The sequence below is a fragment of the Hakea prostrata genome, chromosome 3 (assembly GCF_041222555.1).
Source record: "Hakea prostrata isolate BN-2017 chromosome 3, UWA_Hpros_2, whole genome shotgun sequence".
Classification (NCBI taxonomy): Eukaryota; Viridiplantae; Streptophyta; class Magnoliopsida; order Proteales; family Proteaceae; genus Hakea; species Hakea prostrata.
The window spans coordinates 23,025,530-23,076,209 of NC_142602.1; the positions used below are offsets into that span (position 1 = coordinate 23,025,530).

Genomic DNA, 50,680 nt, shown 5'->3' on the forward strand with positions numbered 1-50,680 from the left:
ATTAATAAGGTAACATTTATATTTATTCATTTTACAAATAGTTTCCCCCGTAGTCTATCAATATTTATTGTGATATCCAACATACTATATGAAAAGGCCATTCCTAGTACGTACGAAGTATTCTTCCTCCCTACTCATCCCTAGTTGTATAAAGACTACAAATTACCCATAATTGTCAATGCAATTTGATTGTGTAGGATCCCATCCAACTCAGAAGGCAGATCCATAGTATATCAAATAAATTAATTGATTTAAAGGTACCTTCGGCATCCAATCAGTCGTTTCATTGCTCCCTCCCCTCCTCCCCTCCCTCCTCCAGAAAAAAAAAAAAAAAAAGAAAAAAAAGAAAAGAAAAAACCAACGTGCAAGAAGCACATACATTCACCATGACTTGCGATCAGCCGAATTTCCTGAACAAGCTTCACAACATTTTTCTATAGATGCAAAGAAAGGTTCCATCAAATAAATTGCCTTAGTTGAGTTAGTTCCATAGCCAGTTTGAGCCTTTATAAGATAGCATTTAATTAAGCTTCAAGCATTGAGCACCATTGAATACGTATTACAAAGCCTCAGTTTAACTCCCCAGTACCATTACACAGAACTCCCCCGATCTATGCTAATCTAGATCCACTTCATACATCTCCCAACTAAAGCATCAACATTTCGTCTTACTATACATTCTTCAGGTGGTCCCCTCTGAACATTCCTAAATGACTTCACTAGAAGGTTCATACACGAAGACCAAGCACCAGTAACTGTGAACAATAGTCAACAATCATAGTCGTGCAATCCCTGGTGCAAGAAAAGTCCTATTTACGAATATTCTAATTACACCAGCTCCACAAAAAGTAGAGGCACATGTGAATTTAATCGACTACAAAAAGAGAAGTGGTCATTACCAAACCAACAATCCTGTGATGATAATACGTAACTTTTTTCATATCTAATATCGTACGATGTATATTATAAGATATACAGTATACGATAATTAAGATATAAAATAATATACTAAGGTATAGCAAAATCCCGTTGTATTTGAAAGTATAAGAAGAATATAAAAAAATAATAAATAATTATTCAATAAATACGATTCACGTGAACCCGCATGAAAAACAGGAAAAAGAAAGAAAAAAAAGAAAGAAACGCATAAAAGTACGATGAAAAGTACAGTGAGGAATGCGTTACGAGGTAGGTTTGGCTATAATTAGAAAAAAATGAGGTTTGATATACTTTAATAATTATACCAAATTTGTGATTTAGTGAGTTTAAATACCATAGTGGAAAATGAAAGGAAATGTAATTTTCTTCATGTCTGACTCTGCAAATCCTTGCACGGCAAACAGTGGAGGGGGTGGAGGGAAAAAAAAAAAAAAAAAAGAAGACAAAATCAAGGTATGCCTTATTCTACAGGAGAGTTTTACAGTTCTCATTTTCATTTTCTTTCTCTCTCTTCCGTATTTCTAAGCTCTGAAATTCACAGTCGAGCAAAAAGAAAAAAAAAGAAAAAAAAGAAAGACGAAAGAAAAACGAGAAAACAAGCTTGAGCTGATCCAGAAAACCAAATCGTCAAGGAATGGAATCTCTCAGCATCATGTCCTGATAAATCAAATCCATATCCGTTGATGTTTTGGTTTTCAGTTCGGTTCTAGGGTTTTATTTTTTCTTTTCTTGATCTTTTTGGTTGGGTTTGATGAACGTCTGTCATTGATTCTGCTGGGTTTTGAGTCTCTCTGTATATCGAGTTTTTTTTTCTTCTTTCTTCTTTCTCTGCTATCTATCTCTTGTGGTTTGTTGGATTTTTCCGTTTCCTGTTGTTTCATCGAGCGTCCGAAGTTAAGTGTATAGATGGTTTTTGATGTGGGTGAATGGAATATCAAAATGGAGACTGAGATTGTGAGTTAACTACGGAAGGAAAATGAAAGCGATAGATGCGTCTGTCGGAGGGCTGGTCTGGGTAAGGCGTCGAAATGGGTCATGGTGGCCTGGCCGGATAATGGGTCTCGATGAATTGCCTAAGAGTTGCTTGGTTTCGCCGAGATCGGGGACTCCCGTGAAGCTCCTGGGAAGAGAGGACGCCAGTGTGTGAGTGGTTTTAGTGTTTTAGATCGCATGCTTTATTTGCTTCTGTTTAAGCTATTAGGCAGGGAGAAAAAGATAAAGCTTTTCATCGTAGGTTAATCTTATATTTCAGCTTTTCATTTCTATCCTTTGGCGATTTAGTTTAATTTTTCATACATAATGTAACAGGTAACAACTTCATTATTCTCTTCATCACTCTTGGTTTTCCCCATCCCCTGTTGAATTGTGTGCTTAAAGGCAGGCCTCTTCATACATAGCCATTTACAATTGTTGGTTGTGGGGTTCTATTTATATTCTTTATGAGAATTGGATGTTTAGTGTATATATGTGGAATTTTTGGAACTTTTTGGCTCTCTTTGTTTTTACTGGTGATCTGCTGATGAAGAGACCCTGCTTTTGATGCTTTATATGAAAGCCATTCATCCCCATTGAAAGGGATTAATGGCACTTTTTAACGAGCATTTAGTTATCAATGTCTTTCCGCAGTTTAATGGACAACGTAGAGCTATGTCTTCCCAAGTTAGTGCTACTATTGATCTTCTATTGGTATTTACGTCGAAGGAGTCCACCATGTTATGCTTTTTTATTTATTTATTATTGATTGATTCCCCTTTTGATTGCTTAGTGCTTCCGTTCCAGGGAAATTGTATTTCAAAAAGGCTTTCTGTAACATGATAATGTAGCAAACTGCAGAATCTGCATCATCCTTGGTATTACAGGTTTCACTATGATAGGTTCAGTTTCATATTCAACCCTACAGACTGATTTCAATCTTCACATACATGTGAGACAGGCTAAATTTGTTTGTTGTCACGAAGGAGTTGGTTCTTATGCAATTTTTTTCCTACTTTGTCTGATATGATTTTATTTTAAACAGGAAACTGAAAATGCATTTTGTGAATAGAAGAATCTTGGGAAGTGAAAATTAATTGATCTTTTGAATAAAAGACCTATGGTTACATCAGACATGCTGTTATTTCTTTATGAAGTTAATAAATTCTCCGATCTTGATTATTTCATTTACATCATTCCCCTTCCACGTGTTATATTGCCTTATTTTTCTTTCTATTGTTTGACCTGTATATTTTCACAAATTTTTTTTTGTGGCATATGTTTCCTTCATTTTACCACATCAGAAGTGAACTATTTCATCTAATTGGTTATTGTTGTACCAATTTTTAGTTGGAACTTAATTGTTGATTTGCCTACTTGGTAAAATCTATGCTTAATAGATAAATTAGAAAGTTTTTGCGTGGAAACCTGTGTGAGTATTGCCAGTCTTTACGTGTTAGTTTCACATTTTTTTCCCTTTAGAAAAAAGCCAAATAGTATATTTTTCTGGGTTATTTGGGAGGACTCTTAAATGATTGGGAATGGATTAATGGCTCCAGCTGTTTCAGATTATGAAGGAAACTCCCTGCATGGTTATGGACGTAAGATGAATTTAAAAAGAAGGAACAAGGATTTTTTTTTTTTGGTTAGGTCTTTATTTTCCTTTGTGGTCTGCATGGGGAATCTCAATCTCCAGTTGGTAAAATCATGGGCAAACTTATCCTCCTCCGAGGGTGGAAGCTTAATCTGGATATTGGAAAGGTTCCTCACTGTTCATATTTACACAGCTACGATGTGCAATTGACGAACAATTCTACAATGCATGAAGGCGTATATGGAGGATTTGTTACTTATCTTCTTGGACTGTCCATCTTAGCGACAACTCGTTCTCCTAGGATTTTTCAGGATGCAATGACCATTATTACCCTATGTAATGAAAGAATTGCTCATATCTTATCTATATTTGTCTTTTATTCTAAAAGTTGGTTTTTTTTTTTTTGTGGATCTTGTTCTATGTGAGTTCTTTGGGAAGTATTTTTCGAAAAATGGAGTTAAAGGATTTTTAAGGGAATGCCATCTGTGACCATGAATGATGTACTATTTCTTCTTATTGAATGGGCTAATTCTGTGAAAGTATTTGAAGTGGGTTTAGTTGGTTCTGCTAGAGATGATTTAGATGCATCTCAGGGTATTAATCTTGTTCCCCTTATGGATGCTATGGAACCTTTTGCATGTGAAAAATCCAGATGTAAAATGTTTTGATTCTTCATTAATGAAGTTTTTATGGAAAAAGAAAAGGACTTGACAGATTAAAAGTCCATGTATGGACGTCAAAGCATAAATTTTGGTTTTATTAATGGATAATATGTTGACTACTGTGAACTTGTCTCCGAAGTTATAAAGTGACTAAGCTTGGTAATCAGGTGTTTAGGCATGCTTTTGGTTGAATAGCAGCTTTATATCACAATGATTGTTGTCTTTCTGAATGTAATTTGGTTATGTCTTTTTGTTTCCAGGGACTGGTATAATCTTGAAAAGTCCAAACGGGTGAAAGCGTTTCGCTGTGGGGAGTATGATGAGTGTATTGAAAAAGCGAAGGCTTCTGCAGCCAATCTTGGCAAGAAAGTTGTGAAATATGCACGTAGGGAAGATGCCATTCTTCATGCTCTTGAACTTGAAAGTGCCTGCAAAGTTAGTAAACACCAGGATTTTTACTTCCAAAATGATGAATCAGCTGGTATGGAAAGTAATGATTGGGTTGGAGAATCACAAAATATTTTTGGTTTGAGCAACGAGTTTGTAGCTGGGAATTTAAGTGCCATTCAAGGAAGTTCGACACAAGATTTGTCTCAATCTGGTTTATCATTTGAAGATCCAAATCAAATCGCTAGCCCTAAGTTACACTCAATGCAGAGAAGGAAACGAAAAACGCCCAATGATTCAGAGGATGATGAAACTGAAAAAACTAAGCGTATGAGAGGTCTTGAGGACCTTGGGATGGGGGTCGCATCAAAAAGAAACTCCAATGTTTGGCACACTGATGTGTCACCTGAGCTAGCTCAAGTAGATGGTGCTTCGCTCAGTGCATCTAATACTGCTAATAATTTATCTAGTGGAAGTCCAGTCAATAGCAGCAGGGATTACTGCTCATCTTTGAAAAAAAGGCGATCACAAGTGGCCAATGTTTATGAAAGCTTGAAAAAGAAGAACCGCCGTCGTCCTCTAACAAAGGTATTGGAGAGTACTGCCATGGTGGCTGTTCCTGTTGCTTGTGATCAAGGTACCAGTCTGGGTGGAACATCTGTTCAAGGACTAGCAGACAGCAAGGTGCCTGCGTTAGAATCTATTGAGTCAAAAAAGACAAGCATTTCAGCGGTCCTCAGTGATAACTCAGACAGTACTGAAGTTTCATTTGACAAAGAAACTTCAGTAAATGCTTCTGATGAGACTTGTGATGCTGGTCTTGATGCTTACCGAAGTGTGAGAGAGAATGAATCTTCAAGTGCTTCAGAATTCCCTGATAATGATCGCTCCAACAGCTTGTTTGATGTTCCATTTGTTCGGGAAGAAAAGCGTACTGGAGGTATGCTTCATTTTATGTGTAGGATATTATTTTCCTATGAATTTTGTCTTTCCCTCTTCTAGCTTTCTTATCCTTTTTAGTAACCCTAAAACAAGCTGGATCACGGGTATGAGCTGAAATTTGGAAAGAAAATGTAAAATGAACTCAAAAGTATTCTTATGTGTGTGAGGTAGATTCATGAAAAAAGGTTAAAAGTTATGTGAGCTGAAAAGTATTTTTACGTATGTGAGGTAGATTCATGAAGAAAGGTTAAATGTGATGTGAAGAATTCCTGAGGAAAGGATGAGAGCATCCTAGGTGCCTACGAGGATCAGGGGGCAAAGTCAGCAAATCTTCAAACACAAAGTGCCCCTTTAACCCTAGTCCTTAACATTACCTTTGAAAATGGGTTGGTACTTTATTGGATGCTGTAATTGTCCCCTTACCGTGATGCAGGAGCACTAACTTGGACCTACCCAAAACAAGAACCAGGTTCATATATGGTTATTATTGTAGTGGATATTTAAGATTTTTTTTGGGGAAGATTAGGTAAGGAGATCTTTAATCTGGGTAGGATATGTACAAATAGATTTAGCAAGTTTAATTTGTTAAAAGAATCCTAGTATGGTTGTTTTCTTATTTAAGCATGTTCTTCTATTATTTATATCCTTGTAACCAATGTGTTGACTAGATTGAATAGAATGGAATAGTTAAGTTTGTGGTTGAGTAGCCTGTGTGGCTGCGTGTGTACATCCTTCTCTCCTTTGCAACTCTGATTTCTTCTGGGCTGCCCTCTTCTCTCCCCCCTCACCCCCCTCCCCAAAAAAAAAAAAAAAAAAGTCGTCAGAGCCAAAGGATCCATCATCCTTTTAATCCCTTTCCTATCAATTTTTTTCACCTCTTTCTTCTCCTTTTCAGACCAGGAAAAAAGAAATTTCGACTCTCCCCCCCCCCCCCCCAAAAAAAAAAAAAAAAAGAAAAAAAGAAAAGAAAACAACACTGTGGAACCTATCCATCTCCTCCCTCGCTGTAACCTTCCTTTATATGCCCTTATTCTGTTACCAGACAACCCCTTTAGTTCTTTTTTTTTTAATAAAGGTCTAAAGGAACCCACTGTTTTCATTCCTTCTTTCTTTGAACCAATCGAAGCTCCCATTCGATACCTGGAGCCAGCCCCTTTACACTCCATCTTCCACCCCTCAATCCCTGTATTAACACCCTTCATCCCGGATCCCCCACCTTCGACCCCATTGAAACCCCAACCGTACAGCCATCCGAGCATAAGGAAAAGCCTTCCTGGATGCCATTGTTTTCTTTCTCCCCCTGCTGTGAACCAACCCAGACTCCCCTTTAACTCCTACTTCCAATCTCTTCCTTTGATACCACAAAATAAAGAGCAAGAAATGGAGCCAAAACTAATAATAAGAATTCGTACAGAAGTCCAGCCGCAGTTGAGTCCTCACATAGGGCCTCCTTAAAAATCTCATTCTTCCTTATTTTCTTTCTAGTTCACATTGAATAAGTATGAGAACAAGGCATCAAATGAAACCAGAGAAACCGTTTTCAACTTGAAGTTAGAGATTTGACTTTCCTGAACCAACTCTGGAAACTAAGAAAGAGGCTTTCCTATTTTCTTTGAGCTAAGCTTTCGGGCCAAGTCGAATAGCTTTTGCACCTATCCCATTCCTCTCAGTTGATTAGTTTAGTATTGCTGTAAGCCCTTTGCTTACTGCAGCTCTTTCTTACCTATCAAGTAGTACAACAGCTGTATCTTATCAACTAGCCCAGTGCTGTAGGTTGCCTTTTGAATGTTATAGATAGAAAAAAACTATTATATAGAGGAGTGGGTTTGACTAAAAAGGAAAGAACTCGAAGTGAGATGGCACTGTTTTGTACAGCGATGGTTGGCCCTCCGTCATCTTCTATCTGGCAGACTTGGTAAATGGGTCCCTCCATTCCCTGGATCGACCACAGCTGCCCTGGCCCTCATCAAAATAAGGGTTCTTTGCTGAGGAAATCAAGCCCAACATCTCTCACTCCTATTGAGATGAGGTCTCCATCATGTAGAAAATTTCAAACTCAAAACCGTGCTGGTTTTCCAAGTTGACTGCAGTACCCATCTAACCCACTTGCTTTACTTTATTTCTTGTTTTGTTTTCTTTAATGCCCCAAAAATACCCCTGATTTCCTCTCTAATCTTCTTGTCTACTTTATTCTTGTATTCTTCCAAGTTTGTCCCTCCTTCCTCCCTTACATCTTAGTGAACTTGTGTCTAATTTCTTTAACAGAAATTAACCCCCCCTTCTTTTTCGAATTTAATCAATTTTCTATATGTCCAGAATTAACTCCCCACTTCTAGTTGTTCATTAGTTTATTTTATCTATTCCAGACTTGTCCACCATTTTATTCTTGTTCTATATTATCTTCTTTTTCTTTAAAAGAAGTGTTTTCTTCAGATTACAGGCACCATAGGCCATCGTCGGCCTTCTTCACTTTTGATGAAAAACAAATCCAATTTCGTTCACTAAAAGCAAAGTATCCAAAAAGAGACAGTAGTTTATAGTCATTGGTTCCCGTATATCCACAATTGCATTTGGATCTATGTTTATGGTTTCCACCGTCATGAAATTAGAATTTCTTGTCAACTATAAGACTCCAAACGGTTACAATTCCTATCTATCAATGAAGGTATCTGCTTCTGGGCTCATTCTTGACACTCCTCTCAAGGAAACATCCAAACAACCATCAGTGAACGACTTTTGCTGGTCACTTTGAACCTCTTCTGCAATAAAAACAAAGCCGCCTGACATTCCCATGTCATAAATAATTTTTAGGCTCATCTGTCAGGAGGATAAAGGGGAGAACCTACCACCATTGGATTGCAATCTACCAATGGTTCCCCAAGTTTACCCCTTCCCACCAATATGTTACCCTCATTTTCTTATCTTTAGTTTGCAGTCCGATATTTGAAATTTATGCTATTGTTGTCCTAAACCCGGTAGACCATGAAGTTTGATCAGTACGGTTTATTCCTTTCGATTAGTGATGAGTCCCGTAAACTATGGGTGGAACATTCTGATTTGAAGATGGGTTTCAGGAGTTTGCTATAACCTAAAAGTAGTTAACATCTTCTATTGTAAGATGTCAAGCAAGGTACCATCTTCTGAAAGAGAATCAAATTTGGAAGAAAATGTGCAGAATGGAAGCAACATCAAACTGAAGTACTTGATCTGAGTCTGACTAAGGTTGTGGTTAGAGTATTGATTTTAGGTCCAATTTTAGTTGTGAAGGGATGTTGTTTGCCAACAACCATCAGAAGATTGTGACAGTTTATCATGTGATGCTTTGGATCATCACCTCATCAAAGCCAACGGTAATGGATCGCAATCAAGGAATACTGATTCTCTCATTTTACAAAAGTAGTAGGTGAGTTTTTGTTGGCAACAGGGGAACTGATGCAGCTCGACTACCCTGGACTGAATAAACCTGTTTGGGAACCAAACTGGGAATCGGGTCTAAATATGGTTTTGTTCAGGTATCTAGTATTTTATTTTTTATTGGGACAATTCCTTAATTTGGGTAGGATACATAAGAATAATTTAAGCAAGTTTTAGTGAGTCCAAAAAGCATAATTCGTTGCTTGTTGAAATCTGTTATTTTATCATTTATATGCATGTAACCGACGTATTGAGTAGATTGAATAGAACGTAATAATAGCGCTTGTGGTGGAGTACCCTGTGTGCCTGTACACGTGCATTGTGCAGTCCCCGCCCCCCCGGGTCAACCGATCTCTATCTCTTCTTCGCCAACCACAATGATGCGATTTTCCGAACTGAGGATCTCCAGTTTTTTTAAGAGCTCGGCTAGCCCCTTCTCTATCACTCTTTCTCCTAACTCCTCCTATTGCGGGCAGCCTGTCCCTAGTAATGAGAATTTTCCTTCATTGCGCAATAAGGACGTCCTCACGAGTGCCCTTGAGACCGAAATCTCTACCCCTTTGTACACCTCTGATTGTGATGGTTGCTGGAGAGGCAACCGTATTACAAAGGGGCATTATTTCCTTGTTGAGTTCAAGTCTTCAAGAAAGAAGAAGAAAAAGAATAGAGAGAACCACTAGGATTCATCCCAACCCAGCTTGGCCTATTGGTCTTATTTTTGGTCCATTTCCCCTAATGTTACACTGCTCACCCTTTTAGCTTTGCTGTAAGGCTAGGTGTCATTTGCTGAGTAATGGGAGACAATAGAGAAGAAGGAAACCTGAGAAGAAATTTGAGCTGCAGGGATAAAGAGGAAAGAAAGCTCATATGAAGAAGAAGAGAGTAAAAGGAAAAAAGGGTGGGGTGGGGGGGGGGGGACACATACACACACAAGCTCAAGCTTTAATTCATTCTTTTTTATAACTTTCCCTCAATATGCTGGTTAGAAGCGTTTGAATTATAAAACAGACGTGCTGCAATAAGAAAACAACTATACTAGGACTCTTAGAAATCTAAAACTAACAAAAAACTAATAATAAGTATCCTACCCGAATTAACTGCTTACAGAATTACCCCATAAAAGTGACAAGAAATATCCCAATAAAAAAAGGCGAACCCGGTGCCAAAGGCTTCTCTGCACAAGCACAGTCCCCCCCCCCCCCCCCACAACAATATTTGTTGGGAGGCTGTTTCGATGCCTTGACCTCGGGGCTGGTCCACCAACCGTTGTGCCAAGGCCTAGGCTAGGGCTGCAACAGGGCCGGGCTGGGCCGGGCTTTTGCAATCCCAAGCCCAGCCCATATATATTCTAATCTAGGCCCATTTCTGCCCTAACCCTAATTCAGGGCCAATGATTATTGTTGTCGACCCTAAGCCCTATAGGGCCAAGCCAAACCCATTCCCGCACTGATTGGCCCTGATTGGCCTTGTCTCTGACCCTGTCCCTAGAGCTGGCCCTAACCCTGATTGACCCTATACTTGGCCCTGCCCCTATCCTTGTCCATGTTCCTAATTCATTGAGAACAAGCATTAGGGACAAAATTAGGGCTAGGATTAGGACCAGAATCAGGGCCAGGGTCAGGGTCAAAATCAGAGCCAGGGTCAAGGCTAGGTCGGGACAGGCCCGGCGGGCCAAAGAGTAATCCCAAGCCCACCCTTGTCCCTAACCCGCCCTTAGGCCAAAATCTTGAGCCCAAGCCCTATTCGGGCTCGGCCGGGCTTAGGGCAGGTTAGGGCCGTCAGGGCCAAACTTGCACCCCTACGCCCAGCCCTACAAGAAATATCCCAATTATCTATTAGAAAATCACTTGAAACACTGTCCATGTCACTTGGCGTGAACAGTAACAAAATTATCTTTTCATGAGACAGTTTCAGTCTTGATCACAGATTAGCTGGCTGTGGGCACACATGATTAATTGTTCTCTTTTACCAATCAGCAAACAGCTGGCGGATAATTTTGGGAAATATTTTCCCTTCAGATTCTTTTTAATCTTCTTGGCAATTAAATTCCTTTAAAATAAATCAGTCAGATCCCCCCCCCCCCCAATGGTTGTCAAAGCTTTTGCCTAGGCGCCTAGGCCCATCTTTAGGTCAAGGCGACTTGGCGTCGCCTATGCTTTATCGCCTTGCTTGGTGTTGCCTTGTTTTTCGCTACCTTCTGTCGCCTTGCCATCCATCACCCCCCCGGCCTCCAAAAAAAAAAAAAAAAAAGAAGAAGATGAAGTTTGGAATTCCATCTCAAATCATGCAGCATCACTGAGCCTCTGGTTTCTTCTTTGCTTTTGGCTGCTTTGGACTTTGGTTCACTTTTGTATTCTTTCCCTCAACCCTTTCTCTCCTTTGGTTATGAATTTATTTATTCATCCAAAAAAATGTAGGAAAAGTTACATAGGGGAAAGTTGCATAGTTGTATTGTGGGAAAATGAATGTACTATATAGCTCTTGTAATGTTCAAAATTGTCATCTCATCTTTTTTTATTCTTTTAGATTTATTTCTCTTCCCGGCAAAGAAGAGTTTCTCTTAATTGACCCTTTTGTAAATAAGTATAGAACTAAAACAACAAATAGTGGCTTGAGTTGATGTTTTATTCAAAGCTATCCACTTATTGAATAATTAACTATATATATATATTTGGAAGTGCAGAAGTCTATGGGGAAGTGGGGGTGGGAAGGGTACTATAACATAAATGAGGTTAATTAGGAAATAGAAAAGCAGCCACAACTTTTTTGGTTCATTCTCTTACAGTAAAGAGAGAGAGAGAGAGATTCATGGACAGTTGGACATATGGGTTGACTTAGGGCCCTAATCTGTAAGTTGCCAAGACCATTATCACAGGCACTGATCGATAGGCGAATTCTGGATGCCCTGGTTTTAGAGGGATATGACCCTGCCGCCATTTTTAACAGTTGCAGACAGATATGGGATTGCTTCCTATATCGGCGTGACGGAGAGGCTCTGTCCAAAGCGACGTTGAATCGCTATTGCGAGCAAATAAATCGCTTCGGGACGAGAAGAAGTACCATTCTGATTCCCATGAACTTTTTTCCAAACACACTATCTTTGTGCTTACTGGTTCGTTACGAATATATATGTTTGGGCGTAGTGATTCAGCAAGTTCAATCGTGTGTTCCGAACTATCGATTCTTTTTCTTAATACATCAAGCATATGAGTCAACATGGTGCTCGAGATGGAGAACCCACAGAGGTAGAGGTGGAGGTTGAGCTCATGGGGGATAGGCCCTGACTTTCAATCCATTTGACCACTCCTAAACCAACAATCTAAACTCACCGCCTTAAAATAGAATACTGTCAACTCAGAAACTAACTGAAAAATGAAGGTTTGCAGGTTGCTTAATTTTCCTTACCCTCAAACTTGGAAACTCTGACTTGCTAAAGACAACCACATCATGTGTGGAAATTACAATTCTGAAACCCTCCCAAACTAGAAACGTTTTCTTTGCCTAAAAGTTGGGCCTGAGCTTTGACCCATTGGCTGGACTATCCTGGGGCTGCCATAGCCTGTCCTCCTAATCTAATCACTGTATGGCTGTTTGAGCTGCTGTGTCGCTGTTGTTCTGTTAATAATTTCAGTACCATTAGCTAAGGTTTTATCAATCTTGCTGCATTATTTTGTTTGCTGTTTGCTTTGGGCTTGAGAATCTGAACTGAATGCAACTTCTTTTTGGTGCCTATTTGCATCGATCAATCTGTGCTTTCTATGTTAATGGCTTATGGAGGTTTTGGTTTTCCACTACTACATTTTCTTAAGTGGGTCACTATGCTTTTTATATACAAGTAATGTCCAATTGGTCATTTAGGTTGTTCTCTATTTCCTCCTTTTTTTTTTTTTTGGGGGGGGGGGGGGCAATTTTTGAAGTGTATGATTTTCAATTTAGTTAGCTTTCTGTTACTTGTAAAAGCACTCCAAATTTTGACTTAGGTTGTGATTTTATTTCAATATTCATATGAGATGGGCTTGGTGTTGAAAATCAAATTACATCATTGATTTGATGCTTATTCATAGTTAGTAACAAATCTACCATTGTTACATGTTCTATGTGTATTATTACCAAAAGCTGCATCACTATTTAAATGCTTATGTGATGCTTAATGAAATTATGCGTACTGTTTTCTATCTCATTTAGTACTCTTCCCACCCATGATATTCTCTTCTATCTTCCTCGTTCTCTTTCCCATGATATTTTCTTATATCTTCCTCATTCTCTTTATTTCCTGTTTGCCGCTATGAGTATGCGTTGTTCTGGCAATAGTTGCAGCCCATATGCATCTGAATTGATCCCTCTCTTTCCTTCATCTTCCATTCCCCACCCCCCTCTTGTGATGGATCACTGAAATCCCCAAATGGTAGCTCCTAAACTCTGTAGTGAGGCTGGAAATCTGGTTTGATCTTGCTGTTAGACCCTTGCTGTGGGTTATTCTTAGATTTATTTCAGGTCGCTGAAGCCATCTTTCGTGTACTGAATCTTTTTGAGTAATAAACCTGCAGCTCAAGTCTTGAATTTGAAGATCATGCAACTTGATTTGTTTATGTTCAAGCATCAAAATCCATTTGTTCTTTCATTGCCTCAGGAATGTACTAGAGGTTGGACATAATTCTGGTCCTTCCCTACACCTTTTTCTTGATATTTATGATTCCTTTGGATTTTATTGCTTAATTACACTTCCTTTTGTCATTCCTTCCATTATATCCTGTAGTTATTTCTACTTCCAACTTCTCCTTGGCTTTTAACTAGTCCCTTCCCCATTCTAACTACTAATTTACCCCATAAGATTCTGGTTGGTTACAGTTTTGCCACTCTTTTATAAACTTCATACAGTCACAGAACTGCCACCCATCTGATATTTGAGTTATCTAGTACCATGGGCCCGTAGTGACCAACAAAGTATTTTGACCCCTGGATCACGTCAGTCCAGCTCTACAAAATATCTTCTCTGATCTTTTTACTATTCCTTTCTGAAAAAAAGTACCAGAACCTTGAAATAGTAATTTGTGTGTGAATGGTTTTAAGTTTTTGCCCATCCTCCTTTACTCCTTTGTTTCTCCTGCTGTTCCATGAGATAGAGTTCACGAATCTATTGGGCATCCTGATTCAGTCAGTCTTTAGATGTTTCACAAATCTATGGGGCAACCTGATTCAGTCAGTGCTTAATTGTTTGTTCTTCTTCCATAGTCTGTCAGACAGTGGGATAGCCATTAGGATGAATGCCATTGCAGTGTCCTCCTCATATGAAATATATATAGTGCCAGAATTGCATTTAGTCAAGAACAGACCTCCAGGACATGCCAGAAGGCCTCAAGAGCTGCATTGCAAACCCCCTTCCCTAGTCGAACATTTAATGAGAATTTGTTTTGCCGACCCCCCCGGGGGGGGGGTTAGATGAGTGCATCTGACATGAAAAAGGAGCCACATTGGTCTTCTTTCCTACAACATCTAGCACCTTTCTAGGCTACTTCCTAAAAGAGAACCCTGTATTTTTTGAAGCAAGGGATTCCAAATGGTCCTTGTGGCAGAATGGGGCTTGCGAAAAGGTCAAGGCATGCATTTGTTTGTCTGTGTTTAGGTCTACCTCTTGTGGGCCCCAAAGAGATTTGAAGCAGTGCCATAATTATCAAAATGGAATGGCTGGCAAGGAGTTTAAATCTTCCTGAATTCCATTATTTATGTTTTTGGTAGTTCTCTCTGTTGCTTTTTATCCTTCTGCTATTTGGTTTGGTTATTTCTCTAGTTACAGTGGAAGTTTCTAATCTGTATTTTGTTCATGTTTCATGCTATTCCTGCTAGTCAGTACCTTGGAGATCTGTTACTCCTTATTGACTTAATTAATTCTCTTGGTAGGCAAATCAATGGTGTGTTTTTGTTTTTTTTGAATCCCATCAGGTTTTTCTCCTTCGGTCACATGTTCATCTGAGAAGCTCCAATCGGAAGGTCTTGATGAATCTGGTTCTACCTCTGTGGCTGCTCATGTCAATAGTTTCTGCACAACGAAATGGAAATTGAAAGGCAAGAGGAATTCAAGAAAACTGAGTAAGAAAGTGAACCAACATTTGGACTCATGGAGATCCAGGGACAGTGATGATGATGGATCGGATGGTTATTTGGTAGGCATACAGCACATGGATGAGTTCCCTACGTTCCATGGCCAAAAAGTTGAGACCGGCACCTCTGAAATGTACCCTTCATCTGACAAGCACTCTCTATTGGCCAAGCCCAGACTACTTCCTGAAGACCTGTGGGGTAGGTCCCATCATTGGAGCAATGAGAGTTCTTATGGAGAAACGCAGATAGGACAGCGTAGTTACTTGGTTTCCAGCAAATATAGGAGACAGAAATTGGGAGGTAAAGATGTTTCCATCTCAGCAATAGATGGGAAAGGAGGGCAATATTTATCTCATCAGAAGTCTCTAGTGGGTAAATCAATGACACCTATGAGAAATAGAGAGCCACTCCTGACAAGATCTATGTCTGTTTCTCCTCTGACAGCACAAAGTTTATTTCCCCAGCTCCACTCTCATGTTTCACCGTACTCTATATTTCAGATGGCAGATGCACACATTGGAAATGTTGCTGGAGGTTCTTTCTTGTATGATGTAAAGCTGGATGTGCGGGCTAGTTACCGGGGTCAGCATGTCCCTCTGGTTTCGCTGATGAGCAAATGGAATGGTCAAGCTATTGTAGGTCATCCCATTACAGTTGAGGTGTTGGATGAAGGTTATAGCGATCACTTATTGAGTAATATTGACTGCTCCCCAGAAAGTAGCAATTGTGAACTATATGATACACCTCAAGAAAATTTTCTGGACCAGTCAATTAGTGTCTCTAAAAAATCATTGCTTCTGGATGGGGATGAAGGTAGTCGCAGTACTGGGGCTATGCAGGCTTCTAACAGTAATGCAGTTCATTCCTTTGTGGAGTATCCGAGGAACCCTGTCAAACATTTGACCAACCGACACTGTTTATCACCTAAAAAGTCTTCTGGAACTAGGAAAGGTGGGAACCTGTTTAAGAAGACTCGCAGATTGTCTTCATTTGCTGTTGCTCATGAGCCGGGTAAGAACAAGAGGAAAGCAGTTCTTGAGAAGCTGGGGGGACCTGTTATAGCGTGTGTTCCCTTGCAAGTGGTTTTCAGTAGAATAAATGAAGCTTTGAATGGTTCCTCATGTTTGGCACATCGTGGCCCAGCATCAGACCACCCCTGATGCCTGAGACATAGGGATGTGGCTTTCTCAATTGGTGTTCTCTTGCAGGTGGTGTTCAGGAGGTAACTGAAGCTTTGAATGGTTCCTCATGTCTGGCACATCGTGGCCCAGAGTCAGACCATCCATGATGCCGAGATATAGGGATATTAATTTCTCAATTGGTAAGCAGGAGTAGTGTTTGTTTCAGTTCATAGGATAATGAATGGAGCCTGGTTTTGGTATTTCATTCCTTAGCTCTAATTGACTTTTCAGTATTTTAGCATTGTAAATGCTGCCTTAAGGTATAGATATTGCTCTTCATGAATGTACTCAATTTGAATCATGTAGATTTAAGTCTTTGGATCTTTGATATAGGTCAATTGGATTAGGCTGTGGTGTTTTTGGTTTTTTTGTTTTTTCCTTTTGTGGTGGCTGTGGTGTTATTGTATATGATGTAATATTATTTTCCAGTGTAAAGATGATAACTATTTGGATTTTAGTTGCTGATAAATGAAAATTCAGTTTCATTCTCAGGAATTCAAAATCTCATGTGATCCTGCTTTTTCTAAGATCAACTTAAGGGGTTCTTTCTTATGGAACTATTCCGTTAACCCTTACAGGGGTTCAGTATGATTCTAACGTATTACCACCCGCCTTCTCTAGGCAATGCTTCAGCCTGCAGAGAATGGATTCTGATTCATGGTGGATTTAGGAAGACCTGGGCCCTGTGTCTCAGTTACCTGTTCAATGTATTGTTTAAGCAGAACTGATTTTTTGAATCTCAGGTTCAGAATTCAGCAAACGAAGTGAAATTGATCTTTGAAGTTTGAACTCTACATATGTGTATCAGGGCATTGTTGATATTGACAACTGATGTGGTATCAATGTATAAGCTCCGGCTTGAGTCTGATGATAAAGGCATAATAGAGATGCTTCATCAACTCTCTTGCGCTTGGCCGGTTGAAGTCTTCTTCATCCTTCACTACATCCAAGGTATGTGCTCAAGTTTGATATACTTGATAAGCAAGCTCTGTTGTCGATTCCTTGGCAAGGAAGGCCTTGTCATTAGTTTGCTTGATAGATCAGTCAGAAATCCATTTATGGCTTCAAATGCAAAGCGTAGAGGAAGTCATGCATTCTAGACATTTTTCTAATATCCGGGAAGTTTCATTATGATGGAAAAAAATGATCTATAAGCTTGAACTGCAGTTTTTCAGGTGAAAACAAATCGACATTGATAGAAATGTAAATGGATTGAATATGAAACAGATGTGATGGTGGTTAGATATCTCATGATTGAAATACAAGTAGCTGGACTCCACAACCCAGCTCCAAAATGGATGACAATGTAAATAGAATTCAAAATTTCAACCATCCGCACGCATCTAAACCAATTGTGTTTGCTCAACAAGTGCAATTCACTCTTAAATTGTCTCCATCAATGCTTCATATGTAAAGGTCAAGAGTTTGAATTTTTTTGAATGGAAACTTTTTTTTTCTTCCCTATATATATTCTAACTTGAAGATTAGTCTAGGATGATTGGGATACCTCAGTTACCCAAAGAGAAAACTTTTGATCCCTGTTCCCTGTTCGTGGGTTGTAAATCTGTATCATAGAAAGAAAAAACTTTTTTGTCAACATGGCATCTTTTATTGTGCAAAATGATGTTAGATATGAACCTTATCACAAACTTCCTTCATGTGGATTACTATGGTATACCAGCGCAGAGTCGTCAAAAGTCCACCCAACATCAACAGTGAACGCCTCAACCCAATTCGTGATATAAATAAAATACAAATGCTTCATTTGATCCTCAATACTGTTGGGTGGTTGCTCGTAACGACAAAGGGGAGCCAATTATAGCCGTGTCAGAGCACACATGCGCCAACTCTGGAATGCGATGGTTTTTTTTTTCATTTTTTTTTCAAATTTTTTTATGAAACTCATCCATTCATAGGAAAACGTGAGTTACACGTGGGGAATAGCCAATGGCTTGTTCAACCACAGAGTGACAATAGGCCAAGTAGTCGCACACGAATACGACAAGGTTGCCTTTGCTAGATTATCAGCCACAGAGTTGGCTAATCTAGGAACATAAGAAAAAAATACAAGAATTAAACTTCAACGTAAGTCAGGATGTCATAGATTAGTGGTTGGGTATTAAGAGGGGGAATTTTCCTTTCATCATGTAGGAAGGAAATGAAATCATTGTTGTCAGATTCCACTTCCAGTAGTTCAAGTCTCCGCTTTAGCACCCCCTTCAAGCCTTCCCTCACCGCCATAGCCTCCCCCTTCAAGCACATCGCCAAATATCATGGGTATTGATCTAGCCGCCTCAATATGACATTCATCTTCCTTAGTATAAATCCCACACTTGGCACGCCTGTAGCTTTAACCTTTGCTACATCCACATTTAGTTTAAGCCATCCTGTTTGTGGTGGAATCCAAGACACTCTTTGCTGAAATTGAGGCTAGTTATGCTTACTTTTCTTTGGTGGTGGCTTGCTATCCATGAATTCCTGTGCATAGTGGATTGCTCTCTCCATCACATCCCGGGGTTGAAAGGTACCCTTATTAAATACTCTTTCATTTCTTGCCAACCATAGTGTTCACATGATGAAAGAGGCAAGGCATTCAAGCTGCTTACCTTGAGCCTTATCCACCGCATAAAATTCTTTCCATTGTAGAATCCAATATGAAATACTCATATCCATATTATAGCCAAAGGTGATAGAGAGAGGGCTGCCAAACCATGTAGCTTTAGCAAAAGGACACTGAAAGAGGACATGCTCAATTGGCTCAACTGGCCAACCATAACAAGAGCAAGATGGATCGACTTGTATTTGTCTTTTTTGGGGCCCCTCACCATAAGAAGTTATTTATTTTTGGTAATGTATAGCAACTCCATACCTTCTTCGATACTTTTGTTGGGACCCTACGCCAAGTATCTACTCTAGACGAAAATGGATGGAGTCTCTCCTCTTCATCTTGTAGGTTCATAAGGAGGTGATAAGCTGACCTGATTGAGAACATACCTCTTTTGTCTGCAGCCCATACTAAGTTGTCCTCATGGGGAAAGATGGATAGGTTTATGCGAAGCCTTGTTGCTACGACAATAGGTTCAAAAATCTGCTCTACCAAATCCCTCTTCCATCTTCTCTCTACTGGGTTTATAAGTTCCTCCACTTTGTGAACATTTAGCCCCAATTGGTTGAAAGGCTTCACAGGCAAATTTATGCTAATCCCTGGGATCCAGTGAGCAGCCCATATGTCCACCTTATCACCCTTTCCAATCCTCCATTGTAATCCTTCAAGTAAAACTTTTCTTCCTTCAATGATGCTTCGCCAACCCCCCGAAGGATTATGACCTTCCCTTGCTTCCAAAAAAGAAGTATGGGGGTAATAGATTGCTTTCATAATCCGTTCAAAAAGTGAATTGGGTTTATTAAAAAGCCTCCATGCAGCCTTTGAAAGCAATGCTCTATTGTGAAGGAGAGGGTCTTACAAACCAAGGCCTCCATTTTCTTTTGATTGTGTGATTTTCTTCCAAGACAACCAGTGAATACACTTCTTATCTTCGTTGCCCCCCAAAAAAAATTAGTTGCCATCTTCTGGGTCTTCTTATGGTGACACTTGGGCAGTTTGAAATGTTGGCCCGCATAATTAGTAGATGGGAGAGCATAGGACTTAAGAAGGATTTCCTTGCTAGCACTAGAGAGCAATTTTTTAGCCCAACCATTGATTTTTCCTGCTAATTTGTCATTTGAATCATGATTTTTTTTTGTTTTCTTTCCTCCAATTGCTACCGGCAAACCCAAGTATTTTGATGGCCCATCTCCATAAGGTAATTTCAGCACTCTAGACAACCAACGCTTTAGTCTTGATGGAGTATTTGGGCTAAAAGAAATAGAGGATTTTCTATTGTTGATGTCTTGCCCACTAGCTCTACAAAACCTATCCAACACCATTTTAATATTATGGACCTCCTATAGCAGTAAAAAGACCAAGCAATCATCTGCAAATAGGAGGTGGGATAGTGGTTCACTTCTTTGCCGAATGCAAATCCCCTGTAGTTCCCCTTGCATTTCTCCTCTCTATAGAATTGCATTTAGTGTTTGAGTACGGATAACAAATAGTGCCAAGGATAGCGGGTCACCTTGCCGAATTCCTCTCGATGGTTTAACTGTGCATCTGATAGATCCATTCATGATAAGAGAGTAGCTCACTGATGTCACTGATGCCATAATAATCCCTACTAAAATGACGGTCAAATCCCATTTTCACATGTTAGGGGAGTGCATAAAGTATGTGATTTTTGAATAAGATCATCTTAAAATTGGCAAAGCATTTTGAAGCTTGCTAGTTCAATCATGTTTCTAGGGTCATCAACCATGTAGCTGATGCCCTAGCCAAGAAGGCTTCATCGGTGTTGGTAGTAACCAATTGGCTTGCCTCCACTCTTCGAGTTTAGTCACTTTGTAGTCTTGTTGGTAGTAACCATTTGGCCTCTCTCCACTCCTCGAGTTCAGTTACTTTATAGTCTTGTTCCTGTGACTTTGCCATCTCAATTTCAATAAAAAGTTGTTAAAAAAAAACTTATTATGGATTGTATTTTTTTGAGGACTTCTAATTTAACTTTTTCCTTTCATCCCTTCGAACTTTGCTTCAGTCTTGCGCATTTACCATCAACAGAACATTTTCGGTCTTAGGATCAAAATTTTGACTGAGGTTTCGATCTCGACCATCGAAATTGAAATCTTGACCGGATCCAACAGACTAAAATCTTGCTTGACGGTTAATGCCCATGATTGAAGCAATTTGGATCCAAAAACATAAATATATCTGTATTATAGCAGGGGTAGAGAGGGACATTTCATCAGGTAGAACTTAGAAGTAGAACAGCGGTGAGCGGCCAACGGGGACTTATACGTCATATTTTGATATTAAATGCACACCTCTGTCATTCCGTTCCACCATTTTGTGTCTTAGGGTTTTCGATATCAGTATAAATTTGATCCCTAGGGTTTCTCGTCTTCCTCACTGCCTAAATCTTCCGAACAGGTAACAGAGGACGTTAACGGCTACCTCTCTGGTTGGTGAAATCTCCAAAACTCAATCTTGTTTCGATTCATAAATTTTCCGAACAGATTACGATTTCAGTATTGACCTGTTGCCTATTACTTCTCTCTTCCATCGTTTTTTTACGTACTAGTTGATAATTTGTTGTTGTTTTATGATTTTCTGATTCACCTGTGTGTCTAAAGCTCGAAGTTTTTTTGCAGCTAAGATGGCTACACTTCCTGGGCCTTTGATCTGGGAGATCGTGAAGAAGAACAATTCGTTTCTCGTAAAGGAGTTCGGGAATGGGACAGCTAGTGTGCAGTTCAGTAAAGAGAGCAACAATCTCTACAACTTGAACTCCTTCAAGCATTCAGGTATTTGATGCTTTCAGGGTTTTCAAGTTAGGTCTCTTTCCGCGTTACTCCATAAGAGACGCCTTTCTGATTTGTTGGATGATTTAGTGATTCCAGCTTCTGTTTTATTTTCCCTGGAATTTAGGACTTGCAAACAAGAAGACAGTTTCGATTCAAGCTGCCGACAAAGATCAGTCTGTGGTGCTAGCGACATCTAAGACAAAGAAGCAGAACAAGCCCGCTCTCGCTGTCCACAAGTCGGTCATGAAGAAGGAATTCCGCAGGATGGCTAAAGCAGTTATTAACCAGGTACTGGAGATGGCTTATCTCAGATAAAAATATCCTTGAAATGGCAATTTTAGAAACTTTTCCTGAACAAGTACACTACTTTGAAGAGGCATTAGTTTGAATTTGACTGAATATTTTGGATTGAAGGTGTTGCAATGTGAGGCATTGCTGAAGGATTTAGATTCAGATAATCTAGACTATAGAGTAAGGAGAAGCAGGATGAAGACACTGTAGGTTTCAAGTATCGCTATAATCCCTCAGATTTAGATTTCCCCCCATATATTTGACGTCGCTATTCCTGTTTATAGGGTCAATTTCTGGCTTTAACCTGTGAACGCTTCTGCTTCCCATGCATCTACTAACCCTTTGTTGGCTTCACTGTTACCGTTTTAAGCACTTTAGTTCTATCGCGACTGTCCTCTTAAGACAATAGATTATTAATATGGACGGTTGAGCTTTTCTTGCGGTGATGAGATGCTAACATGTAAGAAGAATCCCTTTATGGGATCTTTCAATGAAATGTTCTTGTTACGCTTGGCTTCTGAGCAGACTTTCTCAACTGTTGCTATTCGAGTTGATGTCGAGGTTTAGTTTTGTGTTGTACATCTTAGCTTTATAGAGTCTTCAATAGATTATTGATATGGACGGTTGAGCTTTTCTTGCGGTGATGAGATGCTAACATGTAAGAAGAATCCCTTTATGGGAGTCTTTCAATGAAATGTTCTTGTTACGCTTGGCTTCTGAGCAGACTTTCTCAGCGGTTGCTATTCGAGTTGAGGTCGAGTTTTAGTTTTGTTTTGTCCATCTTGGCTTTATATAGTCTCCAATAGATTACTGATTTGGACGGTTGAGCTTTTCTTGTGGTGATGAGATGCTAACATGTAAGAAGAATCCCTTTATGGGAGTCTTTCAATGAAATGTTCTTGTTACGCTTGGCTTCTGAGCAGACTTTCTCAACTGTTGCTATTCGAGTTGATGTCGAGGTTTAGTTTAGTTTTGTCCATCTTGGCTTTATAGTCTCCAATAGATTACTGATATGGACGGTTGAGCTTTTCTTGCGGTGATGAGATGCTAACATGTAAGAAGAATCCCTTTATGGGAGTCTTTCAATGAAATGTTCTTGTTACGCTTGGCTTCTGAGCAGACTTTCTCAACTGTTGCTATTCGAGTTGATGTCGAGGTTTAGTTTAGTTTTGTCCATCTTAGCTTTATAGAGTTCCCAATAGATTACTGATATGGACGGTTGAGCTTTTCTTGTGGTGATGAGATGCTAACATGTAAGAAGAATCCCTTAATGGGAGTCTTTCAATGAAATGTTCTTGTTACGCTTGGCTTCTGAGCAGAGACTTTCTCAACTGTTGCTATTTGAGTTGATGTCGAGGTTTAGTTTAGTTTTGTCCATCTTGGCTTTATAGAGTCTCCATTAGATTACTGATATGGACGGTTGAGCTTTTCTTGTGGTGATGAGATGCTAACATGTAAGAAGAATCCCTTTATGGGAGTTTTTCAATGAAATGTTCTTGTTACGCTTGGCTTCTGAGCAGACTTTCTCAACTGTTGCTATTCGAGTTGATGTCGAGGTTTAGTTTAGTTTTGTCCATCTTGGCTTTATAGTCTCCAATAGATTACTGATATGGACGGTTGAGCTTTTCTTGCGGTGATGAGATGCTAACATGTAAGAAGAATCCCTTTATGGGAGTCTTTCAATGAAATGTTCTTGTTACGCTTGGCTTCTGAGCAGACTTTCTCAACTGTTGCTATTCGAGTTGATGTCGAGGTTTAGTTTTGTTTTGTCCATCTTAGCTTTATAGAGTCTCCAATAGATTACTGATATGGACGGTTGAGCTTTTCTTGTGGTGATGAGATGCTAACATGTAAGAAGAATCCCTTTATGGGAGTTTTTCAGTGAAATGTTCTTGTTACGCTTGGCTTCTGAGCAGAGTTTCTCAACTGCTATTTGAGTTGATGTCCAAGTTTAGTTTTGTCCATCTTAGCTTTATAGATTCTCCATTAGATTACTGATATGGATGGTTGAGCTTTTCTTGCGGTGATGAGATGCTAACATGTAAGAAGAATCCCTTTATGGGAGTTTTTCAGTGAAATGTTCTTGTTACGCTTGGCTTCTGAGCAGAGTTTCTCAATTGCTATTTGAGTTGATGTCCAAGTTTAGTTTTGTTTTGTCCATCTTAGCTTTTATAGATTCACCAATAGGATCTGATGTGGACAATTGAGCTTCTCTTGTGGTGATGAGATGCTAACATGTAAGGAAGAGCCCTTTTATGGGAATCTTTCGATGAAATATTCTTGTTACGCTAGGCTTTTGAGCAGACCTTTCTCAACTGTTGCTACACGAATTGATGTCTTTAGTTGCTGTTTTCTGATGAGTCTCATTTAGTTATGTCTAGCTTTTCTCAATGGATTCTGCAATAGTTTACTGACCCAAATGGTTGAACCTTTTCTTGCTGCAATGAAATGCCAACATATAAAAAGATTCCTTTATGGGAACTTTTCAATGAAATGTTCCTGTTATGCTTTGTGTCTGCAGAGTTTCTCAAAACTCTTATTTGTGAGTTGATGTCTGTCGTTACTGTTTTGTCACTAGGACATCAGGTTTGTCTAGCTGTCTAATTTTACTGTATAGATTCTCCAAAAGATTACGGACACATGAGCTTTTCTTATAGGAATGAGCATCTAACGTGTAAGAAGAATCTCTTTATGCGAGTCTATCGTGAAATGTTCTTGTATCCTCCACTGTTGATCAAAAGAGTTGTCCAATTTGCATGTTTTTTAAAGATTTCTCCTGATATGTGGTGAATATTTTGGGTTCAATATACGATGGTTCCCTCGTGTTCAGGGATATATAGTTCAGTTTTTTGTTTTTCTTGCATTATATTCCCACTTATTGTATTCTACCTTTCCACCACCCCCCTTAGTTTCCCGAAAGGGAAAAATTACGTGTGTTCTACCCTTGTTGGCTTGTTCTTAGTTTTGGAGTATAGAATTGCTCATTTATCCATTTTATGTTTACAGGTTGCTGATAACCACTACAGACCAGATCTGAAGAATGCTGCTCTTGCCAGGCTTAGTGCAGTGCACAAGAGCCTCAAGATTTCCAAGTCTGGCGCCAAGAAAAGAAACAGGCAGGGGGTCAGGGTCCGTGGTAGGAAGTGAGGCAAGTAGTGGAATTTTGCGATGTGCTCTTTGATTCTCATCTTGTAACCTTTTCTCTATTTTCCTGGGCACTGAATATGTGGAAGGTTTTCTGATTCTAGATATTGTTTGAGGTAGACTATGGAATTAGGCTATATGAGCCATTTTGCTTCAGAGGAGATATAATATATGTTTGCACTTCAAAATTTAGCTTTAAAGCATGGTTTCTTCGTGTTATTTTCTGAAACAAGCATTAATTGTTCTAATTTGTTAGGCTGGCCCATCAATATCCCAATCTAATCGGAACCATCTCAGCAACTAGAGTCTTAGTGGGGTTTTGGTTTGACACCAAAAAGCAGCTGGGAAATGATTTGAATTCCGAATGGTTGATGGGTATCAAGGAATTGTTTCAAGTTAGAGCCCGTATCATTAGTTATGGTTCTTCATCGTTTTTGTCGAATTGTCTCCCTTCCAATCTGCAACAGATATCAGCCAAAGTCGACAACTACGAATACAAATACCGTTAAGAGTTTGTGATCTATTGGAAACATAAAGAGGATGAGTTTGAGGGCATCAATGATATCAGTCTCATCCGTACTGGAGGCATAACGCTCAATTGAGCTCTTAATGCCTTAAGGATGGCAACTTAAGCAGCTTAGGGGCAAAGCTTGCAAAAGAACTCTCACGGTATGTAGAAGATACGCATTGTGGTTGCGATGATGGTTAAAGATGATGAAGATGTTTGTGGGGAAGATGACTGACCACGTGATGTTCAAGTGTTCATCATCCAATACTGCCTTCAGATCAAGTTGCCAGTGAATCCATATGCAAAGAGGTCAAGCAAGTTATCCAGTTCTTGACTGTTGAAGGCTACAAATAATTTTGGTTGGGGATGAGAACATCAGAATGATAGTTTGAGTTCCGAAACGTTTCACCTGACAATGCTCCACCATCTCATCATAAAAGAAAAACAGTAAAAGAGCGACCGAGCTACTACTGTTTACATCTCCTGTTCTTAACATACATTCAATCATCCCTCGATACGAAAAACAGCATTGAACTCTGATATCTTGATGTCAGCACTAAATTCCAGGTCATGACACGGAAATACTCAATTCGCAGGGCTATTACATCTAGTTAATGGCTTAACCGTGAAATCATGTTCCTGTGATGCTCGCTTTTCCACTAGGCACTCTAGTGGCACTCTAGTAGAACATTGTTGAATTTGAATCCAAGGAAGTCATTTCGCATTTGTATTTAACGGAACGGAACATTGTTGAATTTGAATCCAGGAAGTCATTTCGCATTTGTATTTAACGGAACGGATTGAAAGTTGTCAAGCTAGCAGCAGGCTGAAGTCTTTGATGCAAATAAAGATCTGGGCAAATTCTCAAATTGCACAAAATTCGAGTGCTAGATCTGGCGTTGTTATCTGGCGAATACAATTCTCCATGGAACTGGTTTTGTCGCGAAAGCACCATTTGGCTTGGACTGGGAGGGATTCAAAACCAACGAGGAATTCAAATTCTCCCTAAAGAGAATAAAAGACCTTGTGTTTCCTGGGTCTTTTAAAACCATTTAGACTCAGATAGCTTTAGAGAAAAAATGACAGGGACCAATCCATAAAAAGCCAACGTTGAGATAAATGGGTGTTGTAACAATCGGTACTTGGAGGGATCAGTTTTTCATTGAGCTTAACCTCAGAGGCATAACATCATTTGATGCTTTGAAGCTCAAGCTGAAAAAATGGGTTCACAGTCTAATCTCAATGCACATTGCTGTCAATTATAGCTCAAGTGCACAAATTGCCAAGGTTTTCACTGTCCTTCCAAACTCACCTTTAATCTCTGTTTCTAGGAACTAAATTCTTTATGAACAAGTGCTGCAAAATTTCTTTCACCAAATAGGTGAAACCGTCAACCGCCAGTGCAGATCCTTTTAATACACATTTCATTGCAAATTATCAGTAAATAGTAACGACTACATCTTTCCCCCCTCTTCCTTTTTGCTGTTTTGAGTAGAAAATGATAATCAACTTGTCAGCTCTTTTTGCATACCTTGAGAACAAACACAATGTGAGCCAAAATACTTTCACTGACCGGACATGGACTTTTGAATGTTGAGACTGCCCATCAAGGAATATCATCTTCTGTGCTTTGCAATGTGAGCTTACACCTAGCATTTTGGAAATCAATTAGCATAATAGTCAAATTAATATCTCAAATTTGTCTAACATCTCCAAACATTGAAACAGGAGGAGGTTCTGCACGCAATAAATGCCTCTCTCATGTACAAGTATCAATTAGAAAGAAAATTGAACTGGCTTCAAATACTAATTAGCTTGAATTATTATGAGGAACTAAGTGATGACAATGGAAAAGTATTATTTAGGTACCTATTCAGGATGAGGCCGAAATATTAATTCAAAAGCACTCAACCCTTGAGGCTCCACAAAGCTTATTTGCACTCCAACCCAAAATAGAGCAATTAACAACATGCTTAAAAGATATGAAGGGCTGCTGCAATAGCAAGAACCTCACCAAACACAAAATGAGAGAGAGAGAGAGGGGGTGGGGGGGTGGGGTTGGGGAAGAGAGACTGGCATGAAAAGAAAAAAATTGCAAATAAACACATGTTCCATCTCCTTCACCTAAATACAAATTTGCCTCTCTCACTATAACCTATTATTAAGTGCTGGTTAAAAGTCACAACTGGGATTGTCACTGCTAACTTCCTTTTATTCATGTGCAACTCAATTTCTTCAACAATCAATGGCCAGAAAGCAAGGATAAAGATGGGTTGGACTAGAATTCTATTATCCAATCACATAGGAAGTGGCCCAGTTTAAGGTTTAAAACAAATCAATAAAGTTCCACCTCTCTATTAGACTGGCTGTTTAATCACTTGTTGAACAGGCATATATTATACTCCATATGCATTTTCAAAAATGTCTATCAGGGAAAAAAAGGAAAAAGGAAGCAAAGAAAAAGTCCAACCAGAAAATGGCCTTACCTGCTCAAGAAGACATCGGTTGTTGCTCTAGTCTGAGGTCGCAGCAAGAGAGACAGAGGGAGAAAAGAAGATGAAGAAGAGGATGGACGTAGCAATGATTAGGATGGTAGTGATGTACACAACGAAATATTAGTTGGCTTCGTCAACAAGGCTTCAATGTGAGCAGATAAAACTCCAACATCTCTAGCACCAGAGAGCTGCTTTCACCATTGAAGCAGTGTTCTGTCCTTGCCAAAAACAAGAGGAGGGGTGAGGCAGGGAATGATGAAATGGAAAAAGTGCCATTTTAAATGTCTAAGTTACAGTATTATTATAAAATTTTAATAAAACAAAATACATTGTCTAGTGTGCCCCACCTGATTCAAGGAAGTGCCTTGGCACAAGGTGAAGATAGTAGAGTTAAACCCATGACCTTCCAGGAGGCTGCAACTCTACCAGTAAGGCACCAACCAAATCGGCAAGCAGTCTTTGACAGGTTTGCTGTTGACATGGTTGGTTATTTGGTAGATGTATGAGTCAGTGCATGAAACAAGCATTTCTCTTTAATTCGGCATCAGGTATGGCAGTCATATCTGCATTTATTCAATGGAGAACTGAAGAAGATAAAAATTCAAAGACAAAATGGCGATGGATTAAATGGAGAACCACACTTGGGTAGATTTTGAAGTGTCAATACCAGAAATTATATAGAAATCCTCATTTCCCCCTACTTAATTCTTGTTTGTTACATGCAATCTACCACGAATTGACAAGGGAATTAAGTATTATAACAAATATTTATAAAATATTATTTAATCATACTTTTATAATTGAAGGAACGGATAATATATAATCTGAAATTGACATATTTACATCTGCACTTGATTAGCTTTCAAAAGGATTCAAACAGTTTCCAAAAACTGAAGTTTTGAATACAAATTCCCCTAAATGGATATAATCACCAAGACACCAACCGAGTACAGATTTCAAAATATACATTTATATCCCTAGTTTTCTTCTGCCAGAAAAGATCTCCAAACAAATAGATTTTAATTGGGCAAGGCAATCAATTTTTAAAATTGTCCTGATATTTTACCAAGTAAAGCACATAAAAGGAACTTTCCAAAAAAGATTCTAACATTTTGTTATGTGTTTACCTTACAACTTTTCATTCATATGACCAAAGAAGTCCTAGTCACCATTGATTAATGAACAGGAAGCAATAGCCCCCCTTTTAAAGTTTATGTACATTACAAGTAATGGCAAACAATCTTCATTAAATTGCTAGTGTAATTATATATCTCAACATCATTTGGAAAATAAGCCATTGGTACTAGTTTTTAAGCTACACCATTAACCTAGGACTTCCGTGTTTTGTTTTTTAAGATATTAGCAGTGCAAAATTACACTTTTTGATGAAGAGTTGTTAAAAGAACAAAAGTTTATAACACAGGTTAATTTCTCAGTTGGCACTAATTTACATTGGGTATAAATTCAAACCTCAGCCTTTTTCAAGCCAACTGCAACCAGGTTCCTTCTTCAACCCTCTGCTCCGCATCTCTTCCCTCAGATTGCTAACTTCCTCCCACCTCCCAGCAGCGGCAAATATGTTTGAAAATAGCACTAGAACATGTGGCTCACTAGGTAAACCTATTGTCATCATCTTGGCAGCAACATTGGCTCCTTGAACCCACTCACCAAGATTATTACATGCAACTAGAAAAGTCAGCCACAAGGATCTCCTGTACTTTTCTTTGGATCCTTGAATGAATTCCTCAGCCTCTTTAAATCTTCCTCTTCCAGCTAACATGTGCACCATGCATGTGAAATGGTCAATGTCAGGCTCGATTTCCATTGACTCAAATAGGCTCCATCCAAGATCTACAAGCCCTGCATGGCTGCATGCAGATAGAACACAGTTGTAAGTTACTTTGTTAGGCTTCAACCCTTCTCTATTCATCTCTTGGAAAAGTTGGATAACCTCCTCTGCTCTTCCATGCTCAGCCAATCCTCCCATCATTGTTGTCCATGACACAAGGCTTCTCTGTTTCATGAGATTAAAAAATTTAACCCCATCTTCTATACTTCCACACTTTGAGTACATATGGATTATGGAGTTATCTACTCGGATTTTTCCCTGGAGGCCAGTTTTGACACTAAACGAGTGAACTTGCCTGCCATAGTCCAGCATGACCAGGTCAGTGCATATGCCTAGAATTGAGGTGATGGTGATGTCATCTGGTTCTAGTCCAGATTCCAGGAAAGTAGCAAATACCTCCAAACCTTTTTCTCCCTGATCACATTCTGCATAACCCTCAAAAAGGGAATTCCAAGAGGCAATGTCTTTTAAACGCAATCCTGCAAAAACCTCCATGGCATCTTCCATCTTCTTGAACTTTGAGTATCCTCTTATCATTGCACAGCCTACGTAACTGTCCAAATTGAGATCTATCTTTACTGCAAGTCCATGGAGTCTCTTTAGGTCTGCCTCATTGTCCAAGCAAGCAGCAATGGCAGCAGAAAGAGCAAAACAAGTCACTCCCACACCTGATTCTCTCATCATCACGAACTTGTCAAGGGTAGCATGGGAGAGGCAGTTCTGTGATAACCCAGAGACAAGTGAGTTCCAGGAGACTTGGTCAGGTTCAATAATTTCCTGAAATACCAGCTCACCTTTTGTAACCTGCCTACAAGCCATGTACAGAGAGATGAGAACATTGGAGACCATAACATGGGCAATGAAGCCTCTCCGAAATACATGGGAGTGGAGCTGCATTCCCAATGACAGATTTTCTTGCTTGCTACAAGCACTGAGGGCACTAGCAAAAGTGAAATGGTTAGGAGGAGAAGCTGGATCTTGAGACAACATCAAAGAGAAAATGTGCAGGGCAGTATGGGGTCTCTTGTTACGATCATTTCCTGATATGAGCACTGTCCAAGAAACCATGTTCCTGTTGGGCATTATGTCAAACAAGCGGTGCGCCCACTCTAACTTGTGGAGTTTCACATAGAGATTCAGGAGTTGGTTATGCAAGTACAACAAGTCCGAACTCAACCAACCTGGTCGCTTGAGTAAGTAGGCATGGAGTGAACGCCCAACATTCATTGAACGTTGCCTCGTGCAATTGGTTAGCAAACAGCCCAACAGGGATGAAGCCCATTCCACATGATGAAGCAGAGACATCTTTCTCTCTATTGTAGTGGATGTTATGTTATTCCTCGAGTTGATTTTCCTCTGGGCAGTGGACAACGATGCATGTAATGAAATTTCACCTCCAAGGCATCAATCTTTCAATTCAAATTATTCCTTAAACAAATGCGAAAACAAAACTGGCTCCTAAAACATGAATTCATGAGAAAACAATAGAATTCTGGGGAAAAACAAGATAAACAAGCCAAACTTTTTGCAAACTCTTTTCGCATGATTTAAAACGAATATTTTGACCTTTGAGGGGTCCTCGCTTATCTCCCTCAACCGAAGTAACTAAAAAGAAAAAGAAAAAGAACAGGAACAGGGTAATCATCATGTAGTTCACACGAGAAAAAAACTAACCAGCAGTGACAGACTCAGTGGAAGCAATGCCTACAGGATTGTAATCCATTCTCTACACCTGCAATGAGACATTATCACTTGAATTAATGAACAGAAATCTGGCTTGGATTGATGTTTAAATTGTTGTTTTTATTTTTAAGTTTTATGATCATGAAAATTGAGTTACTTCTACAGCTATAGTTACTCTTGCCACTTTTCTTCAGCTTCTTTCTCTACTGCATTAGGTGGGGGTTGTTTTCAACTACCCAAAAGGATTCAGCAATGAAAAAACTAAACTAAATGACCAATATTAGTCTGCATCAAGATATTGATTTTTTTTTCTTCTCTGCTTTTATCTTTTTAGTCAAATAATTTTACTCAAGAAGCCCAGGAAGGATAAAGCAACATTCGGAATTCAGACATCTGAGCTTACCTGCTAGTAGTGACCACCGATAACCACCGAAAAAATACGGTTGCCAGCTGCTGGTGCAATCGACTGGGAAGTTGGAACCGAGATTCGGCCGCTGCTACCAAGTGTCAACCATCATCTGGTAACAGAGACGACGAGAAGGGGGTTTTCAATACTCTTCGAGAATGGAGACACCACTCTAATGGATTTGGGAACCGTCAACAACGTTCGAGAACGGAGACGGAACAAGACTAAAAATCACCGGCATGCCATGTACTCTCTAGTCTCTATTAGATGTTCATTCAGGGTTCATATTTCGGACCGAAAAGTAGAAGGAAGAAGAGGAAGTGGTTCCAAGGCAAAAACGCTTTTCCGGTTTGTTTTTTGTAAATTTATTTAGGAAAAAAAAATCAGATGATTTAGCTTTTTTTATTTTTATTTTTATTGCTTCGCTCTTGGCCTAAGAAAATTTGAACTCTACCTCCTGCTTAGGGGTTATTGAATTTTTTACCAACTGAATCACTCCTCGATTTACAACTCTAGAGATTATTGCATGCAATTTTTTAAGTTTGTCTAATCAAAAACAAATCTCAAGACTTGAATGAATTACCTTGATATTATGATATACACATCTATGGATAATGTCCACAAAATCACTCTCGTTTTGAAGTGATGGTTTTTGTTTTTATAGGAACAGATAGCTTTATATTGGGGGTGTCGATTATTACATATATCACAGGAAGCATCGAACCCATGACTTACTTATTAAGAAGTGTCAGCCATTGCCGACCAAACAACCTTCCAGATGGTAAAAATGCTGATTTTCTAACCAAGTTTAAGATAATTCATGTCTACTTGCCGTCTATTCTCTATTCAATTCAAATCACTTTTAAGTAAAAATCAATAGAACCTAGTAAGTCCACTGCATATTCATCAGATTACTCCAAATTGATCAACGCTTACTGCTACTTCTTTGGTTATTGCAGGGCGGCTAGTATCAGCAGGTGCTAGTGAAGGAGTGTGGTTTTTACACATTGTACATACGGGTCAATGTAAGTCTTCACGCATGGAGAAGGCCATCTTCTCTTCTCACTTGGAGATGCTCACTTTGGCGCTTGATTTTGGATGGAGTTGCAAATCCAGACTCAACAAGTTCTTTCTGACTTCCCTGGATGAAATAGCCTCATTTCAGTTCCAATAGATCCATGACCGTATTATAAATACAGTTCTATGCCCATTGAATGTTGTCTTTTGTTAAAACTCAGTTGCTGTTGTGTATCTTTCTGGGCTGTATAGCCTTGGCATAACAACCATATCCCATGTGGGGTTCTACACCAAGGACTTGTAATGTTATTTTGGTTCAACAAACGGTTTAGCAAAAATAATAGTCAGTAGGACTCATTCCGGTGCCTGTGCTGGGTTTCACACCTTGCTCAACACTAGGATTTGATAGATCTCATGATCGGTTAAGCCTTCAACCTCTGTCGACCTCGCATGGCACATAACACTGGACCAGGTAAGAGCGCTCTCTGTAATCACTCTTTCAGCTTTAATATTCAGATTTGTTTCGATTAACCCTTTCCCTTGCATCAGAGGCAAAAGCGAAAAGAACACCCAATAAAAATGGTACCAGTTCGGGGTTCCTGCATTCGCTACTTGGATCACCTGAGGATGATGAATCTAAATGCTGAACTTGTACAACTTGAAGGAAAACAATCAAAATTCAAAACAGGGAATATGGTCATTAGTTTTCATCTTCAATTATTTTTCATTACTCACAACAGTCAGTACAGTTGAAAATGGAACCATCAGTAGGCAGCAGGGAATAAATGTAATATCTCTTTCCTGAACCCAAAAACAGAAAAATCTTCCTGCACTAGACATAAGTTTCAGGTCAGATAGGAAAGAAGCATGAACTGGTGTAACAAGGAGTGGTAAAGTGGCACTTTCACCACTATCTGCTGCTTTTAAGATTGAAATTCCAAAGCAGAGAAGCATAATTTACAGTAAAGCTAGGTTTAAACATGGAGAGTTCCTTCTAGGACAATCAAGAATGGTTTGTGCACTGCTGTGTAACCCAAACTCAAGAAACCCTACCAAAAGATTGTCCCATTCACACTTGTTACTCTCAACATAATCAGTACAAAAGTAAGTGAACTACTGCCATGAATGGCTACGCATCCAGTGCCTCCAAATAAGGTAGCTATCACAGTAATCACACATCCCTTAATGTAGCAGGAAATTCAGAAAACATGACCAAGGCACCTGATTCTATATGATAGGTCCCTTACAAAAGTAATAAGGTCATCAACTTGCATATATGGAATCCAGGGCATTCTAATCCCATAGACACCAGATCTTGCTCCATGCAGATTAACAAGCAACTGCTCAAGCTTAACATTGTGTAGAGACACAATCAATCTTTTTAAGATTTACGAGGTCATACTCAGTGCACAAAACTACTGTGATTAGCAGGTCTGAGCAACGTTGTATTTTGGAAAGGACTTCACTCACTTCAGGACTTGAACTAGTGAGCAAGTGTTCAGCAAATGGAGATTAGACTTACTTGCCAAGCACAACCTTCCATTTTATAGCATGTTTTTAATGCATTATCATCCTTGTCTTTAATCTGAAGAACGCATTAAGAACCTTGATACATGTGATGGTAGTACCTTGACAGCCACAACCAAAAGAGTTAACATGCTCTTATCCCTAAGTGCTAGAAAAAGGTTAAAACTCAGAAAGATAATTGCCATTTGGAATTTGGGCTACGATCAAGCATCTAGTCTGATAACATCTGTAATGAAAAGATAGACTATGATCATGTATTCAAGATCACTTTTTTTGTTCTGAATCTCTCAAAATTTTCAGCAGCTCAAGCAATTCAGCCTCACAAACAACACAAAATCGGAAGCTCCTGTTACAAAGGTTTAACCACAGAATTTTTTTAAACAAAGCTGGGATTTCGGAAGCACATACACCGATAGTTTCAGCTGTTTGATAACAGAGAATGTAAATGCAATCTAAATTTTCTTTTAAACTGGGAATCGAAATTGAAATAAGATTAAGAGTATCAAAGTTACAAATTTTAAATAAGCCAAATTCTAGAATACATCCAAAAAGGCAAGAGAGCTCATCTACGTCAATACAGATCCAACCCCTGGAACTGGGTGAAATTAATTCATAAAATAGGTCAGAAGCAACAAGAACAATCAAAAGGACAAAGAGGGGTACCGCCAGCATCTGCCTTCCCAATCCCAAGTTCTTCTTCGGCGTAAACAGTAAGCCCATCCTCTGTTATTTTCCTGGATTTTACTGGTGGATCAACAAACCCAGCCGTCCTAGCAACCTTACTCTTCTTCTCTTTCTTCGACTTCTTCAACGTAGGATTCACATCTTCTGTTGGCTTATTGTCTTGCTCCTGTTTAGGCTTCTTCCTCTTCTTATTAGAGAATATCTCATCTATCTCGTTACCTTGGTTTTTAGGTCTCTTCGGCTCTGAAGCAGGTTCATCGTGCGCTGCAACAGAGGTCTCACCTGAATCTCGCTTTGAATGTTTTTTACGTTTCTTCTGCCCGGAAGCAGGTTCATCTTGCACGGCAAGAGACGACTCTGAAGAAATTTTCTTGAGCATGGATGCAACCTGAATCTCGTATATGCAATTGAAAACGAGGAAGTAGGGATTTCGTCAGTGGATAGAAAATCTGCAACGGTCTCTAGGGTTTAAAAGACGGGAGGAGGAGAACACTGATGGTGGCTTACATGATTTCCCTGCAAAACCCGGGCGGTTCAAATAAAACCGACCGATTCTCTCAGTTCGATGTCTCTGAGATTGAACCAATTCGAATTAATCAATCCCGGCCTATTCCAATCGAGTTTTTTAGAGTGTACCCACGGGCCAAAACTCTTGTTGGCTCCCTTAACTACTGGTTTAAAGTACCCGTAATCTAAAACAAAATTACGTATAACCCACGAGGAGCACTCTGTGCGCTCTTGACGGTTTTACAACTACAAACTATATGGACTCATAAGTAAAAAATAATAAAAATTTATTTAAAAAGATAATAAAATATTTTTCAAAAAAAACCTATCACCTTAATCCTGTGAGCTCTCTGTAATTTATTTGTGGTTAATAGCCGTCAGGGAGCACTCTGTGCGATCCGGACTTCAGTTAAGTCCCAAGAAATAACCAAAGTATCATCTTAATAGTAATTTACTAAACTACCATTCCATACCTAACCCTTAGGCGGGTGAAAGAATTTCATACGACTGATCAAGCAGATGAAAACCACTAAATATAACTGTAATAGTAGTGAGTTTAAATCAAAGCTTCAGATGTTTCTTCAGAAAACTTCCATTGGTTTGGATGAGATACAACAGAATTTACTACTTGTTCAGAATCTCTTGGGCGAAGCACGTCGATACAGCTAATGTTGAAGATTGTCAGGTAAGTCTGCTCTTTCCCCTTTTCTTTACCCACCTTGCTTCAGTCAGTCTGCTCTTTCCCCTTTTCTTTACCCACCTTGCTTCAGTCTTGCGCATTTAACGCACATGACTTTCAAGCAAAACAATTTCGACCGCCGGATATTCAACGGTTGAGATTTCGATCTCAACCGAAATTTCGGATCCGACGATCCGAAATTCGGCTTGACAGTCTACACATTAAATCGGCCGGACTGAAGCAATTTCCCCCATCGTCTCTTGGGCCTGTAAGTCCCTAATTCTTGTAACTAGTTTGATGACAATAAAAAAATAAATGCTTCTTTGTCTTTGGGCCCCAATGCATTCTAATAATGTGGGCTTACCATCCCAACAAATTTTAACAGTCAAAATTGGGATTTTACATGTCACTCACTCATTGTAGGTCAATGATTTTGGGTCTGATTGCCCTGTCATTACTTTGACTCCCTTGCAATCATACATACATTCGGAGAGATACACCTTGCCCCAAATGTATGATGGAGAACGCCAGTTTCATCTGCTTTCTAATTACACACACAACAGAGAAAAACAAAACAAAAAAACATAGAGACCTTTGTTGAATCAGAGAGCAAACCGCACCAAACATAGCTGCTCATGAGAATGGATCAAAAAAGGTAAGAAAAAAAGAAAAAGCAAGTAAGAGAGAATGGATCCAGTTGCCTTCACAACACAAACTATAATATGAAACCAGGAATCGCAGCTCCGTCAACGCTGCTGATGAGAATTGATGCATTTATTGCCTACACAAAACAAACTATATCATGGAACCAGGAGCCCCTTTTGTGCTGCTGCTTTTTTCTTTTAAAAGTAGGAAAAAGAACAGAAGAAGCAAGGAGGTAAAGTTACAATTCTGCAGAAGTGTGTGAATAACGATTTCCATTCCACATAAATGAAAAAGTTTACGACTAGATACAGGTGAACAGAAAGAAGGCAACAATATCAGAAAAGTAGAAAACCATCACTAACATTAAGGAAACGAATCACAGCAGTATTCAGTTCTGCACACAATTTTTCAGACATTTTAAATCCAACAATAAGAGGAACTTTCAGAAGAGAGAACAGGTGCCAGTGACCCACAGATGTTTTATATTAAGCGTCTCCCGCTTCCTTCTATACACAGTGACGATAGGTGGTTTATACTACTAGGCTTGGGTAAAGTACATTTGTCATCAACCAGGGACCATGGGAAGACATGATTCTTTCAGGCTTGTAGCTCCAAACATCTCCCCCACCGAAAGTAAATCTTCTGGACCACTTCAGATCAGACGAGACTAAATTAAGAAGAGCAACAATTGGTCTTTTGTGCAACTGGCTGACCCCGCATTTGCACTGTTGCTGGCCTGTTGGCATTCATAGCTGGTTGACTTGCCATCCTGAAACAAACCCAAAACTCAGCATTCCAGCAAAATAAATAAAGCAGAAGAAGATGATAGTTACTCCAATCCATATAAAAAACTCTTTTACCGACTGCATTTCTCAAATCAATTAACCGTTAACCACTTTGAGTAGGAATAATTAATTGATTTTGAAAGGGTTAGCCCCCTACTGTATATAAGGGTCACACCACATCACATATAAAATGAGTGTCTGTAGAAATGTTCAGGATTTCTGATGGTGCAAGAACCTGCCAACGGTTTTTCCCATTTCAGGCATTGAAAACATTGTCCGACTTTCAACTAAACAAAGGATTTGCAGGGCCCCCAGATAGGGTCCCAGACATTACTGCTTCCATTTAAGTAATCAACAATGAATTGCCCACCCAAATATGAAGTGCATACAGTAAATTGTGAAGAACTTACCGGTTCTTTATTTCAGCAGCCATGGTCATGAAAGCTTGCTCCACATTGGTTGAACTCTTTGCACTTGTTTCCAAGAATGGAATACCAATCTCATCCGCAAATGCCTACAAAGACCAGACAAAGATAACAGATCAGGCAAATGAGCTCCAAGGGTAACAGAATGAACATTTATAAGCAACATTATGAACAGTTCATCACCTTGGCAGTTTCATACGAAACCGCTCTGTTGTCTGTCAAATCACACTTGTTTCCTACTAACAGCTTGTTCACATTTTCACTGGCATATCGGTCAATCTCATTCAACCACTGCTTGACATTATTGAAGCTTTCTAGGTCCGTAACATCGTAAACAATCTAACAAGAAAGGCCAAGACATTCATGTTTATAAAATTTGGTACCAATACAATGGACAAAACTATCACAAGTACCAAAGAGGCACAAACGTACAATAATGCCATGTGCACCACGATAGTAGCTGCTTGTAATTGTCCGAAAACGCTCTTGTCCAGCAGTATCCCACTAGGAGAAGCAAATTGCAAATTGACCATTAGAGGTGGCTAGCAGGTAGCAGAGGTGCTTAACAGAACCCAAACCAACTTGATACTTACTATTTGGAGTTTAATTGTCTTCCCATCCTGTTCCACTGTTCGGATTTTCTAAAGAGGAAACAATAAAATTATGACACGCATTCATCCAATATGACAAGCAAAAGAAATGTACCAACCCAAACTCCCAATTTAATTATTTCATCATACTTACAAAATCAACACCGATGGTACTGATGTAACTTTCCAAATATGAATCATCCTACAAAATGCAAAATTCACTGTTAAAGAGCATATAATTTGAACATTTTGACAACTGGAATAGACAAATGCAGTAGGGTAATAGAAGCCTAATATATAGTGATCTATAAATAAAATATTTTGAGGAACTACATTGGTTTCAACAACCAACCTTCTACCAATTAAATGTTGGCCACATGGATCCTTTCAAAACAAAAGAGAAAGGGGATCACATATTCATTACACTGTTCATAAAACTTTGTTAAAATTAAAACCCTAAAGAAATTTTTTTATTTCCACCATGCTTGATAGTCACCGGCTGGAATTGCATATTCATCAGATTCGTGTGCAAATCCAAATTTCTAAACTCTGAGTTCCAACATTGAGTTACAAGGTTTGAATAAACCAAAGTCAATGAAGCATACTTGAAATATGAAACTGAAAATCCTACAATTAAACCATTCCTCTGTATACAACTAAAAACAAATAAAAGACTGAAAAGAACAACTTAGATACTTCTCTAATCATTGTTGGACCAAATTTTCAAGATTGATTTGTTTCTGTCTAAGTTTGGGTTTCCAAACACAGCCATGTTAGTCCAGCCACTCAAGTGTCATTGCATCATTTATATACAGGTGTATGTAAAGGGTCATCAGATGTCATGACAACTCTGCTGTTTATATTTCAAAAATATGATGGCAGCACGATTCCAAATCCAAGCCACCAAAAGTCAAAATCTGGAAAAATCAAATAAATGTGCCACCACCAGGAAGCATTAACAAGTCAAACGTCAAGAAGTCCAGTAAATGGCACGGTGCAACCAAACAGAAACCAAAAAGGAGGAACAAGTGACAAACCAACTTCTTGATGGTCTTTCAACTACTGCACAAAGGCAAATAAAAAAAACTTATGAGCCAACTGATTGTACAGCATCTTCTGCCCTAGAAGGCAGCCCATGAGATATGTTTACCTACTATATCCTCTAGTTCCTGCATTTTCTGCCTTCCGAATCCTTTCTATAAGTATTATTCATTTGGTAAACTGCTGTTCATTTAAAAAACCCACACCAAGGAAAGGGAGGGGTAATAACATGACTAATTATAAACGAACAGTGAAGTGAAATACAATAGACATTCATAGAAAAATAAAAGAAGTAAAGAAACTGTTCCTTACCGCGAATCTCAATAGAAGGCATGACTTGCCAACTCCAGAGTCACCAATAAGCAAAAGCTTGAAAAGATAGTCGCTGAAAAATACAGTGTTCCTTAAATATTTGATTCACAAAAAAATAGATGCCATTTGAAAGAAAATTTTTGCTCCATGCACAACCTTGCAAACTCTTATTAGAATATTTAATTGAAAAATGAAAATACATATGAAAGCCATCAAAGGAGTAGCAATTTTAACCTGGGGGGGGGGGGGGGGTTGGTGTCAGAAAGGTGAAATCAAAAGAAGAGAAAGAGAGAAAAATCAGACTACAAACATTTAAACAAAAAGATACATGAAAAAGAAAAAAAAAGGGAGAGACAAACAGTGGACTCCTAACATGCACGACGATGTCGGAGACTGCAACTGTTGAAGAATTGACAATTAATATTTAAGAAGCATGAAGGGATTCTCACTTTGTCACAAAAGTCATTGTTCCTTAAATTCAATTCACCTCACAACAAATGCCTCTCCAACATGATTAGATTTTAATGAGGTTAACAATTGAATTAACAGATAAGATACCAGATAAAAATAGTTCCACCGATATAAATAATCCTGCAAGAAGCATGGGATGTTAAATCATCGAAGATCATTAAAGAGGATTTTGCACTGCAACAAGCATGGTGCTCAAGTTGACTTTATTCCTAATGAGCAGTAATTAAATGGGTTCCAACTTCAACTAAGAAATGAACAAACCAACTCCTTGTCCAACATATTTATATGAGTGATGACAGCTTCGCAAAACCCCATCTGGCCAACTCATAATTTTGAATTCTAAATTCACTATTACAAAAGCTTTCTCTGGCAATGTTTGCCCTAATTCAACTCTCCAACCCATGTGGATAATATCTCACAGACCTATTTGAACCTAAAATATGTCCATCAAGTACCCTATCATTCATATTCCTTCCAACAGCAGACTAATAAAGCTTGCGTACTGCAAAACATAAATACATTTGAAGTCTACAACAACCATACCCCTTACCCCTAAACCCCACCCTAAAGAAAAATAAAATAAAAACTACAATGCAATAGAAAAGGGATAGTCCCCAAGAATTCCCGGAAAAAATTTCTGCCCCAGTAATCAGAGAATACAAAAATGTATTTTTAAAAAACCCAGATACGATCGGAAAGTATTATTTTATTACAGAAATCAACAAGTTATTGATAAAATAATACATCTTAAATTTTTAAAGATTAAATATTAGTATAATTCTCAGTAAAGGTCCTACAAACATGATAAGCTCTAACGAAGCCCCCAAATTTCAACGCAATTGTTTTTTTTTTTTCTTTTTCCCACCTGCGCCCGGGGGAAGGGGGTGAGGTGGGGGGGGGTGGCGTGAGGGTTAGTCAAAGTAAATCAAGTTAAAGCAATTATGTTTGTAGGTTCAAACCAAAAAGAACCGAGTGCTTCGAAGAATTGGCAACAAAATTTCACCATAAACCCATTGAACAGAAATGAACTTTGACAGATCTTAAAAGCAATATACCATCCAAACATGGTACCAGATAACAGAGGAATGAAAGAGGGGGGGGGGGGGGGGAAACGACTGCAAACCATGAGATCCAGATTAAGGGGAAGAAATTCAATCAAACAACAAACGGAACAGACCTGAAGGGACACGAACTTAGACGAAACCAAACAGCCAGGAATATACATCCCTAGAGATCATACAAGGTGGAAAAGAAATTAAGAGGTGGTGGAGAAGCTTACTATTCAGGATTCATGGCTGAAAGTAGCAGAAGATGGACAGCAACGAGATTAATCTAAAATAAAATGGATCGATCAATCGAACTTTCGAACCCTAGATGCTGATTCCCAAACTTGCCGAAACTGAGAAACAAAGAGAAAAAATGAGAGCTGAGGAACGAAAAATATGGTTCGAAATTAGATGGAAAAAAACAGAATGAGAGGTACAGATTCGTCGGATTTGAAGTTATATAGAGGAAGGAAGTAATATTCGGTCATATCGAACGCTTCGTCACTAAAATAATTAATTTCTTAAAGAAAACGTAATTGGCGAGCGACATATATACGGTCAAAATACGGCATTTTCTTTTGTTATCATGGTCAAATACGGCATTAGACAAATATGCCCTCGAATGGTTGAACCCAAGGTTTAGAAGGAATCGGGAATAAAACCAGGAACCCGGTCTGATCTTGGTCCCAATTAACCAGAGATTGCATGTAGGATCGATCCGATCCGAAGGTCAATTCATATCCGGATAGGGGTCTCAATAAAACCTTGTTTCCCTAACCTGCTCTATGGGTGTCAATTCCGTATCGAAACCGTTTAACCATATTGAACCACACTGTCTAAAACAACATCGTACTGTATTGTTCAAAATTTGGTACGGGATGTACCAAAACTGAATTTTCTTCGGTACAGTTATGGTTTTAGGTACCCATACCGTCGTTATGTACCAAAACCGTACTGCTTGTATCATACCAAATTAAGGGCTATATATGTAATTTTACAATGAAACACTTTACCTTTACCCTATCCATAATTTCTTATTTCAGTTTTTTGTTTCGTCCTTCACTCCTCTTCTTAGATTTACTCTGTTTGGTCTCTGTTAATATCAAAATTTATCAATTGTTTGGTCCTAATTTCATTAGAATCTTAATAAACTAAGAACAAAAGTGGCATGAGTTTGTTCGTACCAAAAGTGTATCGTACTAGATACCGTGTTTAAACAGTTTTCCCGTATAGATTTAATACCGAAACCATATCGAACCGTTTTTACAAATACCAAAACTGCATCGTACAAATTCGGTACGATATTGTTCTAGTTTTCAGTATTCAAAGTTGGTATCGTGCCCAAACCATACCGAATTATCGAAACCATACCGATGACACCCTTAACCCGCCTTGAGCCCGGCTCAAGCTAGCCCAACTTTTTTGACCCCAAGGGCAGGTTTGGGTTATAAATTACTTGCCCTATAAGGTCAGGTAAGGGCAAACCCTAACTTTTACGAATCCGGATCATCACCCCTGATGTCTGTGCTCCCCGACGGGTTTACCACCACAAATTCGGTGGGACCCACCGATAAAAATAAAAAAAACCCTCTCATCACCCAACCCTTAGGTCCCCCTGTATTTATGGTGGTAAAGCCGTCGGGGAGCACAAACGGGTAAGCTGATCCAAACTCAACTTTTACAGGTGAGCTTGAGTTATAAAATAACTGCCCCGTAATATCGGATAGAGGCACGCCCCAACTTTTTTCACCTGAAGAGTGGACTTGGGTTATAAAATAACTAGCCCTATAGGGTTAGGTAGGATTTAGGTTTAGCCCTTGGGCTAACCAAGCCAGCTTGCCTCTATCCGACCCTATATTGATTTGATCAAATTAAAATTATATAATAATTGAATTGAAATGATTATTTAACGAATAATTCACTTAATTATCTCAATAGATTAGCTCAGTTGGCAAACACTAGCAGTTTCATAACTAAGTGCCCAGAGTTCTCAAACCCGAACCCTACTCTGTTCAAGGTTCTTCTAAGCCCAACCTGCTCTAATTCGCTCTGTAGGGTCAGCTTAGCCTTATTTTACCCTGATTCTGCATTGATTTTTTTGAGCTATCAACAAAATAATATTCATGGCTTAGTAGCATCAACGAGAATCAAACTAGACCATCAATGAGCTAATCTCTTGTGTGGTTAACATGGTAGTTGGTCAAATAGTAATTTAGACTCAATTTACGTATAATTTTAATTTAATTAAATTAATATAAGGTCAAATTGGACTAGTCGAGATTGACCCGAGGGCTAAATCCAAACCCAGCCGACCCCACTAGGGACCCTAAACCCGGCCCTTGGATTAAAATGTCAGGCCAGGTTTGGTCTATGTTCAAGGGGAGTTTGGGCGGCTTAAAGCTGATCCCTTAAAATTATTTTCGAACCTTGTGGAATCATAATCAATTCACACTACCCCAATTAAAAAGAGGCTTTTTTCAAAAACTATTTAAAATTTTTATGATAGATGACTAAGCTTCAAAGCTCGTCAGCCTCACATAATGTTTGTGGTCGGAATTTTCCAATTCTCCTGTTGTGAGAAAAATAATAAGAGTGGAAAGCAGTGCTTCAACCACTTTGGAAAACATATCTTCACCCAGAAAGGGAGCCATGAAAAGCGTATCTGGGGCCTGGGCATGCAACCTACCAAGGATATCTTCTGTGTAAATTTAAGCAGTTTTTGGTGCGCAATTCTCAGTGGAAAGCAAAATCAACCCAGAAGCAGTCAGGACTATATACCCAAAATAAATGTTTCAACCATGAAAATATGACACGATCCTCAAGGGAAACTGAACCAAACTCAAGTGAGCATGAGATGGAAGAGAGAGGTGAAATCAATGGGGGAAGAGAAGAGAGTAGAGACAAGACATCACACATAAAGAGCCAGAGGTAAGGAAGGGAAAACTTATTAGATTATATATTATTGTTTTGATAAAGAGTACTTTGCTACTACTATGTACTATGAATCATCCTTAACAATATAAGTGACAAAATTGTAACCAACTTCGTTCTCCAAAGACAGTCTATAATCCAGGAATAGGGAACTGGCTGGTTAGAGCTTCAACTCTACTTTGCAGATCGATGACACGATTCTTTAAGGGGAACTCCGGAGATTCAATGAAGTTAAAGAAATCCTGCAGCTTTTTCCCTGCAACAGCTTGTTTTGCCTCCCGAGTGATCTGAACACCCTCGTGAATCAAGTCTGCAGTTGCAATGAAATCCTTCTCCTCAAATCCTCTGGTAGTCATTGCTGGTGTACCTATGCGAATGCCACCCGGCACTAGTGCACTCTTATCACCTATGCAGTCCCAAAATGGGAAGTCATTATCAAGTACAAAAGAAGGAAAAGAAGAGAGATTAGAAGAGGGGGGGGGGGAAGGCACATCCTGAGGCGTTATTCTTTTTGTGAGGGAATTTACCAGCAACGGAATTTTTGTTGAGAGTGATAGAGGCAATATCAAGGATTTTCTCAACTCTAGCTCCATCAATGTCCTGTTATGGGAGAGAGAACAATCATAAATAATGTGAATGGGAGGGGAATAAAATTCAAAACAGTACAGTTTGCAATAGAATAAATGACAACAAAAGGCACAAAACCCACTCTGCCAAGCAAGTTTGACCATGAAATCAATTTGTCAACAGGGCAGAGATTTTTCAAAAATTATTTCATAAACAACGTTCTGATTTATCCGCATGGTGGAGCTCAGACATAAAACAACTTGCAGGTAATAACAGAGAATAACTCAAAAGCAAGTTTTCAATCACCCAAAAAAGAGGAAACCTCTCCACCCTCCAAAACTTATGTTGGAAATGAAAGGTGAATTAAACAGGAATGAATAGAAACTCTTAAACAGTGAACTAGAGTCAGAAAATAGATGGACTAGATATGGATAGAATAGGGACCTAGACAGGGAGAGAGGTTTAATAACTATAAAAATAATGGTCAGCTGAACAGAAACAGAACATAGAATTCAAAGTTGAAATTTCAAGTCTTACAGAACTATTGAAGAATGAAAGACGGTCTGATGGATAGTTATGCAGAAATTGTAAAAACAGTAAATATCAAAATCAAAAGAAACTAGCATTCATTCACACTATAAAAGTTGAAATAGACTATCATACTTGAGAGCAAAGTGATGACTTATAAGAGAAGATGTGATCATTAAGAACTCAGAAAATATGCTTCAACAAGGGTGGGGCAACTTTAGAGTAGGGAAGCTGGATAATGATGGAAGTAAACAACTAACAAACAGACAACAAAAAAAAGGGGGAGGGGGTTGGGGGAAGAAAGAAACAATGAAAAGGCAAGGAATCGCCAAGCAGACCCTTGGAAACCAGTAGGAAACTCTGAAAAGTACACTCAAGGGAACAGTGAACCACAACACCAGAACGTGAAGAAATACTACGATCAACCATTTTATGTGAACCACAAACCATTTTATTTCATAAAACACAAAGAGTGCCGATAGACTAGAATATTCATGAATACTAAGATAAATTTCAAATTCTATTCCAACTTTGAAAAACCAAAATTACAAGTTAAGCAGCAACCAGGCAAACATGTTAAATGTAGATGACTACTAGTTATAGACCAGATCACACACTAAAAACAATCTATCTTTTCATATATTATAAGAGAAATGGAAAGTAGTGAGGAGCAGAGCGGAGGGAGAAGAGGACTGCTATTACTAAGTAACTAAAAAAAACCATGGATCTGTTAAATATTGAAAAAACATAGACATGAGTAAAATTTAGCATTTTACCATTGGCCTCAAATCGACAAGAACAAGATGATTATCACTCCCACCAGAAACCAGTTTGTAGCCATGTTCGATCAATCGACCAGCCAAAGCTTTACAATTGGATATCACCTGTGATAGGATGAAGCATAGAGATTGAGTTGGATACAGAGGGGGAAGGAAATGGGCCATTCTTCATCTCTTTTGAACATCGAAAGGGAAGTGAAGTACCTGCGTCTGATAAGTTTTGAACTCTGGGGACTGAGCATGCTTCAAAGCCACTGTCAGACCCCCAATTGTGTGGTTATGAGGACCTCCCTACAAAGATGCAAATAATGTTCAACTTGTTCAGGCACAATAATTTCACAATTAAAGAAGCCGAACACAGAAACACATAGGATGGAACATAGACCTAGATCGAATGTGAGATTAAATAACAAAAGTTGCTTCCAGAACCAACCTGCAAGCCTGGGAAAACAGCATTGTTGATGCTGGATTCCAAATCAACTCCCAGAACAGGATCCTTCTTGAAGAAGATCATACCACCTCTAGGACCTCTCAAGGACTGCAATGCATTGTCATGATTTATCAGGCCAAATAGCCATAGTTAATGGGAGGAAAAAGATAGATTCTATGAAGAATAAAAACAGGCTCTATGAAGACGACAAGCCTATTTTCTGAAAGACTGAAAACAGACAAAAACTATTATTTGCATCTGGTGAAACCGATAAATGAAATTGCCAGGATCCTTGGTACTTGTCTGTGATTCGAACATCACATATAAGATATCTATTTGTCTAACATGGGACATTAAAAGAATTGCCAAAAGATGGAAACATATCAATTAATAATAAAAAGAGGTCATCAATAGTTCAATGTTAATTCTACCATGATGAGCGATCTTTCTACTTAATAGGGCAGCTCTAATATCTATTTTCCTTTTCCTTTTTACCCTTTGTTTGCCACTATAGAAGTCTAGGAATGCATCATCAAAGTTGAAAAGCAAGGAGAGCTCAGGGTCATAAAATCTCCATAGAGGTCAGCCAACAATACAATGGAATAGTGGATAACTGCTGGAACTTCATCTATACTACAGATTTTGAGAGGGAGAAGACTTAATTTCCTAACTCAGTGGATGAATTTTCATAGCATATTCAGAGTGAACTATCACAATGAAAAGTTAATGAGGTTTATCAAAAATGTCTTGGAAGATTAAACAACCAGAAAAATAAAATGCCTGACACCAGATTTAAGTTCCCAAATGAGTATATGCCCTTGTGTTATGGTTTAACTCATACCTTATGTGTTGTTGTAGTCACAATATCACAATACTCAAAGGGGTCACCAACCACAGAAGCAGCAACTAGTCCACTTATGTGAGCCATGTCCATCATGAGAAAAGCACCAACAGCATCTGCTATCTTTCAAAGGGCACCAAATGGCATTCAGATATAAACACCAGAAAATGCGGAGCTGGGACATGAAACTAATATATTGCAATGTCTATGATTTGTACCTTTCTCATACGAGGATAATCAAAATCCCGAGGATATGCACTGGCACCAGCAATGATGAGCTTTGGGCGAAAAAGAGTAGCTGTTTTCTCAAGCATCTCATAATCAACCAGACCTATTTACAAATGTAGAAACAAACTTAAACAACTCATGTCAAACAATCTCCACAGAACGGCTAATTCAGTTATAGCTAACAAAGAACTGAAAGCAGCACCTGTAGATTCATCAAGTCGGTATGGCATGGACTCAAAATAAACTGACGTAGCTGAAACCCGTCTTTTAGGAGTCATGAACCCATGAGATAAGTGCCCCCCATGTGGTAGGTCCAAACCCTAATCAGTTGTGTGAAAATTTTGGCACCACTTCAAGTGTCAAAGAAAATATAACACCACAACTGTAGTTTAAAGGAACAGAGGGACAAAAAGAATAAGCATACCATTATTCGATCATGAGGACTAAGAATTGCAGTGTAAACTGCAAAATTTGCAGGGGAACCTGACAAAGGTTGAACATTGACACCCCAGATCTTTGGATCTAATCTATATGCTGCCAAAGCCCTCTCCTGACAGAGCCTCTCCAGCTCATCTATGTACTCATTGCCACCGTAGTACCTGTGAGACATACAAGAAAGTGATTGATTGAATGCACACATAAAATGAACAAGTCCTTTATTTGATGTGTAAGATTTAATTGTCAAAAGTTTACCTTTTGCCAGGCAGCCCTTCAGAATATTTGTTTGTGAGGCAAGATCCCACTGCTTCCATTACTGCACGGGATGTGAAATTTTCTGAAGCAATGAGCTCCAGACTTTTGAACTGCCGTTGCTTTTCCTTGTTTATTATTGAGCACACTTCTGGATCTGCGTCACTGAGAGCATAGTCTACGAAACTACTGCTACTACCTGTGTAACAGATTATAGTATTAAAGTACTTGCATGATAAGCCATACCTAAAGTTTCATCCTAGTACTCATTCCTTAATCAAAAGCCCGAGACTTTCAATTTATTATTTTATTCTCGGAACACAAATGACATGCTTTTCTGCATGATGGTATGCATCCAGATAGCATCCATGGATTTCAATATTTTCCCCTTGTTTGAGATAGGTAAGTGAAATGAACTTCCTGGTGTGCCCATGCTCTTTGGAACAAATCATCTGAAATGGTAATATGCTGCATTTTTATTTATTTATTTTTGGTTCTTTTCAGATTGAGTGATAGCAGGACACTGATGCAGATTACAAGATATCATTAAAAGGGTTATCAGTTGGGAGATGGGGATCTATGGGTATTCTGTATACCCCACTGTGGAAGTATCTGAGTCTCCAGTGTTTCTGTGGCAAAAGACAAACATTTTACAAATTAAAGGGAAATTGTTGGAGGAGGGGGAGACGGCAGGAAAACCAAAACTGTACTTGTTTACGGGTAGAATTAACACAACATTCATGTAATAAGAGAGCAAAGATTGGAAGCAAAATTACCAACATAAGTTCCAATGCTTATAGTACTACTACTCACAAAACCAAAGAACAATTTAATTCAAAAATCAGAAAAAGAAAAAAGGGAAAAGAACTGGCGAGGATGAAAGATTACCGCGCGTATTGGGAACTTGAGCAGACAGGTCAGAGGCTGGTCTCCCAGTCGCCAAGCTTCCTTCAATACAGGAAGTTTTACAGGTCCTGGCGGATTTGAATTTAATTTGACATGGAAATCCAACCCCAGTAGAAACCTTCGTCGAAGACGAAAACCCATTACCCTTAGTGAGTTGATGAACGAAGCCAGTTGCAGCAGTTCCACCGTAAGCATGCATCCTCCCTTCCAATGGATGTGAAATTGATAGAGATTAGAACTTTAATAAAAGAAAGGAGAAAAACAAACGGTAAGTGAAGCAACCATTTCAGAGGCCAGAGTAGATAAACAATTCCATTGTTTTACCTGTCGATTGTTATTCTGTTTCCGCTTTCCTTGTTTTCTTATCCCTAGAATCTGACTCTCCAAGAACACCCAACTGAAGAACAACGACGCCGAAACGAAGAGCTTTGAATGATAAACCCTACAGACATGCCAACTTTGTCAGTTCAAGTTACACAGCAAAGCAAAGAAACGGATCCGGTACGAATTCCGCCTTCAACTTTCTTAAGAAAAACTAAAATTAAGTAAAGTCGTTTGTTGGGGTTACGGTTTATGGTTTGAGAATTGACAATGGTTGCTCTCTTTTTTTTTTTTTTTTTTTTTTTGTCAACGACAGTGGTTGTTCAAAGGATGCGGCTACTCCCCGCGGAGGATATCTCCTAAATAAAAAAATCCATAATACCCGAAACCAAAAACCGATTTGAAAAAACAAAAGGGTAAATATCACTTACCTCCCCTCTTAGCTGGACAAATTGCACTTACACCCCCTCTTAATTGGATAATATCACTTACCTCCCCTCTTACCTAGCAAACATATCAAACACCTCCCCTTTGTTAACTTTATCGGTTAAATTAAACTTTTACAGTTAAATAATTTTTTAAAACCCCAAAATATCCTTGGTTAAATTTTTTTCATTATTTTAAACCTTAAATTACCTAATCACCTTAGGGCCTGTTTGGTTACATGAATCCAGAGATTTGAAATCTATGGATTCATGACTTGAGTTAATCATACCCTTTTTGTAAAAATATCTACCATTGACTGAAATCTAGAGATTCACCTTTTTACA

General features: G+C 38.9%; 5 protein-coding genes and 11 non-coding genes across 17 annotated transcripts; 13 read left to right on the top strand and 3 right to left on the bottom strand.

Annotated features, from left to right (window-relative positions):
- Positions 1 to 1,464: 1,464 nt before the first annotated feature.
- On the top strand, positions 1,465 to 17,182 carry LOC149021670 (uncharacterized). Its single transcript, XM_089149895.1, has 3 exons — positions 1,465 to 2,082; positions 4,428 to 5,494; positions 14,851 to 17,182. Exons 1-3 carry the CDS (start codon positions 1,916 to 1,918, stop codon positions 16,167 to 16,169), a joined length of 2,553 nt encoding a protein of 850 aa, XP_089006021.1. The 5' UTR covers positions 1,465 to 1,915; the 3' UTR covers positions 16,170 to 17,182.
- A 3,949-nt stretch (positions 17,183 to 21,131) lies between these two features.
- On the top strand, positions 21,132 to 25,234 carry LOC149021671 (large ribosomal subunit protein eL28z-like). Its single transcript, XM_089149896.1, has 4 exons — positions 21,132 to 21,241; positions 21,432 to 21,584; positions 21,709 to 21,872; positions 24,882 to 25,234. The coding sequence occupies exons 2-4, from the start codon at positions 21,437 to 21,439 to the stop codon at positions 25,020 to 25,022; spliced, it is 453 nt and encodes a 150-aa protein (XP_089006022.1). The 5' UTR covers positions 21,132 to 21,241; positions 21,432 to 21,436; the 3' UTR covers positions 25,023 to 25,234.
- Positions 22,312 to 22,401, top strand: LOC149021672 (small nucleolar RNA R24). The gene has a single exon (XR_016172557.1). It is a non-coding gene; the product is annotated as a small nucleolar RNA R24 (small nucleolar RNA).
- LOC149021673 (small nucleolar RNA R24) lies at positions 22,510 to 22,600 on the top strand. Its single transcript, XR_016172558.1, has one exon. It is a non-coding gene; the product is annotated as a small nucleolar RNA R24 (small nucleolar RNA).
- On the top strand, positions 22,709 to 22,799 carry LOC149021674 (small nucleolar RNA R24). Its single transcript, XR_016172563.1, has one exon. It is a non-coding gene; the product is annotated as a small nucleolar RNA R24 (small nucleolar RNA).
- LOC149021675 (small nucleolar RNA R24) lies at positions 22,906 to 22,996 on the top strand. Its single transcript, XR_016172559.1, has one exon. It is a non-coding gene; the product is annotated as a small nucleolar RNA R24 (small nucleolar RNA).
- Positions 23,105 to 23,195, top strand: LOC149021676 (small nucleolar RNA R24). The gene has a single exon (XR_016172564.1). It is a non-coding gene; the product is annotated as a small nucleolar RNA R24 (small nucleolar RNA).
- Positions 23,306 to 23,396, top strand: LOC149021677 (small nucleolar RNA R24). Its single transcript, XR_016172562.1, has one exon. It is a non-coding gene; the product is annotated as a small nucleolar RNA R24 (small nucleolar RNA).
- Positions 23,503 to 23,593, top strand: LOC149021678 (small nucleolar RNA R24). The gene has a single exon (XR_016172560.1). It is a non-coding gene; the product is annotated as a small nucleolar RNA R24 (small nucleolar RNA).
- Positions 23,702 to 23,792, top strand: LOC149021679 (small nucleolar RNA R24). The gene has a single exon (XR_016172565.1). It is a non-coding gene; the product is annotated as a small nucleolar RNA R24 (small nucleolar RNA).
- On the top strand, positions 23,893 to 23,983 carry LOC149021680 (small nucleolar RNA R24). The gene has a single exon (XR_016172561.1). It is a non-coding gene; the product is annotated as a small nucleolar RNA R24 (small nucleolar RNA).
- On the top strand, positions 24,089 to 24,180 carry LOC149021681 (small nucleolar RNA R24). Its single transcript, XR_016172566.1, has one exon. It is a non-coding gene; the product is annotated as a small nucleolar RNA R24 (small nucleolar RNA).
- Positions 24,310 to 24,397, top strand: LOC149021682 (small nucleolar RNA R24). Its single transcript, XR_016172568.1, has one exon. It is a non-coding gene; the product is annotated as a small nucleolar RNA R24 (small nucleolar RNA).
- A 1,185-nt stretch (positions 25,235 to 26,419) lies between the features above and the next one.
- On the bottom strand, positions 26,420 to 32,256 carry LOC149021683 (pentatricopeptide repeat-containing protein At2g33680-like). 2 transcript variants are annotated; one of them, XR_016172352.1, is made up of 6 exons: positions 31,958 to 32,256; positions 31,546 to 31,603; positions 29,493 to 31,227; positions 28,370 to 28,585; positions 28,014 to 28,235; positions 26,420 to 27,176 (listed from the first exon to the last, which is right to left on the bottom strand). XR_016172352.1 is itself a non-coding variant. In XM_089149897.1 (2 exons), the coding sequence occupies exon 2, from the start codon at positions 31,174 to 31,176 to the stop codon at positions 29,494 to 29,496; it is 1,683 nt and encodes a 560-aa protein (XP_089006023.1). In that variant the 5' UTR covers positions 31,177 to 31,603; positions 31,958 to 32,256; the 3' UTR covers positions 28,966 to 29,493. The 2 variants fall into 2 exon arrangements, 1 of the variants encoding a protein (XP_089006023.1); XM_089149897.1 differs by lacking the exons at positions 26,420 to 27,176; positions 28,014 to 28,235; positions 28,370 to 28,585 and having other exon boundaries at positions 28,966 to 31,603.
- Positions 32,257 to 37,354: 5,098 nt separating this feature from the next.
- Positions 37,355 to 42,124, bottom strand: LOC149021684 (ras-related protein RIC1). Its single transcript, XM_089149899.1, has 8 exons — positions 41,923 to 42,124; positions 40,173 to 40,245; positions 38,974 to 39,021; positions 38,823 to 38,870; positions 38,662 to 38,733; positions 38,413 to 38,568; positions 38,215 to 38,318; positions 37,355 to 37,788 (listed from the first exon to the last, which is right to left on the bottom strand). Exons 1-8 carry the CDS (start codon positions 41,934 to 41,936, stop codon positions 37,692 to 37,694), a joined length of 612 nt encoding a protein of 203 aa, XP_089006025.1. The 5' UTR covers positions 41,937 to 42,124; the 3' UTR covers positions 37,355 to 37,691.
- A 2,467-nt stretch (positions 42,125 to 44,591) lies between these two features.
- LOC149021685 (serine hydroxymethyltransferase 3, chloroplastic-like) lies at positions 44,592 to 50,102 on the bottom strand. Its single transcript, XM_089149900.1, has 12 exons — positions 49,914 to 50,102; positions 49,572 to 49,793; positions 48,687 to 48,882; positions 48,418 to 48,592; positions 48,196 to 48,313; positions 47,984 to 48,096; positions 47,766 to 47,888; positions 46,928 to 47,032; positions 46,699 to 46,785; positions 46,492 to 46,599; positions 45,148 to 45,220; positions 44,592 to 45,026 (listed from the first exon to the last, which is right to left on the bottom strand). Exons 2-12 carry the CDS (start codon positions 49,786 to 49,788, stop codon positions 44,752 to 44,754), a joined length of 1,590 nt encoding a protein of 529 aa, XP_089006026.1. The 5' UTR covers positions 49,789 to 49,793; positions 49,914 to 50,102; the 3' UTR covers positions 44,592 to 44,751.
- Positions 50,103 to 50,680: the final 578 nt, after the last annotated feature.

Bases quoted from the DNA above. Each gene is read 5' to 3' on its own strand.
- LOC149021670 (XM_089149895.1), top strand. From the start codon at position 1,916: ATGAAAGCGATAGATGCGTCTGTCGGAGGGCTGGTCTGGGTAAGGCGT. The intron at 2,083-4,427 runs GTGAGTGGTTTT...TTTTGTTTCCAG, and splicing joins GGAAGAGAGGACGCCAGTGT to GGACTGGTATAATCTTGAAA. The intron at 5,495-14,850 runs GTATGCTTCATT...GAATCCCATCAG, and splicing joins GGAAGAAAAGCGTACTGGAG to GTTTTTCTCCTTCGGTCACA.
- LOC149021671 (XM_089149896.1), top strand. From the start codon at position 21,437: ATGGCTACACTTCCTGGGCCTTTGATCTGGGAGATCGTGAAGAAGAAC. The intron at 21,585-21,708 runs GTATTTGATGCT...CCTGGAATTTAG, and splicing joins GAACTCCTTCAAGCATTCAG to GACTTGCAAACAAGAAGACA. The intron at 21,873-24,881 runs GTACTGGAGATG...TTATGTTTACAG, and splicing joins CTAAAGCAGTTATTAACCAG to GTTGCTGATAACCACTACAG.
- LOC149021683 (XM_089149897.1), bottom strand. From the start codon at position 31,176: ATGTCTCTGCTTCATCATGTGGAATGGGCTTCATCCCTGTTGGGCTGT.
- LOC149021684 (XM_089149899.1), bottom strand. The intron at 38,319-38,412 runs GTGATGAACTGT...TGGTCTTTGTAG, and splicing joins TTTCGTATGAAACTGCCAAG to GCATTTGCGGATGAGATTGG. The intron at 37,789-38,214 runs GTAAGTTCTTCA...GGTTTGTTTCAG, and splicing joins GCTGCTGAAATAAAGAACCG to GATGGCAAGTCAACCAGCTA.
- LOC149021685 (XM_089149900.1), bottom strand. From the start codon at position 49,788: ATGCATGCTTACGGTGGAACTGCTGCAACTGGCTTCGTTCATCAACTC. The intron at 48,314-48,417 runs GTATGCTTATTC...ACAACTGATTAG, and splicing joins GTCCTCATGATCGAATAATG to GGTTTGGACCTACCACATGG. The intron at 48,097-48,195 runs GTGCTGCTTTCA...ATTTGTAAATAG, and splicing joins CCGACTTGATGAATCTACAG to GTCTGGTTGATTATGAGATG.